Source organism: Cervus elaphus, chromosome 9 (assembly GCF_910594005.1).
Source record: "Cervus elaphus chromosome 9, mCerEla1.1, whole genome shotgun sequence".
Lineage (NCBI taxonomy): Eukaryota > Metazoa > Chordata > Mammalia > Artiodactyla > Cervidae > Cervus > Cervus elaphus.
The window spans coordinates 41,613,437-41,685,525 of record NC_057823.1 but is presented as its reverse complement, the minus strand read 5'-3'; the positions used below and the strand labels follow the sequence as shown (position 1 = coordinate 41,685,525).

Here is a 72,089-nt window from a genome sequence, read left to right as displayed (position 1 = left end):
ATGGCCAGCAGCTATTGGAATATGGTCACACAATAACCAGCGGAACAGAGGCCCTGGGCCAGAGTCCAGGCTCAGGCTGGGCAGTCTAGCCTTTCACCCTTTTGGCTGCCAGCAGGAATGTGTCTGCGACAGGCCCACCAACTGGGAGCAAAGGCCATAGAGCTCTATAAATGGGAAGCTCTAAGGATACATCAGCACCAGCTAACGCCTTCCAAAACTAGAGGGGCTCAGAGGGTGTTTACGGATCCATACGGACTGGCCAGACTCTGAGGAATTAGTCAAGACTTGTGCTAGGAACAACTTGGGTGTTCCCAAGGCCGCAACAGGGCATTAGATAGGCCCACAGCTGGAGGAAGGGGCACCTCACAGCAGAATCGGTATTCAAGGTCCCATATTCCTGGGCAAGGAGGAAGCTGCCATCTATCAGTCAGTCCGTGCGTTCCAGACCCTGGAATTACTATCAGGACTGCAGTTCTCTGTTGTGATACACTCGTGATTTCAGTCACTGAGGCTGCAGATGGAAGAGGTCATAAACACACATACATACATGCATGTGTCCACAATAATAAAAACTAATATGAATTGAGTGCTTACTATCTACCCAGGACTATCCTATATCAGAAGTATTATTACTATTATAGGACCAAGATAAAGACAAGGAAACTGAAGCAGAGGGAGGCTAAGTGACTTGCCCCGCACACATGACTGGAAGGTGGTGGAGTTGGGGGAGTTCCTCCCAAGCTCTGCACTTCTCTGGACGAATCTTCCTCACCAGCAGTGTCGTGTCAAGGCTGGGTGCACCTCAGTTCTCCTGTCCCCCAAGTCACGACCCCTGTTAGGGACCACCTGGTCACAGACTGCAGCACTCACCCTGACAGCATCTCCCGGCAATTGAAGAAGTGGCTTGAGTCCCCAGATGTCAGCCGCAAGACTAACCAACCAATAAGTGAATACAAACAAAACCACTTCTGATAAAACAGCTTAAAATGAGTGTTTCCCTCAGACCTTGTCAACAGCATCTTCTCCAGCAGGAGGTCATGCCCCATAGTACCTTTGCTTCTAACACCCAAGGAGCTGATTTTAAAGCCTTTAATTGGAGGGAGGCTGTCTGGTGAATTCTTGAAGGGAAATCAGAGGGGCTGAATGCTCCCTTCCTGTTCTAAAGAGCATGCTCCTCCCCATTTGCTGCCAGAAGTTTCCCTATTACAACCTCCCTCAGCAGTTGAAATGCTCTGATCCTTACCCCTCTGAGGGGAAACCCCTTCTGATCGCAGCTATTCACATCACAGTGGAAATGGATTTCAGCTTCCTTTTCTGATGGGGAGGTTTTGCTGGGGAAAGGTGAGAGACTGGACACGTTGCAGATCTGAGAAAGATGGAAGACCCAGGGAGGAGAAGGATGGCCAAAACGGGGGTCTTAAGTTAGAGCTAAGCTCTGCTGGTGGGGAACACGCTCCCCACTCTCCAGGGAGCCTCTGAAGACACAGGGAGATATAAGGGTTGTGCACACCAATGCCAAAGAAGTGCTGCTGAAATGCTGCTACCCTCCACCCAAGTTTATCTTCCCTCTTCTTTCTTTGTTCCTTCTCATTTTTTACCTGGCCACACTCCAGCTTCATTCCAGTTTTCTCTTCCTGCATCTCCAACTCCTGAACAACATTAATGTTTTCTTGATTTCCAGTCCTTCAGCTCTTGAGTTTCTCATTAAACATTGTTTGATTTTGCTTTTGCTGCTTTTGTAGGCTTGGGCTGTGTGTGCTTTGCCCCTCTCTCATTCCCTGTGTCCTAAGCTTTAAGCCCCCAGGGGTAGGACTTTTGCATTCTTGCACCCTCTCCTCTTCCAGCACCCAAGGCAATGCTTTACCCTCTGCAAACTGCTAATTAATGCTCTCTGGCTTGCTTTGGTTTTATTTCGATAGGTCCAGAAGCGTATGTACACCCCTGGTCTCTAAGGGAGATGAATTTCCCCAAGGAGAGATCTTCAGTGAGGCTTCATATGGCTTGAGGGGAAAATGGGATGTGTCTGAATCCTTCCTCTTCAGGTGGAGCTGCCAGAACAGGCATCTCCCCTCGGTCACACTGACATCCTTATCCTGCAGCCAGGTTCAGCTGATAAGATGGTACCAACCCATGCTGTGCTATCACCTCAGCCCTCATTTTCTGCGTCCCATTTCTGAAAGGTGGAGGTTTAGACAGCATTGAGTCACATACCTGGCAGGTAGCAGCAAAGGGTCCAAAATGACAGGTGATCTCAAGTTCCCTGCAAGGGAGACAATCGCAAAGTATCCTGGCTCCAGATGCTAAGGTCCCCTAGACACGAGCTGGCAGCGCAGTAGAAGGGACCAGCTCTTCTCTGACAGAATTATCCACCCACCTTCCACATTAAGACACATGCTGCTTGCTCTGCCCTTTGTTATAAAAACCAAGATGGACAGAACAAAACGAGGAAGTCTCTGTCACATCCTGCCTGAATTGAATTTCCATGGAAAGTGCCCCCACTAAGGTCCTAGAAGTAGGGTAAAGGTATCTGGGAGTTTTGTAGGGACTGCAAGCTACAGAAGCTCAGAGCAGGGAGAAGACGCTCCAGCTGGCTGCCCAGGATCTCTGGGGCTCCAGGGAGGCAGGATGGCCATGCCTGCCCCTTTCTCTTCACCATCATAGCAAAACATACAGAGACTGGACAGGAATATCCACTAAGGATTAGGAAAGGCCTGGTGCTCAACTCTTAACTCTGGTGTTTAACTCTTAACCTCCACAGGGTTAAGGACAGTAAGAAAAATAATCTCAGAACTTGGCTATGAGTAAAACCTGCAAGAGCTGTTCACATACAATTTGGAAATGCATCAGGGTGTTGTGCTGGGACTCTTTTAAAGGAGCAAAGCTCAAAGAGAGAAGAAACAATGACTATCCCACCCTATCCCATTTGGCCATATGCCACTGTACCACTTTGGTGTTAGTGGGAATGAAGCACAATGGACCAAGGTGCCAGCCTAATCAGCTATTAGGCTGACGTCGTTCCACCCTGATGTCGTTCCTAGGGGACAAGTCAGAGCTGTGGTACAGGGGAATTCAAGCACGTGGAGGACTCCCAGAAAGAAATGCCTGATGTTTAGGGAGGGGCCTGTGCAGGTGCTGGGATTCTGGGTTAGTGGATGGAGGTGAAAACAGTGAACTTCGGGGCCCCAACCTGATGGTGATGCTCCATATTGAGGCAGGCTGGTGCATGCACCCCATAGAGACATCCCAGGACAGCAAAGGGAGCTGAGTAGTGAGTTTAAACGGTGGGTCCCAGGCCCGAGGGTTTGGGGCGACAGAGGAGGGCCCAGGGACAGGTTTAACATCAAACTGAAACTGAATAAAGAACAGGATCGGAGAAATGATGGAGACAAAGGGAAGGGTAAAGACACTGGAGGTAGGCTGTTAGCGTGTATGGGGCAGGAATAGGTTATGGGCTTGCCATGAGAGTTTACGAAAATCACCAGTGGAAGGCAGTCCTGGAAACAAAAATAAGTGGGACCAAATTGCAAAGGACCTTTTACTCCACAGAAGGAAGTGGAACATTGTCCTAGTGGGCAGCCAAGAGTCAATTGGACATTCAAAGGACCTGAAGTGATTCAGGATGGGAAGGAAAATGGAGGTTGTTTGAGGGACTATTTGGAAAGGTTAGTCCTGGGTTTTTTAATTGGTCTTTCCCTACACACCACCTGGGAAGAGGTGAGAATGTCACAGCAGGAATGCAAAGGCAGCAGACAGAGTTCACTTCGTGACTTCTGGACGCAGCACAGCTGGGATGTGGCAGGGAGACCCCCACGTGCCACTTCCTGCACTTCCGGTACATCCTCCGGCAGGGACAGGACCCTGCGCCCTGTTCTACCAGCTGCACGTGGACACCTCATTCCAAAGCCTCAAGAAATGCACACATGCCTGTTTTCAAAAAGAGGGTGAGCTCTGGGCTCCTGGGGAGCTGCAAGTGAAAAGGGAAGGACCCTCAGCTGCATTTGTTTGAGCAAGCTCCAGGAGTTGGTGATGGACAGGGAAGCCTGGCGTGCTGCAGTCCATGGGGTTGCAAAGAGTCAGACATGACCAAGTGACTGAACTGAACTCAGCTGCCTTTGGTCAGTGAGGAACTCATCTTTACAGCTATTCCATTGGGTCACTTTGGCCAGTTCTCCTTGGTGTATATTAGCCTTACCATGAGGTTGTCTGAGAGGACTCACGGGTGGGGGATCCTGAGAACACCTCCAGCGTAAAGGCCATTCTCACATACAACATGGGACGATGGAATGAAAAGTCACACCAAACTTACAAGTAGATCAGTTAATTCTGCAAAAAAAAGGGAAGAGAGCAGAAGAAATGGCAATAAGAACAGCTTAAGATAAACTTGTGAGGACAGATGTAAATGTAGGGCAGAGGGGAAGTCCCCTTCTATACTGAGTTTGAAAATATATAAAGCTTTCCCTCACATTCAGAGTCCATGCAGGAACTTGTATCCTCTTTCTCACTACCTCACACTGCTCGTTCTAGCTTTTCCAGTCTTCTTTCTGTTTATTCTCGGCCCCTATCTCTACCAGCCAAGCACCAATGGTGGTTACCTACCCCCGCCATGCATTTTCTCCCAGCATCCTACCCACCTCTTCTCTCTGCTAATCTCTTTCCCCAAGTTCCTGCTCAAAATTTCTTCTTCCAATGCCTTCATGAATGAATTTCCTCTTACCTCTGTGTACATACTTTCTTCTCATTCTTTAAGTTGCCTCATATAGTTTAAACTTGTATAAACGCCTCATGGGGCCACATTTACAAATGTCTTTATGTGACTATATATTTTTTTCCTCTACAATTCTGGCTCCTACTGTTCAGCAGCCAAGTCTTCTTGACCCTTGGGTACCAGCAGGGATTCTTCCTCACAAAGGATGCTAGCCAATCGCATGAGCTGATCACAAAAGGGGAGACAGTCATTAAAGGAGATGGGTTTTGCTCTGCACTGCTCAGAGGCAGAAAGATTTGCTAATTTCTCAGCAATCTTCCCCCAGCCCATAGCATGGCTCCCTGAGCTCTCCTATTGCATACCTTCTTTTGTTGTTTTCCAAGAAACTTAGACTGAAAGTCCTGTGCCTGTCAGCTGGCGGGGCGCCCACCATTGTGCTTTTGTCATACAAATGGTGAAGTGCACACTTGTATTGAGAGAGAAGGAGAAACACACTACCAGCTCAGGCATTCATTTTAAGCTAGGTCCTGGGGGATGCAAAGGGTTGCAAGGGCCTCACACACCCTTCCACTACTCAACCACCATGAAATCTCCAAGGTCAACAGGCATTTCTGGAGTGACTTTAGGAGTGTGGTCCAAAGGCATCCTTATTGGACACTTCAGCTGCAAAGGAATCCCTTTCTAGTAAAGAATTAGCCAACGTCCTCTTATAATGAGCAGAATCATGGAGAGTAAGAACTGGTTGTAAAGAAGCCATCAGCTAATGCAGGCCCTGTTGAGAACATATAAAGGGCTCACATAAAGGGAAAAGAGGGCAGGCTTTGACCCGTGTGCCTCGATTATGTTTTTTAAAGCAGCCTGTCAAATCCTTTTTTAAATAGGATTTGACAGAGATTGAGTTACATAAAGAGATTTTAATAGAAAAAAAGTGATTAGGCTGTTATTTAAGGATGGTCCACACTCATGGGCATCAAACCAGTGCTTCCTTCCCCAGCATGGGGTGGATTCCACTGTGTCATCCAAACTCTCTCTTGGCTCCTTGGACATACCAATGGTATCTGTTTGTTATATTAGATGGAAACCATTTTTTAAAATATTTAAAATTTCTAAATAAGGCATAAAAGGTGGCAACATATCCTTTCAGGGTCATATGGAGACACTTGTGCAACCAAGGATTCATTATGGATTGGAGCATATATACTTTATTTCTACAGTAATAAACTACTGTTTATTATTGCTTGAAGCTCTCAGACTCAGTGAACTTGCATGTTTAACTTGTAGATTTTTTGTCTAGTAAAACTGCAAATAATTTCTGTCAAGTATAAAAGAAAAATAGTCTCAAACATGCAGCTTATTGCCCTGTGGAACATTAACCAGTGTTTCATATAAGCCGGTAATCTTATCCCAACATTCTAGGGACTTCCCTCGTGGTCCAGTGGTTAAGACACTACGCTTTCAATGCAGGGGGCATGGGTTCAATCCCTGGTCAGGAAATTAAGATCCCACAAGCCACACAGCATGGCCCAAAAAAAAAAATCTTATCCAAACATTCCTATATTAAGCTGGCTCGAAATATCCAACTTCTCAAATGGTCTTTAGACCAGCTTTTGCCATATTATTGATTAATTATGAGTCAAATAAAATCCTTAACGTGTTCATTTCATATTTTAATGACTTATGCTTTAATTTAAAAAATACATACTTTGACAAGTTATTACTCTAGCAATAGCTTTCCTGAAAGTGCCCTGACCCTGGCCCTCAAGGAGCAGGGACCCATTGGCCTGGTCTTATCAGCACTGTGTGCTCGTCACTGACATGATGAGCCCCAGTCCATCCCCAGTGGAGCCAGGATAAAATGGGATGATCTGGAGAACACTGCCAGGAAAATTCTCTCAAATATTCAACATCCTTTTAGGAGGCCTTTCTGTCTTCCTCTTTATCATTTCAGGTTTAATTTCTAAACATCTAAGTATGATTGACAGTGTCATTATGAAGACCTTTTGAAAAGAACATTCACATCACTCACCTGCACACTTACATCATTATGTCTGGAACGTGGTAAGGACACAAATCCTCAGCTAGAATTGAGCAGGTTTGTTCCCTGAACAGGGCGCAAGAGAGAAGATGGTGGTCCCTTCCCAAGTGTGAAACTAAGAATCAAGCTGGTTTGAGTAACTGCCTGAGGTGGGAGAAAGGAGGAATATCATTCAGAGTTGACCTTCTCTGTTGACTTCTAAAATATTTGTCCAGTATTGTGTTGGAGGAGGGAAGAAGCTGGCTGGGAGGGAGGGAAGCTGATGGTGGTTTGGGGTGGCCAGCCCCTTCCTCTGCATGCGGGCCTCTGTCCTCAACAACCACAGCTGGGACAACACACCAACTCCTGAGCAGACATCAGGAGGGAAAAATGGAGGGAACGAAGAGACTAGAAAGAGAAGTAAGTTCCTCCACAGTACGTAGGGTATAGAATATCTTAGAGATCACTTCCCCCAAGCACCTCATTGCACAATCCAGACTGAAGCACAGAATGTGTGACTCCACCAGCCTAATAAGGAGGCAGAGTTTCCATGACACAACATGCCTGGGAAGGTGCACACTCTATATCCTGGGTGTAGTTCTGAGAATCTGCCCCAGCTGAGGTTGGGGGCTGGTCATGGACACAGTATCTCTGTTCAGACTTGGCTCTCAAGCCTGCAAGGGAGGTGCTTCACATCACCCCACTCTCGCTGATCTGTGCACCTTTTCGATCTTGTCTGTCTTGGCTTCTGAAGGGCAGAAATTCATGCTCTCACACATAAACAGACACACAAAAGCTGTCCTGAATGTGTTCTGTGCATATGTGTAACATTCCCCTTAGAACAGAAGGGGATTTCTGGATAACAGGAAACATGTAGTTAAAGTTTTGCTGACTTCACGCCAAAAATGTTATGCCAATTGGCACTTTTAGCAACAAGGTGCAATGGGGTCCATCTCTGTGCACTCTTTTAATAAATACTGAAGTCATAAATCTCTTGCATTTTGCTACATTTATTTTAGAGTACCTTTTTAAATCTCTAGGTCATGTTTACGTTCTACTGTATTTCAGGTCTGTGAGCTGTCTGCTGTACTGCATCTCATTTATATTGGATTGTTTACCTTTTCTTATTGGTTTGGAGGTGTTCTTTAGATATTTTGGATATTATTTTATCCATTGTTTGTGCTTTAACTTTGTGTATGACATCTTAGAGATGTAAAAAAATATTTTGTTTTTCATCTGGCTTGGTCTTTTCTATCTTTTATTTATTGGGGTATAATTGCTTCACAATATTGTGCTAGTCTCTGTTGTATAGAAAAGTGAATCAGTCATATGTGTACACACATCCCCTCCCTTGGAGAAGGGAATGGCAACCCACACCAGTATTCTTGTCTGGAGAATCCCACGGACAGAGGAGCCTGGCCAGTTACAGTCTATGGGGTTGCAAGAGTCAGACACGACTGAGTGCTGAACACCACCCCTTGCCTTCTGGGTTTCCCTCCCGTCTAGGTCACTACAGAGCATAGAGTACAGTTCCCTGCAGGAACAGGTTCTCAGTAGTTATGTATTCCATGCATAGCAGTATATACACGTCAATCCCACCCTCCCAATTCATCCCATTCTTCCTTTCCCCTCTTTGTATCCATACATTTTTTCCTTATGTCTATGTCTCTACTTCTGTGTTGCTGATAGATTCATCTGTATCATTTTTCTAGATTCCACATATATGTGTTAATATAAGATATTTGTTTTTCTCTTTGACTTACTTCACTCCATATGACAGTCCCTAGGTTCATCCATATCTCAACAAATGACCCAATTTTGTTCCTTTTCATGGCTGTAAAAGTTAATGTAGATAAGTATATCAATATTTTATAACTTCTGTGGTCTGCTTCATGTTTTGAATATAAATGTAATTTTAAATGACAAACACATGATACAAATATTTCTAGTATTTTCTAATAATTCTATAGGTTTTGTTTCATTTATAATCATCATGAGTGTGTGGTTAGGAATGTAAAATTTTCAGTGGGAAGCAAATGGCATATCACTTGTTAGAGAAAAATCACAGTTTTTCCCATGATTGAAGTGGCATCTTTATTAATTACTGTATTTCCATACAACATTGGGTCTGTTGCTAGAGCCTCAGTTCTATTCTATTGACCTGTGCTGTACTTTGCTTAGTCACTCAGTCATGTCCCACTCTTTACAACACCATGGGCAAGCCAGCATTGCGGGCAGATTCTTCACCATCTGAGCTGCCAGGGAAGCCCAGTAATATTGGAGTGGGTAGCCTATCCTTTCTCCAGCGGATCTTCCCAAACCGGGAATCAAACTAGACTCTCCTGCATTACAGGTGGATTCTTTAGCAGCTGAGTTACCAAGGAAGCTCCTCTATTGACCTACTTAATCTCTTTTTATGTAAGAAACACAATTTTAATAACATTTTGATATCTGAAGGGCATCTCACTTCTGATTATACTTCCTTTTCTATAGTATCTGAGATATATTTTTATATTTGCTCCTCCATATGAATTTTAGAATCATCTCCACTATTTTTCAAAGTAAACATCTTGAGATTTGGATTGGAGTAACTGACATCTTTATGTTAATCTCTCATCCAAGAATACTGTTCACTTTTTGCTCTTCAATATAGTCTTTTAGTTTTCTTCTTCAGGTACACAGTTAAGATTTTTTTCTCCTAGACTTTATTTCATGGATTGTGTGGCTATTGTGAAAGAGATTTTTTTTTTAAGTGTCATTCCTTATTGCTAGTGTATGAGGAAGCATCATTGTCTTCTTGATTATATCTTGCACCTGATCACCCTTTAAAGCCCTCTGATCAGTTCAAATAATTTTTTAGTGGGTTCTCTTGGGTTTTATAGGTAGACAGTTTTATCATCCACAAGAAATACATTTTCCTTTCTATTTAAACATTTATGCCTTTAAAATCATATTTATATTCAAAACATGAAACAGACCCCAGAAACTATAAAATAAATTGTTAGTATGTTTATCTACATTAAAATTTTAGATCTCTCTAAGATGAATGATACTATAAATAAAGTTAGAACACAAACAATGGGTAAAATATTTCCTACATGATAAAATCTCTTTATTTTAATAGGAGAACTTAATTTGTCACATTTATTGTGGTTACTGATTTTCTTTGACTTTTACTCTTGTCTTCTTATTTTATGTTCCTATGAAACAATTTCTTCTTACATATTTGTTTCCTAACAGTCAGCTTGTACAATTTTCTTTCTTTGTGCTCCCTCTAGTGGTTTTAAAGTTCTGTAACCTATTTCTATTTGTAATTACTCTCAAAAATGTAAAAGAGTATTTTTTTTCTCCTCAGTGTGTCTAGACGTGTTGGTCACTTCTAAATGAGACAAAATATTGAACATGTTTTTACTCCTCTTCCCTTTCTTTCTACTCATCCCCCTCCAAACTCCAAAGGTTGATTGAAATAATCTGGAAGTTTTGTTTCAGATGTTTTTAAGTACATTTTGTCCTTCTTCTATGTTAAGAACTATTTTCTAAAAATTACATTAAAAATCACAAGTACATTAGCCACAGTTAAAATAACACTCATTACTTTTGGCAATTTTGCTGCATACCATTCTTCATTATGTTACATATCTCATCTACTTTATCTTTCCTTGGGTTCATTTTGCTTGAAATACCCTCCAGTATTTTATTTCCATAAATGTCCTTCAATAGAATAATTTCTCTGATTTCCTTCATTCCTGAAGATCTTCTTTCACTTCCTTAGTTGACAGATGATTGTTCGAAAATGTAGATGTACATACATATATACGGAAGAAAATGAACCTGTAATAGTCATGGGGGAAGAGTGGTGAGGAGGTAGAGGGTAGTGTAAATGACTTAATCCTGAGCCCTCTGACCAGAGAGTCAATAGACAGGGACTGGTGATAAAATTTACACATAAGGAAGTAATTACAGGAAAACCAAACCCCAGAGTCACTAAGTTCTCCTTCTGGCAACAAGACTGGTTTGGATAGGGAAAGGATGAAGAGGTTAAAGTATTTTTTTTTTTGTTTATTTGTTTGTTCAATTTTAATCTTTAAACATGAGCCTGTATTACTTCAATATACAAAGGAACTTATTAATTCCAACCAAATCTGGGGTGTGATGTTGGGTTTTACCTGTGAGTGACTCAGTTTATTGGCCAAATAAAGAGAGAATAAACCACATAGAAGCTTACAATATCAATCTCTCTCCCACCCCATCTCTTTTTTTACTACACACACACACACACACACACACACACACACACACACACACACACGCCTTTATGTGTGAAGAGTGTGGGGGTGTGCGTGTGTGTAACCAGGCTTCTCTTTGGCTCTCTCTCGCTCTCCTTTCCTCCTAGGAGATGCATTTTTTACCTCTCCTTCAACACTGTCCCCTGAGCTGACTATTTTGTTTCTAGATAACAACCTCTTAACCCAACCCACCCCCATAGCCTTCTCAGTTCTTGGCTTTATATTTCCCACCCCCTTTGGGACCCATAGGGAACCGACCCTCACCTATGCCACTCACCAAAGTGTTCCTAGATCCTCTGATTCCTCTGGCCCCCTGAACTCAGTCCATTTTCCAAAACAAGTCCTGCCTCCTCTTCTTGAAGTTCTTCAGGAACCATGTCTCTATCGCTAGGCACAGTGCATCAGTCTGGCTTGATTTAAGCCCTACAACCTGATCCTAATCACTGTCCTAAGGTGAGAAAGTTCAGAAGGATGCCCCCAGGAGACAAGGTCCCTAAGCTTCCACTTGCCTAGGTCTGCAGTGGTTTGACTCTGACACCATCCTGGGCTTGACTAACAGCTCCTGTGGCCTGCGGTTATATCTATGACCTCTGTGTTTTGCTGTTTTGCTTTCCATATTTATTAAGAAAAGCAATTGGGATTTGGGTTGGGGGAGCAAGATGTTCATTAGCACTCATATTCCGAATCTGACTACCACACTACATGAACATTAACTTTTTCTCTTATTCATATGACATTCTGACAAAGACTCCTTGACAAAACTCAGGTTCTTCTGAGCCCTGTTCTTAACTAGTCTTCAACCTTGTAGTCTCCCAGCACAAATGATTCCATCTAACATCCAACCTAAGAGCCTTGAACAAACTTGAGCATCATTTCTAACAACTCAAGGCTGTGTCCCTGGGATGACATAGCCCCTGTTACAGTTTCTGCCTGAAAAAACTCAAGGGTAAAAAAACAGTTTACTGCCAGTCAACACTTGAAGATAGTATCCTGGTCTCCTAGTCTGTATGGGAGGGTAGGAGCCAGTTTCCACAAGCGGAAATTCTTGTAAATTTCCATTTTTGTTCATTTAAATTTTTATTTTATATTGGAGTATAGTTGATTAACAATGTTGTGTTCATTTCAAGATTACAGCAGTGATTCAGTTATACATATACATGTATCTGGGCTTCCCTGGTGGCTCAGTGGTAAGGAACTGCCTGCCAATGCAGGAGAAGCAAGTTTAATCCCTGGGTCGGGAAGATCCCCTGGAGAAGGAAATGGCAACCCACTCCAGTATTCTTGCCTGGGAAATCTCATGGACAAAGGAGCCTGGTGGGCTACAGTCCTTGAGGTCCCAAGAATCAGACACAACTCAGTAACTAAACAACAACAACATACACATATCTATTCTTTTTTAAATTCTTTTCATATTTAGGTTACTATAGAATATTGAACTGAGTTCCCAGTGCTATTCAGTAGGTCCTTGTTGGTTACCTATTTTAAATATAGCAGTGGATATATTTCAGTCCCAAACTCCCAATCTCTCCCCATCCTCATCTTTCCTCACTGGTAACCAAAAGTTCATTCTCTAAGTCTATGAGTCTGTTTCTGTTTATAAATAGGCTCATTTGTATCATTTTTGTAGATTCCACATATAAGTAATGTCATGATATTTGCCTTTCTTTGTCTGGCTTACTTCACTTAGTTGATAATCTCTAGGTCTACCCATGCTGCTGCAGATGTCATCATTTCATTCTTTTTAATGGCTGAGTAGTATTCCATTGTATATATGTACCACATCGTCTTTATCCATTCATCTGTCAGTGGACATTTAGGTTGCTTCCATGTCTTGGGTGTAGTAAACGGTGGTTCAGTGAACACTGACTTTTCTTAATCCCCTGCTTAATGCACTCCCTACTCCCTCATCCTCCCTTTCAAACACCCAGTCACCTCTACTTAAGTCATAGTTGAACTCAGTTTACCCTGGACTCTTCCCTATTTCAATAAGGTATTAATCAATAAAACCTGTTTATCATCTTAGCTTGCACCAAGTTTTATCTTTGACAATTATCTGGTGTCACGACTTGGAAAGAATCAGATACATCACTTTACTGGACCACTCACTCAGGACCCCAGGCGCACAGTTTTTTGAAGCCTTTGTCTTCACTCCTGACTTACTGATTGGGAATCCATTGGTGAGTCCAGCTCCTGATCCAGTGCTAAAAAAAAAAAAAAAAAAAAAGTTTGTCGAAGCTGATAATGATAAATTTTGACTCTTAGGATTCTGAATATACTTTACAAACTGAGTCAGAATCCCAGTCAAAAGAAATCAGGTTAGAGTCCCAGACTTCTCTGTTTATAAGACAGGAAGCCTGGGTTAAAGGCAGATTTCTTTGTTTGAAAACTTCCACCAGTTAAAAACTTGGGAGATTTTCAGCCAGCTGAAACTCCATCTTTTCAAACTCTTGCAGCCTACATGCTTCACCACAGTGACATTCATTCTGTTCATGTCGTTTCCTGTGGACTGACTTTACTAAAGACAATTTGAAATTCAGTGGCTTCTTTGGCAAACTTAATATCTTCCCCAAACCATCTCATCTGAGATGTATACTTTCCCTTCCTCTTCACTCCTCCATCCTTTTATCACCTTAAGTTTTCCTTTTGGCTCCTTTAAATCTTTTGATTTGTTTCCATTCAAACTCCTACCTCCTGTATTCCTCTCTTCGCCCACTAGACCTTTCCTTTCCACTCCAGCCTCCCACTTTCCTGTGGTCTGTCAAAATTTAGGCTCTGCTCGCCCACCGGAGGTTCTCAAGGGACAGCAGACCCAAAAGGCAACCTGAAGCTGATAAAGTAAAAAGAACTAATTGGAACAAACCAAATATTTTATCCATTTATACAGGATTTGAACATAGCCAGATTGCCATTTACTATCTCCTCAGTCCCTCACTCCAAATTTAGCCCACAGCCTCTGCAAGATTATGCATCAGGGCAAAATAAAATCTTCAAAGTCTCCCTCCAGAAATATGGCAAAGTGTTTTAGTCCCCGTATTGAGCAGGTAACTTTAACGTGTTCCATCTGCCATGAACACAGTTTTGATAAAAATATAAAGTGAGCAGCACCAACTCTTACATAAAATCCTGAGTTTTATATCATTGTCATGCCTGACTCAGAGCTAAAATTATAGAATGGAAGCCATAAGATTCCTATTTGCATCTGTCTGTATGTTTATGCATGAATATTGTGTATATGTGGTATTTTCCTCCCTGCAGATGGTATTACCAAGTTAATATTATAAGATCCTTTAAAGAAAGTCTATTTGAATTGGCTTAGATAAAAATGAGAGCTTATAGAAATTAAATACTCCTAAAACTCCCAGAAATTTAGAAATATTTATCAAGTTCACTTGATTTAGGTAAATCTTTTATAAATGAGACTAGTTTGATATTATACAATAGGTTTAACTTTTTAAAGGTATGTCTTCTCAATTGTTAGATTTAAATGTAACAGTCATACATTTTTATTCTACTTGAGTTGACTAATCAAATAACCTTATTAGATGTAGAAGACCTACTTACTAGATGTAGAAGATTATGTAAACTATAAATTTTATTTTAACCAAATTGAGTTATTATTCTGACAAATTTTATTTCAACAATAACTATATTTTATAAAATGTTTACTTAAAAGTAGTTTCCAAAATCTCTTTTGTAACTTTCAACCTTAGACTTATGTCAAATTAAATTAACAGATATTCATTAAATAGATAGATTATTTATAAGATAAAATATTGACATTCATTATTAAGCATAAATTTAAGTTTATATTCTTTTGGCTTCTTTAAATGGTACAAAAGGCTAGGGATATCTGGTCTGTTAACAAACATGTTCTTTTTTGCCACACTAAAAGAATTATTCTATAAGGAAACATATACCTATAAAAATTGTGAGATGTTATGTTTACAAATGGAGAAGGAAATGGTAATCCACCTGAGTATTCTTGCCTGGAAAATCCCACTGACAGAGGAGCCTGGCTGGTTACAGTCCATGGGGTAGCAAAGAGTCAGACACGACTGACACGACATGTGCACAAGGCACATGTTTGCAAAATTGACTGGTCTGCTGCAGAATGCCAATGTATGACACTTTACAATGGTCTACTTCTTGATTTTCTCTGTAAAGGTTGTGTGTGTGCTCAGTCGCTCAGTCATGTTTGATTCTTGGCGACCTGTGATCTGTGACCTACCAGGCTCCTCTGTCCATGGAATTCTCCAGGCAAGAAGACTAGAGTGGGTTGCCACTTCCTACTCTGGGGGATTATCCTGACCCAAGAATCAAACCTGTGTTTCTTGCATCTCCTGCATTGGCAGATGGATTTTTTACCTGGGAACTAATGACTAAAAATTATAATCAATATATGTAAATAAAACTACTAGAAACAATAAGAGTAAAGAGAAACAATTCTACATGAAAGGTATGCAAGGAATGTAGGATATGTTTAATTAAGAAAAAAAGAGTAATTTTGTCCTAAAATGAAATGACTGATTGTTCCACAGTGAGAAAGTGGAAAGTATAGGACAAAATCTGAATAGATAATGGAAAGTTGAGAAGGCTTGTGAAAAAGGAATCTTATCTCTCATGGACCAAGCTGACTAAGATTGGATGGACTTATTTAGAAGTAGTTTTTAATGATCTTTAATATCATAACAGATACAAAGCTAGAGTTTGGCTTTCCTCTATTAAAATAACAAAGTTTCCTTTAATTGTTGGTTTGCTCTTAAGAAATTATACAAAGTTTTTCTTTGCCTTTTAAGTAATCTGCCTAGGAAACAAAGATTCTGTGCCTTAATATTATTTCTGATGTTGCCCAGCAGCTAGAAATCTTTTTGGTTAGCTATACTGTGAACTCAGAAACTGGGTTTATAGTCTGATCCACCCACTAATCTTTTTCTTTTTGTTTTCATAGATTAAAACTTCATTAAATGCCTTACTGCTCACATAACCCAGCAAATATCTTCTACTACCAAGTCTAATAGATGGCTTAACTGGTACCTAATAACCAAATCATCAATGAAGAAAAAAAAAAATAGACTTATATTGTTCAGAATTTCTCTTCTTCCTCCGAAAAAGAAGGACATGCAGAATTTCCCCGTTTGACCAAACTCAGACACATCTGAGCTCAACTGTAAGCTAGACCTCAAACTTGGCCTGTAGGGACTGCAAACTCTCAGCATGTTGTTCACCAACCATATTAAGAGACTTGAACAAACTTTAGCATGGTTTCTAACAACTCATAGATATGTCTCTGGGATGACCTAGCCCCTTTAGGTTCCTCCCTGGAAAGCTCAAGGCTACCAAAAGAATTTACTCTTTGTTCCAGCCAACATTCAGAGTTAGAGTCCCTGCCTCTCAGTCTCTATAGGAGGATGAGAGTCCAGCTTCAATAAACATCAAACCCAGGTGGTCTGTCACATAGACCGACCCTTCCTCCCTCTCTTTTTCTATTTTCACTCCCCTAGATTTTCCTCCCCTGTCTCTCATCCTCACTTTAAAACATGCAGCTACGTCTACACTAGATGAAGCTGGACTCAGCTTGCACTGAACTCTCTCCCACATTGCAATAGTTATTAATGAATAACATCTGTCTTAGTTGCATCGGGTTCTTAGGAATCATGCAGAAACTCTGTTGTGGGTAACTAAAACCATAAATTCACTGCCTAAAATGAAAAAAAAAAAACACCAAAACCCCAATACCTGAGAACCCGGAGCTTGCCCTTTCAAAGCCACATCCCCCAACCCCTCTATTCCTATAGTTTGTCATCTCTTACCATAATCTCTCCCCTTGGATTGCCAGGACATCTGGTTCACCACAGAGTGCCATCTTCAGACTTTTGGGCTAGTTGAATGACCCACATTGTGGGCAGGCCTCTTATACTGATTGGGCTTCCCTGGTGGCTCAGATGATAAAGAATCTGCCTGCAATGAAGAAGATTAGGATTCGATTTCTGGTTTTGGAAGATCCCCCGGAGAAGGGGATGGCTTCTCACTCCGGTATTTTAGCCATGGAGAATTCCATGGACAGAAGAGACTGGTGGGCTACAGTCCATGGGGTCACAAAGAGTTAGACAAAACCGAGCAACTAACACTTTCACTTTTTTCACTTTTATAAAGTGACTGCTCCAAGTCACTCTTATAAAAAGGAAAAAAAATCACAATGGAGAGGCTCAATTCCTATATTATACAGACAGGAAACTCAGTCACATAGATGTAGTCCTAATTTTGTGCAGTAAGAATGCAAAACATCATAATAGCCATTGCTTGAGCTGTAGGAAGATTACTGTACCCAACGATAAACTACCAGAAGTGTTTGTCATGCCTACTTTTCAGCAACTGAGTACACTTTAAGCTTGTACACTTTGAGCTTGGAGGCTGAACAAAACTGAAATCAGTTATTGCATATGGAGCTGCTATCAGTGCAGAATCAAGGTCAGTTGTTGAACGTCCTTGGTGAAGCTAACTTTTTTCCAACTCTTGCCTAAAACCAAGCAGTAATGAGTCCTTTCCTGATGAGGTCATTGTACGGTGTTTTCTCATTTGGCTGGCAAGAAATCTTCAGCCATCTCCCCTCCCCCATAAACACAGATGAAAAGAGGGGAAAGAGTAGGGTAGGTAAGAAGGAAGAACAGTCTCTGAGATTTTTCTCAGGCCAGGGTGGAGAAGCTGGCCTGCAGCTGGGACCAGTGAGCTTCTCCTCTCATCTCCCAGGCAACTTCTGGCCATCCTTTAAGCCCAGCTTAAGCTATTTTGGACACAATGCTTTTGAAGTCCATGGAGGTACCAGACAGCCTCTTAATTTGAACACTAGAGAGAATGTCACAGTCATTTGCACACCTCCTCTCAGCTGTATTTGTCATGCACAACACCAGCACTTATTTCTATACTGCTCCTACCCACACTGTTTCTGCCCTGCACCTGGTTGATCTCCTACACCATATTGTTGGGTTCCATATGGCACTTATGATATTACGCCTTATGTAAAGTTCAAGAAGCACAACTCGACCTCTTCATTTTTTCTTGAATTAGCTGCCCTCCATTGAATGTTTGGGGGCTTCCCCCGTGGTTCAGGGGTTAAGAGTCCACCTGCTAATCCAGGAGCGGTATATTAGATCTCTGGGTCAGGAAGATCCCCTGGAGAAGGAAATAGCAACCCACTCCAGTATTGTTGCCTGGAAAATTCCCTGGACAGTGGAGCCTGGTGGGCTACAGTTCATGGGGTTGCAAAAGAGTCAGACATGACTTGGCAATTAAACAATATTGGATGTTTGTTTGACTCCACTCTGCTTTGACCCTCATGCAGAGTCTTTCTGGCTGACTTCAAACACAGCTATCTGCCTATGAAAACCACTGATTTTCAGCAATAGTTATGCTCCTGAACTTTTACCCTGACTCCTGGCCTTCTCCTGGCCATTGACTTTCTGTGTGGCTATTCTTATAGTAGGACTTAAAGGTGAAAGATGACTGAAACTCTCTACTTCGGATCATCAGAGACCCTATCCTGTGACTTGCAGGATGGGAAGGATAGCACCTATTGGTGGGATTAGCAGAAGGCTGGGTTTCATGGTGATGGTAGCCCTCAAGCTCTTGTAAATAGAGGGAGAAGAATACCTGCAATCAAGCAGCCATCAAACTGCAGCAGTTCCCTAAGGACAGGCCCAAGGGAGCTCAGAATGTGAAAAACACAGGACACTGGCTGCAATAGCTGAGATGCATATGAAAGGAATGATTTCAGTGAACCTGGATTCTCGCATCTTCCCATTCACAGAAAAGTGCTCAATTCCTTAACTTGGGTCATCTGGTTTTCTTTAATTAACAATAATTTTTTCATGTTCTGACCACCTGCCTTTTGTTGCAAAACTTCTATGTAGCCTGGTTCCTCCCCTCACCTCCTCCGAGCAGTTCTCTCAGGGTTATTTGAGATGTTGACTCCTGGGCTTAAAGTCCTAAAAATTCCAACTGAATAAAACATAACTCTCAACTTTTAGGTTGTGAATATTTTTTAAGTCGACAGTAGTGTCTAGTTTTGTTTATCTCTGACTATTTCTTATTCATGGATTTACTCCTTATTTAGTTTGGATGGCACAGGACAGCATTCTGCAGTTTATATAAGATGAAAATAATTGTTCTGATATTTAAGCTACAGGGATTTATAAAGGACTTTTGTTCATGTATTATTTGATGTGGGCTAACACTAGTTGAATCTCTGAAACTGTGTTTAATATATCTTATTTTAGTTGTCATATATAATTAAATGCAACTCAGCTGACACTTCTTTCTTAAATTTTTTATTGTGCAATAATTGTAGATTAAGTTACCCTCTCCCCTAGTTTTGACAGAACGGTCTTGTATAAGAGATGAAACTCATCAATCAGCCTAGAATATGCTCCTGGTTATGTCTCAAACCTTTATGATTGGTCAAGTGACCCTTTTTTCTTAAGGGCTCCCAGTAACTGTGGGCTTGCCATTACCTATCAGTGTCCTAAATGGGAGAATCACAGTCAGCACTCAGACACAGATGGGTTAGAAGCAAGACCTTCAGGGAGCGTCTGGGAACATATAATGCTATGCCCTTCTAAGAAAGAAATTGGGAGGCAGGACTTTTTACCTGCTCCCTCTGTGTTGAGCTGGGGTGTAAAACCATGGGATGGTTGCTCCTAAGCCCCTTAAGAACTTCTTTTTGACCACAGTCCTATGGGATTCCTGAATGCATGCCCTGTTGTCTATCAGAGCCAGGTGATCCACAGGCCCTTCCTTCAGGCAGCAGACATGTGTATAAGCTCCTTCAATGAAGACACTGGTGACTTGGAGTAGGCTAGAGAAAGAAGGCAAGGGGAATATTCCCACACTTCCCTCGTCTCCCTGGAGGATTACAGTCAGCCACTAGATGCAAGCCACCAGACATTCAGGAAGCAACTTTTGAAGTATGCAAATAGATCCCTTTAGGGGAAAAACCAAAGAAATGAGAATATCTGCTCCCTCTTCTATAAGCCCTGGGAGACAGCCAGTTAAGAATTGCTCCTCTGTTTGCTGTGTCTGTGGGATCCCTGAATGGAAGCCCTGTCTGCTATCAGAGCCATATGAACTGGGGTGGAGGGAGGGGGTATAACACAGTTCTGCTCAGTTTCAAGGTGTTGGTTGGGTATTTCGTGGTGCATTGTATGTGTTTGGTCCGCCGTGGTCATAATTCTCACTGAAGCGCAAATCAATTTGCCCAAAGGCAGCCTCAAACTGGCCCCTCATTCCTCTTGCCTGGCCCAAGCATGTCAGGTTCACTCCCTCCCCAATCGGCCATGTCTCCAAAGACCCCTTATACCTCTGTTTAGAGAACGGGATTTATATGTATACAAAACTTTTTTGTTCCAGGCCAAGGCTGGGGAGCTCAGAAAATGCTTGTTTTCAGTCTGCAGGAATTTCAATTCACTCCTGAAGGTCTACAGTCACCACCAGTTTTAGGTTTAATTTTGAAACATCATGAACTAGAGCTCTCGAACAGAACCTAACTCTGTGGGTCAGCAGAGCCGCCAGAATGAGTGAGACTCGGTCCTCCCGGCCTCCTAGAGGGGAACCGGAACTTCGCCAGAGGGCCTGTAGAGCTCTGCGCCCAAGCAGTCCCTCTGTCTTAGTTCCACTTGCGCAAAGGCTGGGGCCACCGCCTGCAATAGTCCTGGGCGCAGGGTAGGAGGCCAAGCGGCGGTGAACCCCGGGACGTCAGGTAGATACAGACGGGAAAGGACCGGAAAAGAACATATTCCTTCACTTCTCGTTGCTGCGGAGGGAGAGGGCAGACCAGTCCTCCACCTCTGCTGGTTGCAGGAGGGCGAGCGAGAGGGTGGCAGAACCCCTTTAACCCGAAGGAGGGACAGGGAAGTGGTGGAAGCTTGGCTAAAAGGCTCACTCTGCCCCACCCTCTATGAGGCTGACCGGTTCTCATGTGATCTGGGAAATCACATCAGCAGGAGCAATGCTGTTTCCTTTCCAGAGAATTGAACTTTCCACATGGTGTGGTTTTTCGAGTTTTTGTTTGTTCCTGGAAGGGTGACGAGTTTAACTTAAACTCTTTACATTAAGTAAAAGGTAAAAAAGATTATTGAATTTCCCCTTCTTTGTGTGGCTGTTATTACCGCTGGCAGAGACCAGAATATGCCACCCCCAAATATGCCACTTTGGCCGAAGGATAATTTTGACCTGAAGGCAATTGAGAATCACCAGATACAGAAAAGAGCCCTCTGCCCTTATCTGCCTAAGAGCAAGGCATGTATTTCTTCAGAGATGTGCTTGCTTCCTCTGTACTAAAAGAGGAGAGCCACTCATTCACACAGAGGGAGTCAGCACCTCAGATGTTAATGTTTGCAGAAATAAGCAGTACTAAAATAATCCTTATCTAACATTGGTTCCCCCATATAGTTCATAGTCACCTATCCAGAAATTGCCCTTTGCTACCGCAAAATCTCTTTCCTTCATTAAGAGGATATAAATGCTCCTGAGTCTAACCTTACCTTTGAGTTTTGGAACTGAGTTCTTTGCCCAGTTTATGATTTATGTCAGATTTCCATCTCTGTCAAAAACTTTATTCCTTCTCTCCTCCTGTACCTGTTCCCCTTTTGGATTGAGGAGGGTCAAAGAAAAGGAGGGATTGAAACTGAGAAGGACCCCTGGGGGGGGGCCTTCCTGCGTGCAAAAGCCCATCTGTGCCACACCTCCCTCCTCCCTGGTTAGTCTCCTAGCCCTTTCCTTAGTTCCAAAGAGCAGATTCAAGCGGTTGCTAATTACGGAAGTGAGGGAATGCAAAAACAGAAAGCAGTCCAGAACGAATCTGTTCAGTTCAGTTCAGTCACTCAGTTGTGTCCAACTCTTTGTGACCCCATAGACTGCAGCACACCAGGCCTCCCTGTCCATCACCAACTCCCGGAGTCTACCCAAACTCATGTCCATTGAGTCGGTGATGCCATCCAACCATCTCATTCTCTTGTCTTCCCCTTCTCCTCCCAACTTCAATCTTTCCCAACATCAGGGTCTTTTCAAATGAGTCAGCTCTTCGCATCAGGTGGCCAAAGTATTGGAGTTTCAGCTTCAACATCAGTCCTTCCAATGAACACTCAGGACTGATCTCCTTTAGGATGGACAGGTTGGATCTTCTTGCAGTCCAAGGGATTCTCAAGAGTCTTCTCCAACACCACAGTTCAAAAGCATCAATTCTTTGGCGCTTAGCTTTGCTTATAGTCCAACTCTCACATCCATACATGACTACTGGAAAAACCATAGCCTTGACTAGGCAGACCTTTGTTGGCAAAGTAATGTCTCTGCTTTTTAGTATGCTGTCTAGGTTGGTCATAACTTTCCTTCCAAGGAATAAGCGTCTTTTAATTTCATGGCTGCAGTCACTATCTGCAATGATTTTGGAACCCCCCAAAATAAAGTCTATCACTGTTTCCCCATCTATTTGCCATGAGGTGATGGGACCAGATGCCATGATCTTAGTTTTCTGAATGTTGAGCTTTAAGTCAACTTTTTCACTCTCCTCTTTCACTTTCATCAAGAGGCTCTTCAGTTCTTCATTTCTGCTATAGGATGGTGTCATCTGCATATCTGAAGTTATTGATATTTCTCCCAACAATCTTGATTCCAGCTTGTGCTTCATCCAGCCCAGCATGTCTCATGATGTGTTCTGCATATAAGTTAAATAAGCAGGGTGACAATACACAGTCTTGATGTACTCCTTTTCCTATTTGGAACCAGTCCGTTGTTCCATGTACAGTTCTAACTGTTGCTTCCTGACCTGCATACAGATTTCTCAAGGGGCAGGTTGAAGGAAAGTTACTTGGCTCAAAATAGCCTGGAGCTAAAACTCCCCTCCAGGTCCTCCCCACCATTCTATGCAAAACAAAGAATTCTCTCACCCAAAGAAAAAAATGGACATTAAGGTTGATTATGCCCAGCTCCCAGCTGGTCCAGCCTCTGGTCGATCTCCAAAATTCCTTGCCCCAGCCATTTAAGAGATAACCACTCTGAACAACCTTGGAGAACAGCTCCCTTAAGACAGTGACTTTCCACATACATGCCTATATATACTTACTCTTTTCTTGGGTAAGTACAGCAGCTCACTAATCTGACTGCTGCCCCTTCTCGCCTCATTAAAGATGATCTGTTCCTGTAAACTGCTGGTCTGGTTCTTTTTCTGAACCTCACCATCTCTAACTCCCTTCACTTATACAGCTCAGGTGGTGTGGTATTCCCATCTTGAAGAATTTTCCACAGTTTATTGTGATCCACACAATCAAAAGCTTTTGCATAGTCAATAAAGCAGAAGTAGATGTTTTTTTGGACCTCTCTTGCTTTTTCGATGATTCAGCAGATGCTGGCAATTTGATCTCTGGTTCCTCTGCCTTTTCTAAACCCAGCTTGAATATCTGGAAGCTCATGGTTCATGTACTGTTGAAGCCTGGCTTGGAGAATTTTGAGCATTACTTTACTAGCATGTGAGAGGAGTGCAATTGTGCAGTAGTCTGAGCATTCTTTGGCATTGTTTTTGTTTGAGATTGGAATGAAAACTGACCTTTTCCAGTCCTGTGGCCACTGCTGAGTTTTCCAAATTTGCTGACATATTGAGTGCATCACTTTCACAGCATCATCTTTTAGGATTTGACATAGGTCAACTGGCTATTTCAAATAGCCATCACCTCCACTAGCTTTGTTCGTAGTAATGCTTCCTAAGGCCCACTTGACTTCACATTCCAGGATGTCTGGCTCTAGGTGAGTGATCACACCATCGTGTTTATCTGGGTCCTGAATAGTTCAGCCTAAAAATGGTCCTTATTCTTCCTCAAGGGGTGTATATAATAATCTCATACATATCTTTGACTGTTCAGTAAGAACCAAGCTTCCCCACCCCCCTACTGAGGGGACCTTAATTTAACTATATTCTGAGACCCCCTAAACTGGTTAGAATCAGAAGCTTGATGATTGAAATTCCTAGAAAATCACCCTGTTACCTCATCACCAACCAATCAGAAGAAAGTCATATGTCCTGCATTCCTCACCCTAAATGTTATCTTTTAAAATATCTTCCCTTAAAGCCATTGGAGAATTTGGGTCTTTTGAGTAAAAGCTGCTCATTCTTCTTGCTTCGCCCCACGATAAACCTTCCTCTGACATTGTGGTTTGTTTGGCTTTACTCTGGGTAAGGCGGATGAACTTGGATGCCACAGCAGTTTCACTTCTCTTCGTGAATGCTTGCATGTGTGCTGAGTCACTGCAGTCATGTTCAACTCTTTGCAACCCTATGACCCATATCCCCTCCCCTCCTCAGGCTCTCCTGTCCATGGGATACTCCAGGCAAGAATTTTGGAGTGGGTTGCCATTCCCTTCTCCAGGTAATCTTCCAGACCCAGAGTTCGAACCCACACCTCTTATGTCTCCTGCTTTGCAGGAGGGTTCTTTACCACTAGTGCCACCTGGGAAGCCCTCTGTGAACTCCTATGCATATAAGACTTTAATAGTATTATATATTTTTTTCTCCTATGGAATCTGTCTTTTGTGAGTTGAATTCATATGCCCTCAGTCACTGAATGTAAAGGAGTAGAGGGAAAGTTATTCCTCCCTGACACTTCTAAGTAAATACCAGTTCAAAGTGAATCCTACATCCTTTTTAAACTCGTGAGATAACTCCCTCCCTTTGCAATGCTGTCCTGAATCAGAAATAAATCCCAGTAAGGAGTCAGGGTTGTCTTAAAGCAAAAGGACAACTTTATTGTTCAAAAGGTTTGCAAACTGGGGATATGCAGCCTTTGGCTGTGACCGAAAGTACATTTCCGGGGAGTGGAGGAGGTAATGGATTTTTAAAAGCAGAAACCACAGAAGCTACAGATGGGAGGCTTATAAAGGAATTGGATGGCCCTTGCAGCCTGACCACAAGTTCTTACAGTTTGACTGAAACTTTTCAATCATTTGTTGTTGTTGGAGCTTCTTATTAGGGGCTTTCCAGCCAGGACCCTTAGCAGAATTAGAAGCCCTTAAAACTGTCAGTTCGTGGTTTTTCTAAGAATACAGAATGCATGACTGAACCCTCAGCCTGTTGTGACTGCCTGGCTCCATTTTATTTTGGGTCCCTCTTAGCCACACTGGGTCCATTGTCTATATTCTTTCTCCTGGGGGTTTCTCTCATTTTACTTTTCCTTGGGGGATTTTATTTTGTCTTTATACTAGGGAGACCCCTGTACCTGCAAAGTCTCAGGTTGCATTCCTCCGTCCCCAGTCTTTGTTTTTGTTTCTGTAGCTTTAACTTTTCCTAGGACATTTTGTCTTTCTTTCCACATGAATCTGCACCTATGAGTTGCCATTCCTAATAATTATACCTAGACCCATCCTCTCTCTTCCTCCTGGTTTTTTGCCCAAAGTATTTACATACTTTTGTATGTAAATCCTGTATTTACAGGATTTTTCTGGGGATTAATTGAGATGGTCTGGGAAGTGCTAAGCCCTGCACTTGATACATAGTAGGTGCTTGAAAAGTTGGTGGCAGTTAATGTGGGTGTTGGTGTATAATTTTCTCTTTCTGGGTCCTGTCAGCCCTGCCAAAGGGCCCTGCCACAGGTCAGGGTCTAGATGACAAAAACTCAGTCTTGTCTGTCCTACCTGACTCACATTATCCAGGCTCATAATTGACAGAGCAATACAAATGCTAACTTATTTACAATGAGAAATCTTATGCATCAGGTATTGAAATACACACACGGACAGGCATGTCACTCCTGCTTTCCTTCGTAATCAGGAAGCTGAATTTGTAGTCAGAAGATCACCAGAATGGGCACAGAGGCTAAGAGGAGGCTGTTCTAAGTACACATAGGCTCTCCCCCCCTACCCTGCTCCAAAACCACACATCAGAGTAAGGCAGCTGTGTTTGTAAAAGTTATGAAAAGCAAACCAAAAAATGTCAAAATACCACCACCAGAAGTGAGTTTCTCTCTAGCCTTTTTGCCCAATGTAAAGAATGTTTTTCTGTTTGCCTCTTTAAATAAATCATTTACAGTACATTCAGCTTTTTATCTTTCTCTTCTTTCAATGTGATTATTTTCCACCTTACTATTATGTCTACTGTCTCCTTATTTTCTGCAGTCCAGTGTTTCTCAGAGGCAAACAGAATTCCTTGCAAACTTGTGACAAATATCATCTTAGGTATCACCCAGAGCTATTAAAACAATATCTGGAGGGTAGATCTTCCTGGGTGATTATTATGTACCCTGGAGTTGAGAACAAAAAGAGAGTTCATAACCATTCATCAAGACTGGTTAGGAATGCTTTTCCTACAAGTAGTGGAAAGACTGACTAAATGGCTTGAACAACAAAAACGTTTCTTTTGTCATGTGTCATGGTGATGGTGATGCAGATCAACATCAGGACTGGTGGAGCAGACCAGTGGCATAGATGGAGACTCAGGCTTACCCCTTGTATTAGAGTTCTTCAGAAAAATAGAAACAATAGGGGGAGAGAGAAAGAGAGATTAACTTATTATGAGGAACTGGCTTTCACAGTTACAGAGGCCAGCAAGTTTTAAGATAGTCAGGGTGAATCAGCATGCTCAAGACCCAGGGAGAGCCACTGTTTTCGTTTCAGCCCAAAAGCAGGAAAAAACCCTGACATCCTAGTTTGAAGTCCATCAGACAGGGAGAATTCTCTCTTATGTGGAGGAGGGTAAGCCTTTTTGTTCTATTCAGACTTTCAACTAATTGGATGAGACCCACCCAAGTCAGGGAGGGCAACCTGCTGTATTCAGTCTACCAATTCAAATCTCATTCAAGGATAAAGAAAATGGGACATATAATTATAATGGAATGCTGCTGCTGCTGCTGAGTTGCTTCAGTTGTGACCAACTCTGTGTGACCCTATGGACTGCAGCCTGCCAGGCTCCTCTGTCCATGGGATTCTCTAGGCAAGAGTACTAGAGTGAGTTGCCATGACCTCCTCCAGGGGATCTTCCCAACCCAGTGATCGAATCCCGGTCTCCTGCATTGCAGGCAGTCTTTACCCTGGAGTCACCAGGGAAGCCCAGTGGAATGCTGATGCTGCTGCTGCTAAGTCGCTTCAGTTGTGTCTGACTCTGTGTGACCCTATGGACAGCAGCCTGCCAGGCTCCTCTGTCCGTGGGATTCTCTAGGCAAGAATACTGGAGTGGGTTGCCATTTCCTACTCCAAATGGAATGCTACTCAGCCATAAAAACGAATGAAATTTGGGGCCATTTGCAATGACATGGATGGACTTGGAGGATATTGAGCTAAGTGAATTAAGTCAGACAGAGAAAGACAACTACTATATGAGATCGCTTATATGTAGAATCTAAAAAATAAAGCAAACTAGTGACTATAACAAAAAAAGAGACTCACGGATATAGGGAACAAACTAGTGGTTACTAGTGGGGAAGGAGAACAGGGGAGAGACAGTATAAAGATAGGGGATTAAAAGGTATGAACTATTATGTATAAAATAAGCTACAAGGATATATTGTAGAGGGCTTCACAGGCGGCACTAGTGTTAAAGAACCTGCCTCCCAAAGCAGGAGTCGTAAGAGATATGGGTTCGATCCTTGGGTTGGGAAGATTCCCTGGCGGAGGGCATGGCAACCCACTCCAGCATTCTTGCTTGGAGAATCCCATGGACAGAGGAGCCTGGCAGGCTACCCCTGTCCATAGGGTTCCAAGGAGTCGGACACGACTGAAGTGACTTAGCATGCACAGAATGTAAACCACCAAGGATAGGCCCTAAATTAAACTATGGCCTCTGGATGATAATGATATATCAATATAGATTGTATGGTGACATATCATAACTAGACTTAATCATGATGATCATTTTGAAATGTATAGCAATACCAGGGTTACGCAACTATGTAGAAACCCAGAACCCAAAACTGATCCAAAAGAAATATCAATACCCTGGATCAGGGTTTTATTCCCTAAGAGATGGCCTCCAAATTAGGGAAATAAACAGTTCCTTTGATTTTTAACTCCCCCAAGGTCTTATGCTACTGTGAGTTAATACATATGTACAACAGGAAATCCAATTCTCTTATCTTTTAAAAACAATACCCTGGGACTTTCCTAATGATCCATGAGCAACAATTGGAGAAAAATAGTATCTCCAATAGGAGACTAGGCAGCTGGGCTTGGACCACTGGTGTCAAAGATGTTTTCAGGACAGAATGTCAAAGACCTTAGCTTCAGAACTGCCCAGCTGGACATTCTTGGGTGATTTGCTTACTCTCTCTGTTTTCTCATCTAGAATATAGGGAGATATATACAGTGCCTTCACCATAGGGTTGATGGGAAATTTTAATATATTAATGTATGTAAAGTACTTAGAACAGTACCTAGAACAAAAATACACACCTTAAAAGTTCTCACTATTGTTTATTATCACTGCAGATACAAGTTTTAGCCAGGACTTCTAGAAAAAAAGACACATCTACTTTTGCCCCAAAATGAGAGTGGTGAGAGTGTTATTGTTGCTTCCAGATCTTTTCCCAGAGATTGTGAGTTGTCCCTTAAGTCTCTGATATATGAGATTTCTGCAGATTCATCCCTGTCTTGCTGCAGCTCCAAAGTACCACCTGCCACAAATGAAGTTTCACATCCATTTAAAGCTTCCATTGTGAAAGGAAATCATGTATATTAAAAGGCAAAAAGTGAAGAGAACAGCAACATGTATGGCAAATTCAAAAGGTACATTTCTATTTCTCCAAAGAAGACATACAGATGGCTAACAAACACATGAAAAGGTGCTCAACATCACTCATTATTAGAGAAATGCAAATCAAAACCACAATGAGGTACCATTACACACCAGTCAGGATGGCTGCTATCCAAAAGTCTACAAGCAATAAATGTTGGAGAGGCTGTGGAGAAAAGGGAACCCTCTTACACTGTTGGTGGGAATGCAAACTAGTACAGCCACTATGGAAAACAGTGTGGAGATTCCTTAAAAAACTGGAAATAGAACTGCCATATGACCCAGCAATACCACTTCTGGGCATACACACTGAGGAAACCAGATCTGAAAGAGACACATGCACCCCAATGTTCATCGCAGCACTGTTTATAATAGCCAGGACATGGAAGCAACCTAGATGCCCATCAGCAGATGAATGGATAAGGAAGCTGTGGTACATATACACCATGGAATTTTACTCAGCCGTCAAAAAGAATTCATTTGAACCAGTCCTAATGAGATGGATGAAACTGGAGCCCCTTATACAGAGTGAAGTAAGCCAGAAAGATAAAGAACATTACAGCATACTAACACATATATATGGAATTTAGAAAGATGGTAACGATAACCCTATATGCAAAACAGAAAAAGAGACACAGAAATACAGAACAGACTTTTGAACTCTGTGGGAGAAGGTGAGGGTGGGATGTTTCAAAAGAACAGCATGTATACTATCTATGGTGAAACAGATCACCAGCCCAGGTGGGATGCATGAGACAAGTGCTCCAGCCTGGTGCACTGGGAAGACCCAGAGGAATCGGGTGGAGAGGGAGATGGGAGGGGGGATCGGGATGGGGAATAAGTGTAAATCTATGGCTGATTCATATCAATGTATGACAAAACCCACTGAAATGTTGTGAAGCAATTAGCCTCCAACTAATAAAAAAATTAAAAAAAAAAAAAAAAGGTACATTTCTTGAATACAGAACATATTCCTACAATGTACAAAAATTCCACAAAGGGTGTCAAGATGATACTTGATCTAAGCATGGCCAGTGGTCAGGGGAGGAGGTGGTAAGGTACAATTACAATGGTAAGGGTAAAAAAATTAAACAATATGTGACCTTTTTTTGCCTGAAAATTTAGAGGAAAAACAAACTTGCTAAAACCTAATCCTGGGGAGATGAGTGTGTAAAGGACTCTGTATTTATGGTTGGGGGCTGCATTAATTGAAATAATCCTTCCTGAAAGCAGTTTTGCAGTCTGATTTTGTTTAGGCTTTATTGTGCTTAAATTAAATTTTTGAATAAGGAGTACACTCTCATAGTTCAAAATACAACAAGTATAAAAAGGATATGCACTGAAAATTCTCCTTCCCACCCTTCTTCCCCAGCAACCCAGTTACCTCCCCACAAACAGTCAATGTTAGTGGTTTCTGGTGCAAACTTTCAGGGATATTTTTATGAGCATATACTAATTTGTACATATTCTTTCCATCCTTTCTTAAATAAAGTATAGCATAAAATAACTCGGAACATTTACTTCTTTACATCTTACAGAGTTTTCCCACACCATTTTATAAAGAGCTCTTTCTTTTTATGCATTAATGTTAGTTATTTCTTGGTGCTACAGGTTGTATTGTATCCCCTTAAAAATTCTAACCCTGAGTACCTCATAATGTATTGTTATTTGGAAATAGGGTCATTGCAGACATAGTTAAGATGGAGTCACATTGGAATGGGTGTTATCAAGTCCAAGCTCATACTGCTCACTGTACGACATGCCAATAAATTGAGAGATGAGTTGTGGGGGCAAGGAATAGGGACTTTATTTGAAAAGCTATCAGACCAAGAGGGGGTGGACTAGTGTCCCAAAGGACCATCTTAGATTTCAGACTTCTTTTATGCTAAAAGGATGAGGTGTGGCTGATTGTTGTAAACTTCTTGGTAGTGGAATTCTTTGCTCTTGTACCTTCCAAGTAGGTCTGCTCACAATGCTCCTATAAACCTCCAATAAGACAAACCTTATCCTCTGTTCTGAAATTTTCTGAATGGAAAAGTGTTATACCTTTAAAGGTCAGAGCCTTGAGAATGGGCTATCCTGAATGTTTCAGGCTATAGGCAGCATTCTTTTACAAAAGGTGCAGAGCCAGCATGACTAAGAATGAAAGTCGCTCAGTCGTATCCGACTCTTTGCAACCTCTTGGACGGTAGCTTGCCAGACTTCTCTGTCCAGGGAATTTTCCAAGCAAGAATACTGGAGTGGGTAGGCATTCCCTTCTCCAGGGAATCTTCCCAACCCAGGGATCGAACCCAGGTCTCCAGCATTGCAGGCAGATTCTTTACCAGCTGAGCCACCAGGAGCACAAGGGTTAGAGCTAAAGCAATAGATTCAGTATGGAAACAGATGTGTTCTGATGAAGGCAGAGAAGGAGTGATGTGTCTACAAGCCAAGGAACACCAAATATTTACCAGCAAACCATGAGAAGCTAGGTGAGACACATGGAAAAGATTCTTTCACAGCTCTTAGAAGGAACCAACCTTTTTGCTGACATGGATCTTGGACTTCTAGCCTCCAGAATTGTTGAGACAATAGATTCCTGTTGTTCAAGGCTCTCAGTTTGTGGTACTTTGTTATGGCAGCCCTAGCAAACTAGTAATGTGGACATACAAAAATTTATTTAATCACTTTCCTACTTTGGACTTTTTTTTTTCTACTTTGGACTTTTAAGGTCTTTCTTCAATCTCTTACTTTTAAAAATGCTGCAGTGAATGCCTTTTGCACACACCATTCACTACTCTAGCATGGTGAATTTCTAGACCAGAATTGCCAAGGCAAAGGATATATAATACTGTATGATATCACTTTTATGTGGAATCTAAAATGTAAAACAAACTAGTGAATATAACAAAAAGAAACAGACTTACACAAACTGTGATTACCAGTGGAAGAAGAAAAGGGGAAGGGCAAAATATGGGTGGAGGATTGGCGGTACAAACTATTATATATATATATTTTTAAAAGCTACAGGATATATTATATAGCACAGGGAATATAGTCAATATTTTATAATGACTGTAAATGGAATATGCAAGCGCGCATGCTAAGTCGCTTCAGTTGTGTCCGACTCTTCACGACCCTATGGACCATAGCCCACCAGACTCCTCTGTCTATGGGATTCTTCAGGCAAGAATACTAGAGTGGGTTTCTATGGCCTCCTCCAGGGAATCTTCCTCAGCCAGGGATCAAACCCATGACTCTCGCATCTCCTGCATTGGCAGGCAGGCTCTTTACCACTGGCACCACCTGGGAAGCCAATTGTGAATCACTATATTGTACACCTGTGACATACAGTTTTGTACATGAGCTATAGTTTAATTAAAAAAATAAAAAGATGTATGTGTGGGGATCCGTACTGCCAAGTGCCTTCCCGGGACTTGGGAGAGTCTGTACTCCCTCCAACATGCAGGAGAAGGGCTGCTTCCCCCATTTCCATCACCACAGTGTCTTATCAAAATTTTGAATCTTTGGGACTTTCCTGGTGTTCCAGTGCTTAGGGGACAGGATTTCAATCCCTGATCCAGGAAGATTCCACATGCCTCAGAGTAACCAAGCCCATGTGCCCCCAACTACTGAGCCCATGCTCTAGAGCCCATGTTCTGCAACAAGAGAAGCCACCGCAGTGAGGAGCCCATGCATCACAAGTACACAGTAACCCCACCAGCTCCCACTAGAGAAAGCCCAGGCGTAGCAAGGAAGACTCAGCACAGACAAATAATAATAATAAAGAAAAAACTCTTATAACATCAAAATGCAGAATTTAAAAAAACATTTTTGCTTAAAATTTTGGATCTTTGACATTCTGATAAGAGAAAAATAGTATCTCTATGCAGTTTAGATTTGCGTTTATTATTATCAATCACTTGTCTATACTTTCCTGTGAACCCATTTCTCTATCAGATTGCTGATCTTTCTTATCAGTTTTGGAGGAGTTTTTTGTGTATCAGGGAAATTTACCCTTTGTGATACATGAGGCAAATACTTTTCCCAGTTAGCTATTTGATTTTTCACTGTTCTCATGGTGGTTTTAAAATAAAATGTTTTTGTGTATTTGAATTGATCACTTCACTTTAACGGTTTCTGGGTTTTGTGTTAAAACAGCAGAGAATTGCTTATACTGGAATTCCCCCTTCCAGGATGATCTAAGAAATGTCCTGTGGTTCTTTCTTATGGAGGTGATAGCAGCAGTCGTGGTGAAGGTTAGTGTGGGCATGTTTCACATTTAAGTCTTGGATGCATCTGGAGTTTATCCTGATATAAAGCAGTGGTTTGAATCCAAACTTATGTTTTTCTAATACTTGACAGTTGTCCCAACACCACGTTTTCCCCACTGATTTGAAGTGAAACCTTTGTTGGATTCTAAGTACCCATGACTCTTTACGTCTATTTTTATACTTTATGTCTCATAATTACACCAGTTTAATTATTAATATACTATAATAATGTTCTCTCATCACTTTTTTTTCAGGCATTTCCTAGTTAGAAACAAGCAAGAGCTTGTTCATTTTTTCACATGGACTTTAGAATCAATTGTGTGTTGCTAAAGAAAATTCTGTTGCTATTTTTTACTGGGATTATTAGTTACAGATAAATTTAGAAATAATATTGTTCTGATGCTGAATCCACACCAGTGAACTGTGCTTTGGAGAATCTTTCCATAAAGTGAGTTAATCTTCTGTGACCCCTGAAGCAATGTAACTATTCTTCACGTAGGGTCTTGCATGTATCTTGTTAATTTCTGGGTATTTGTCTTTCTGAGTATTTGTTTCTATTATAAGTATATAATCTTTCCTTCCACTATTATAATTCTAGTTTGTACATAAGAAAACTATTGGTTTCTGTATGTTAATTTGGAATCACACCCCTTACAGAATTCTTTTACTATTTATTCTAGTTTAGTTTTTTTTTTTTTAAGCTGAATCTCTAGGGATTTCCAAAAGTGAAATCTTTTTATCTACAAATAGGATAATTACACCCCTGCTTTCCAGCGTTTATATTTTGCTTTTCTTTATCCAGCTGCAGTGGGAAATGATGGTAGGAGGGCTGACATGCTTGTCTGGTTCTCTTCTCTGATTGCTTCCTATGTTTCTTGACTGTTCTTGCCAACTATTCCAAGCAAAAGATAGAAAAAGCTTTTGCACACTACTATGTATTATAACACTGACTTGTTTTTTTAAAGGAGGCCTAGTAAGAACTTAAATTATTAACAACAGAAAAGTTGAGGAGATTATAGTTCAAGGGGCTTCCCTGGTGGCTCAGATGGTAAAGAATGTGCCTGCAATGTGGGAGATTCAGGTTCGATACCTGTGTTGGGAAGATCCCCTGGGAGAAGGAAATGGCTACCCACTCCAGTATTCTTTTCTGGAGAATCCCATGGACAGAAGAGCCTGGAGACCTACAGTCCATGGAGTCACAAAGAATCAGACACAACTGAGGAACTAACACTTTCAGAGTATTACAAAGAATAACAACATGGAAATGATAATGTATAAAATCATTTGTGGGCTTCCCTGGTGGCTTGGCTGGTAAACAATTTGCCTGCAATCCAGGAGACCTGGGTTCAATCCCTGGGTTGGGAAGATACCCTGGAGAAGGGAACAGCTATCCACTCCAGTACTCTGACCTGGAGAATTTCATGGGCTGTATAGTCCATGGGGTTGCAAAAAGTTGGACACAACTGAGTGACTTTCACTTTCAAAATTATTTGTAAAAAGCAATATCTAAAACTTGTAGATATAGTATATTTATAACTATCTGAAAAATATCTGAAAAGTGGCAATAGAAAGAAAAAGAACTTTACTAATATGTGATTAACAGTGATTGTCACTAGGTAACAAGATTAAAAGTGATCGCTTTTCCTAATTTTTCTCTTTTCCAATTTCACATAATGAGCTGACATTATGTCATAATGGGAGAAGGAGTTTCATTTTAAAATTTTGTAACCAAACTTAATGATTAAAAGTGTAAATGGAAGCCAGCCCCTTTGGGCATAGCTTGACATTAATCTGCAGTTGAACTACTCCAAAGGGGCAGATGAACCCTAAAGGGTGAATTCTGGGCAACGTTGGCACTACATCTTTTGTCTTTCTAATGTGAGCAATAGGGAGCAGCTGTAAATACAGATGAAGCTCTGCTTGCTCCCCCACTGCTCACCTCCTGTTGTGAGGCCCAGTTCCTAACAGGCCATGGACGGGTAATGGTCCATGAGCCCAGGGGTTGGGGATCCCTGTTCTTGACTACTTGGTGGGGAAGCTCAAAAATCCCAATCCTCAACAAATGCGTGTGCTTTTGCCTAAAACCACAAGATCTGAGAAAGTCCTGGGACTCTGCTCCTCCCTAAGGTTTGAAGCTGCCTGGTCTCCTCTGTGAGAAAGCACATCTCATACTAGTATGGTGCCAGATGGATCAAAAACCAATTGCTTCAAGGAAACCCCTTCTATTCCTCCTATTGATTCGCATCTATTAAAAAAATGTGAAGAGGTATAGAAATTATGCCAAACATTTTCTCACTCTGTTAGAACAGGCAGATAGAAATGAGCAGACAAAGGAGGGACATAGGCCAAATGGCAGGAAGCCACATATCCTGTAAACAATGAGGGTCCTTGGGCAAACAAAGAAAAGCAAGAACCTCCAGACTGACAGGAAACCACACATTCTGGGGTGTTAAGTGTAAGCAGATAAAGCTGGGAATCTCTAGGGTCCAAATGTAACCTGTTTCTCATTATGCCTTCATTACAATAAAATTAGCCTTACAGGTAAGAAGTTCCCATCATGTACCTATGCCATGACACTTCTGATCAAGGCTTCTGCATGCATGCATACGAAATTGTTTCAGTCGTGTCCAACTCTTTGGGACCCTGTGGACTGTGGCCCGCCAGACTCCTCTGTCCATGGGATTCTCCAGGCAAGAATACTGGAGTGAGTTCTGATCAAGGCTAAATAAGGGCAAAAATCCCTCCTTCCCCTCTGGAAGATGGAGCTGTGATGAAAATCAGGAAATATGACCCTAAACCCCTTTCTCCCCAATGAATAGTCTGTCCATTCATTTTGCCACCCCATATCATGAGCTTACTAAAGAAACTCAACCGATACTCACCTAAGTCTGCCAACGCTTCCTTGGAGCATGTACTGCGGCTTCGGCTCAGATGGTGAAGTATCTGCCTGCAACACAGGAGACTGGGGTTTGATCCTGCGTTGGGAAGATCCCCTGGATGAAGGGAATGGCTACCCACCCATTCTCCAGTATTCTTGCCTGGAGAATTTCGTAGACAGAGGAACCTGGTGGACTACAGTCCATGTGGTTGCAAGAGTCTGGCACTCTATGGCTTAAATCCCTGCTTTGCTTTCTTGACCTCCTTATCTCATCTCTGAACATTTTCTTCCAAAGGCAAGAAACTACTCTCCCATAACAACTCTAGATAAGTAAAATCTATCCAATTAATTTTCATATATCATTGAATTGTTTAAAAATCCACCTTAGGGTTTCCCTGGTGGTTCAGTGGTAAAGAATTTGCCTGCCAGCATAGGAGATATGGTTCAATCCCAGGTCTGAGAAGATCCCACATGCCAGGGAGCAACTAAGTCCATGTGCCACAACTATTGAGTCTGTGCTCTGGAGCCTGGACCCACGCACCGCCAGCTACCAAAGCCCGCTCACCTTAGAGCCCATTCTCCACAAGAGAAGCCACCGAAATGAGAAAACCCAGGACTGCAACTAGAGAGTAGCCCTGGCTTCCTGCAACTAAAGAAAAGCCCAGGAAGAAAAGAAGATGGAGCACAGACAAAAAAAAGCATTTCACTTGTCTAAGAATTGATAGTAGTATTTTGCAATATGTATACTTTTATTAATAATCCAGAAAATATTTAACACGAGAAAAAATTGTAAATTTCTAATTTTGTTACGGAAATGCACAATAAGGTGAACAATAAAACTTGCATAAAACTTTTTACAATAGGATCGAATTCAATGATGTACATAGAATGAAAATGTTTTAGATTAGGATAAAAACTCTGAGGGACATAAAAATACAAGTTCGAGGACAAAAACCAAAAAGCTGTAAAATTTCTGATCGTTTAAAGTGGATAATAGTATCAAGTCGTCATGTGTTTAGAGGCCCACGGATGCCTCTTAAAGAACGGAAAGCAGTTTTCTGTGTGTCAGTATTCACAATGTGGCCTCAAAAATGCCTTTTGTAATTACTTAAACTCAAGATAAAAGATATTTAGATGTTACTGCAAAAAGAAAGCATCGCTTTTCAGTCATCTCAAGCTGGGGTTTCAGGAGCCGACATCAGGGGTCACTGCCCGGCTTGAGCCACTGAAGCTTTGGGATCAGGTTTGATTCAGGGCTGCCCAGCGGGTAGCGCTTCTCTGCGGGTCTCTGTGGGTAGCACTCCGGCCACCGCGCCAGCCCCTCGAACATAGTCGGGCTCCTAAGGCCCCTTGTGCTCCTCCGCCCTCCCTCCCCGCGGTACGTTAAGTACCCACTGTGTCCTTGAACCGACTTAGCTTCAAGTACATAGATTCTTTAGGTGTTTTTTCTACCGAGTCACACGTTTGCTTTATTGTCCGCCCTACGCCTCAAGTTGAAGTTCTAGAAAACTGTAATCTTCGTGGGTTCGTCCCCAACGCGCGCCACGATAAGCGCTTCATATTAATTTATAAATTAAATATATATGTTATAAATATACGTTATAGATATGTAACTGTAACGGAACATTCCTCTCTAGCCGCGGACGCCTTCGCAGAGTGCCACTGGTCACGTGCCCGGAAAAGGAGCTATCATCGAGTTAGTCCTCCAGCCTCGTAGAGAGGACTCGGAAGTGCCCCGGAGCGGGCCTGGGTTTTTCCGGCCGGGCCGTCCGCGCTTTTGTCCCGCCGGCGGCTGGGCTCCCGCGGCGCCGCCACAGCCAGTACGTGAGTCCGCGGCCGCCCGCGCTCCCGCCCTCGGCCCTAGCCTGCCACGCCCTTCCCTTCTTGGCCGGGTCTCGGCTATTCCTCGGGTCTTGGGCGGGATCGGGGAGGAAGCGCGCCCCCTCCCTACACACACCTTAGGAAGCGCACTGGGGAAGTAGAGGGGAGGGAAGACCTCGGGTCGGCCGAGAGGTGTCGGGCCCACCCCTGGAACATATCGGGTTCCTTGTAGGCCCCAACTTCGGCTGTCCGAGAGGGCCAGGGCTGGGGTGGGGCTGCCAGGTGTGTGGAGAGGGGCTGGGGCCCCCATACCCGTGTTTCTCAGCTCTTCGCTGCTGTCTCGGGCGAAAGGGGAACCCAGAAAATCAGTGCTTTAAAGAAAGCCCCCAGTTCTGCGCCCGTGGCAGTTAAGTTTGTCCCTGGGATTTGAGAGTGAATACGAACTTTGGAAGGATCCCGAGGGGTAATGTTATTTGACCTCCCCGCCCCACACCTTTTTTGTTTTCTTTGATGGGGCCGTGATGTTGAGAGACTCCTGCCGCAGGTGTTGATCGAACCGCTGGGAGGCGCTGCCCGGCCTTCGCCCTAGGAGAGCTCACCTTCTGTACAGACAAGGGATCTGGGAAGAGGCTGTCTGTCGCTGCCTCTCACAATGAGAAGGAATTGACTAGGTAGGGAGAAATAGGTCGAGGAGGCTCCTAGGGAATCCAGGCGTGGGGATGTGAAAGAGGAATGGAAGGCCAGGGCTGGGTGTGCTGCTCTAAGACGTTTGGACTAGGAGGCCACCAGGAGTGTTTCCTTTTTGAAAGCAGGAGGATTTTTCCTTAAATAAGTTTTTGACTATGTAATGTATTCATATGGTTCAGATATTAAAAATGTGAAAAGATATCAATGAAAAGATCTCCCTCTGTTCAGCTATCTTTCTAGGCCCAATCCCTTTAGAAAACCAACCACATTTGATAGATAATTTGAGTGTATCCAGTTTCTTTATGCAAACATATTGGCAAATTTGAATGTACTTAGTCTCTCCTTTTTTGCACACAGGTGATAAGGTACTGTTCAGAATTCTGCACCTTGCTGCTTTTGCTTGATCTGTGTTAGAGGTCATCAGAACACAAAGCTTTTTTTTTTTCTTTCTTAAATACAGCGCTGCAATATTGAAGTGTCATGGCCGTTGTTTGGATGTTTTTTTTGTTGTTCAGTCACTCATTCTTGTCTGACTCTTTGTGACCCCATGGACTGCAGCATGCCAGGCTTCCCTGTCCTTCACCATCTCTGGAGCATGCTCAAACTTACGTCCATTGAATCAGTGATGCCATCCAACCATCTCATCCTCCGTCGTCCTCTTCTCCTCCTGCCTTCAATCTTCCCCAGCATCAGGGTCTTTTTTAATGAGTTGGCTCTTTCCATCAGATGGCCAAAGTATTGGAGCTTCAACATCAGTCCTTCCAATGAATATTCAGGACTGATTTCCTTTAGGATTGACTGATTTGATCTCCTTGCAGTCCAAGGGATTCTCAAGAGTCTTCTTCAACACCACAGTTCAAAAGTAGCAGTTCTTCTGCATTCAGCCTTCATGATCCAACTCTCACATCCATACATGACTACTGGAAAACCATAGCTTTGACTAGACGGACCTTTGTCGGCAAAGTAATGTCTCTGCATTTTAATATGCTGTCTAGGTTTCTCATAGTTTTTCTTCCAAGGAGCAATCATCTTTTAATTTCATGGCTTGCAGTCACCATCTGCAGTGATTTTGGAGCCCAAGAAAATAAAGTCTGTCACGTTTCCATTGTTTCCCCATCTTTTTGCCATGAAGTGATGGGACTGGATGCCATAATCTTTGTTTTTTGAAAGTTGAGCTTTAAGCCAGCTTTTTCACTGTCCTCTTTCACTTTCGTCAAGAGACTCTTTAGTTCCTCTTCATTTTCTGCCATAAGGGTGGTGTCATCTGCATATCTGAGATTATTGCTATGTCTCCCGACAGTCTTGATTCCAGCTTCTGGTTTATCCAGCCCAGTATTTCACATGATGTACTTTGCATATAAGTTAAATAAGCAGGGTGACAATATACAGCCTTGATATACTCCTGTCCCATTTTTGAACCAGTCCCTTGTTCCATGTCTGGTTCTAATTTGCTTCTTGACCTGCAGATTTCTCAGGAGGCAGATCAGGTGGTCTGTTTTTCCCATCTCTTGAAGAATTTTCCAGTTTGTTGTGATCCACACAGTCAAAGGCTTTAGCATAGTCAAAGGCACATAGCATAGTGAAGCAGAAGTAGATGTTTTTCTGGAATTTCCTTTTTCTATGATCTAACAGATGTTGGCAATTTGATCTCTGGTTCCTCTGCCTTTTCTAAATCAAGCTTGAACATCTGGAAGTTCTCAGTTCACACACTGTTGAAGTCTAACTTGGAGAATTTTGAGCATTACTTTGCTAGCATGTGAAATGAGTGCAGTTGTGTGGTAGTGTGAACATTCTTTGCCATTGCCTTTCTTTGGGATTGGAATGAAAACTGACCTTTTCCAGTCCTGTGGCCTTGGATGTTTTGGATGTACCACCATTTTTTAAGATCTAGTAAGGCCATTTGGGTTGTTTCCAGTTTCTTTGTTCCTTCAAACCAGAGCACACCCAGTGACTTTGTCCCGGGCATATCTGAGCAAGAATTTTTAAAGAAGGGATTGACAATTCATACAGTGTTTGAAAAACAAATTAAACCAACTAGTTTTTCTCTCCTGATACTTGTGTTTATGATACTTAGCCTTACAGTAGCCCAAAAAACTGTCTATTAATGACACTCTTCAAGCCAGTCTTGCCCCTTTAGCTTCAGAAAATCTCTCAGTCCCCCTTTCAAAATCTCCTTTGCTTACCTTATTCCTTAGGATGACTAGGGTTCTCTTCTCCACTACTAGGTATGAGAATGTTCTATTTCATTTTTTACTTTAAGGAAAAAATCACCCTTAATCATAAGGATTAAGCAGTAGAACCAACTTACGTTAACCATTTACAATTCTAATACTTATAAACTAAATGCAATAACTAAAGCAGAAACCATACTTTCTTCCCATCTGCATAACACTTTTCCCACACACTCCTCAGTCTCATCTTTGATTTGTCCTGTCCTTTCACTTCTTCTGAGTCTGTAAGCATTTTGTCCTCATATTTGCTCTGATTTTCTCTTTTTCTTTCCCTTGTTGGTCACTTCCAACTCCAGTATAATAGCCAACAACTTAAGACACAGAATCCAGATGGTAGATTGGTTTGTAGAATATGGTTGGTACTCTGAAAATCCTCAGTAGCTGCAGATGTGTTGTACCTGTTGCTTGGTGAAGTCTGTTGTTAAGGTAGGAGTTTTCAGCCATAGTAAGCCACAGTTGCTCTCTTCTGAGTTGTCTAGTCTCTTGAGAAGTGGCTCCTGACTTTCCTGGGCAGGGATAGCAAAAATTAAGGACAGATTCTTACTCTCTTCATGAGCTTTTCCAGGCATTGGTGGTAGAACATGAATAATGTGAAGCACAGAAGTACCCAGATGATGTGGTTCCTGTGTAATTTAGAGGGAGTGGATGGCTTACTATTGCTGAAACTTAACTGATATAACTAGGCTATATGGATATAACCAGTTTTCACTCTGTTGAGAACTCATTAGAGAGGAGTTCCCCTTTAGCCTTGAGAACTTTTAAGAAATTAAACCCATCTGGCCCTCTTTCTGTGTAGGAATTGTGCTTTTGAAGTGATTCCTTTCTTGTGTCATAGAAGACATATGAGCTAGTCAGCACATCAGTATTGATTGGATTATAATAATCTTCCAGACTCTAGTGCTCAGTTCTCTCTCCTCCTCAATCCATTCTCCCATTGCAACTAGAATGAGTAATCTTTCTTTTAATTTTATATTATGAAAAAAATGTAAACATAATAGGAAAGTAGAATAGTATAATGAACTTGGTATATCCATCATTCAGATTCAACAATTATTAGGATTCTGCTATATTTGTTTCCTTTTTCCTGTTTTATTTTTCTTTGTTGAAGTATTTTAAAGGAAATTCCAGACATTATGCCATTTCACCTAGCATAGTCTTAAAAAAAAAAAAAAGACACTTCAAATGTAGCCTAAATGCCATTATCTCACACCATCCTAAATTAATTCTGATTCCTTGATTTTATCTAGCAGGAATTGTCAGACTTCTGGATCGCTGATCTGTTTTTATATGGCCTGCAAGCAGAGAATGGTTTTTACATTTTAAAAGAAATGCTAAAAAATAAGCCAAAAAGAAAAACAAGTGATAGAATTGTATGTGCCCCACAAAGCCTGAAATGTTTCCTGTCTAGCCCCTTTAACCTTCTGATTTGATAGAATAAGTGATCTTCCAAAATGCATATCTGAGTTTTCCACTCTGCCTAAAACTCCTCTGAATCAAGCCTGGACTCCTTAGTATGATGGGCAGACCTTGCTGCAGCCCTTATTTTTGCCCACCTATCCAGTTGTGCCTGCCATCATCTGTTCCACATATCCAGAGCATGGTGAACACCAACCCTTTACACCTGCTCTTCTGTCTGCTGGAACTAGCCCTTTCTTCCTGAAGCTTTTCTTAGTTCTTTGAAGCAGAGTATGTCCCTTCCCCTTCTTCCTTCATCCATGCTTTATGTCTGCCATTATTATCATATGTTGGTTATATTCCTGCCAGACTCTTCTACTAGTTTGCAAGTCTCCTAGTACTATCATCATGTTTTTGAGCTTTTCTGCTTGTGTTTTTGACTGACCTTTTCTTAGTCATCAATTTTCTTTAGTCAATTCATAATATTAATTCCATTGCTGACCATCTGCTTTCAGTGAAGATGCACATGTATATTGCCCTGTTTTGATTTCAGTCATTAAGAGGACTGGGTGATATGAAAATCTGCTTCTCCCCAAAGAGAGGTTAAGCAGGACTAGAACAGGGAGACTTCTGGAGTCTGCCTAGGCCAGAGGTGTAAACAGTGAAGTACTTACCATTTCATGCAGACCAGGCCAGGCCACAGCCAATCAAACAAGGTATCCCAGAGGACATGAACGGACTTGAGAATTAGCCTGTCAGAGGGGAAAGGGTCCACCCATCTGGGCCAAGGATTCTAAGTGTGGTGTCAGCAAGGGGTGAATTAGCATGGCCTCTTCAGTGTCCAGCAAGTTGCTCCAGCTGGTGAGATGCAGAAAGCTTCAAGCATCATACTAGGTAGCCTTTAAACACTTATTGGGGAGGGCTCACATGTGCATTTTACAAAATTCTTGATAGTGTTGGAAGAAAAATTGCACAGGGTTAAGAATGTAGGTAGGGAGACTATGGCAGAAGTTCGGAAGGGAATTTAGGAGGGCTTAAACTAAATTCTTAGCAGTGGGAATGGAGCTGGGGATGAGGACTTGAGAACTGTATGCTGCTGCTGCTATGTTGCTTCAGTCGCGTCCGAATTTGTGCGACCCCATAGATGGCAGCCCACCAGACTCCGCCCTCCCTGGGATTCTCCAGGCAAGAACACTGGAGTGGGTTGCCATTTCCTTCTCCAATGCATGAAAGTGAAAAGTGAAAGTGAAGTTGCTCAGTTGTGTCCGACTCACCGACTCCATGGACTACAGCCTACCAGGCTTCTCCGTCCATGGGATTTTCCAGGCAAGAGTACTGGAGTGGGGTGCTATTGTCTTCTCTGTGAGAACTGTATAGGTGGTCTTAAATGGTCTTCTGGATGTGGAGTGGTGAGGGAAAAGGGAGAGCCCACTTCTGATTTATTCAGAAGAAAAGATGGGTGGATATGAGACTCGGTAATTGAAGAGGGGGTCTGGGCCAGAGATGAGGCTCTGCAAAACAGCTTATAGGAGCCACACATATAGATGGGACTTCCCAGGAAGATTATGTAGAGTCAGAAGAGGAGAGGTTTCATATGGAACAGGGGGCCGGAACATCCAAGGGTCAGCAAACTCAGGAGTCAGCACCTGGCCCTGAAGAAGCTAATGCAGCATGGTCTGAGTGGAATAAATCAGATTGAATAGATGCATCATGTGGGGAGATGGGACATGAAGACCACTTTTTCAATATGCAACTGTGGACAGGACGCAGGATGGCAAAAGCAGTATCTGAAGGGGAAGGAATAGTTGAGACAATTTTAAATTTACACTTTAACATTTTTTTCATTGGGAAGATCCCCTGGAGAAGGAAATGGCAACCCAATCCAGTATTCTTGCCTGGAAAAATTCCATAGACAGAGGAGCCTGGCAGGCTATTGTCCATGGAGTCACAAAGAGTCAGACACGAGTGAGCACACACACATACAAATTTTTATTGGGAATAATTTCCAATATACAGAAAGTTTTCAGTAATAATAATAATGCAGCAGAAACAACATTTTAAATCAGTTGTACTCCAATAAAAATTTTTTAAAGATAAAGAATAAAAAATAAATCCTAATAATCATCACATTATTTTTAATATAAATAAATTTAAAACATTAAAAAAATAGTGAAAAAAACACCCTTTATTTATTCACCTGTGGTTAACTTTTTACTTCATTTTATCTTCTTTCTCTTGCTGTTTCATGCATATCTATCTATTTTTCTAAGCCATTTGAGGGTAACATACATATCATGGCCCTTTATCCCTAACACTTCAGTGTGTATTTATAGGGATATTCTCTTGCATAACTACAGTGCCGTTGTCAGCTTCAGTAAACTTAAAGTTGTTAATGACTTTTGCCTGACTTACCATACATATTCCAGTTACATCTGTTGACACAGTTATTTTTAATAACAGCCTTGACCTCCAGTACAGATCCAGTTGATATCAGGTATTGAATTTAGTGGTCAAATCTCTTCAGCCTCCTTTAATATGAAACATTTCTGTAGCTTTTGTATTTTATGACAATGGTACTTTTGAAGAATATAAATACCTTTTAGTAGAATGTTCTTTTTTTGGATTTATCTGATCTACCTGATATTTATTTTTAAGTTCAGGTAATGCATTCTGTAAGTGATTTGTCCTTCTCAGGGTGTCACTTCTAGAATCACATGATGTTTATCTGCCCCCACTGGTGATACTAATTTAAGATGACCGGCCAAGCCATGGTTTAATCTCTTCACTATGTGATTACTGTTTTTTCCCTTACAGTCTGTGAAGGAGTATTTTAAGACCTTGCATATATACTGCTCCTCGTGAGAATGCCCCTAGACTTAGAATCCTTTGATAATTCTCCCCTGATCCAAGTCTTTACTCTGATAGTTGCAGAATGCTGATTTTTTTTTTCTTCCAACTCTATTCCCTCCACATTTACCAACCAGCCCTGGCATTCTCCTGTAAACAGGAGGCCTCTCTTTCTCCCATTTGTACCTGTATGAACTCATGTAATCCTCTTTTCAATGGTTTATAATTCTTGACATAATTGCTGTGGAGCGTAAATTCAGTGTTGAAGCTGGCTCTTGTGGTCTTGTCATATGCCCACATCATCTTTTTGTCGTTGTTGAGCATTTTCATATTTGCTGTCATAATGATGTCTCAGCTCATCTTTTTTTTTTTTCCAATTTCTCATTTATTTATTTATTTATTTTTCAGTGGGTTTTGTCATACATTGATATGAATCAGCCATAGATTTACACGTATTCCCCATCCCGATCCCCCCTCCCACCTCCCTCTCCACCCGATTCCTCTGGGTCTTCCCAGTGCACCAGGCCTGAGCACTTGTCTCATGCATCCCACCCGGGCTGGTGATCTGTTTCACCATAGATAATATACATTCAGCTCATCTTATACCTATCCTGGCCCCAGCCTGGAATCCTGCAGGTTCATTTTGGTAGATAATGATAGTAGAGTCCAAGAACAAGGTACTGGATTGTGCTCATTAACTCAGATATTTTTGATTCTTAGCTTTTCAGCAGACAAAGCTAGTGAATATATATACATTTACACACATATACATACAAATATTGGAGAAAGAAATGGCAACCCGCTCCAGTGTTCTTGCCTGGAAAATCCCATGGGCAGAAGAACCTGGTGGACTACAGTCCATGGGGTCTCAAGAGTCAGACACGACTTATTGACTACACCACCACCACCACATACAAATATACATACAGGTGAATGTACATTTATATAATGTGCACATTTGTATATAATTTAGAAATCATAAGTTCACAGTAATACCTCTGATTTGTCCCCACAGGGTCTTTCTTGTCTTACCCTATTCCATATTATTATGTTCCTTCTTCCTCTAGAAGAGCTCTGGCTCCCAACTAAATCAACACATTTACTCAGTCTAGTAATAGATCTAAAATTGTTTCTGAATTGCTTTGCCCATAACACTACAGGAAACAAACCTTCCCAAACTAGTTGTTTGCAGCTCTTCCCCACTGCTCACTCCAGCCTTCCCAAAACTGAGAGTATGTATTACAAAGTTACATATTATGTACCCAAGTGACATGGATTAGTTCTTCCTTTTTTTTGTTTCGGTCTTACATTTACCATATTCATGTAAAACACAAATGAATTCATTGGTTTCCATTCACTTTATAGTTTAGTGGCTTTCCCCCTTTCCCAGTCTTATTGACTTGATTTTATTTTTTGAATCTGCAAAACATTATCATGCTTCCATGAGTAAAAGCTATACAGAAAGCTGTAATCAGTGTCTCTGTCCCCTCTCTCTTCTGTTCTATTCCCCCACTCTATACCTTATAGGAAACAGCCTTCACTCTTTTGTGGATATTCTCATTACTAAAAAGATAAACAGTTATATGCTTGCTATTTTTTATTTTCCTTCTTACATAAGATGTAGCGTATATGCTGTCTTTTGCTTTACAGCATATCCTGGAAATTGCTCCCTAACAATTTATAGAAATGTTCCTCTTCTTTTTAGTACTCCATTGTGTATGTGTGCCATATACACCAGTCTTCTATGCTTAGACATGTAGATGATTTTCTAGATTTTGTAATTAAAAATAATGCTACGATGAATAACTTTGTGCACATATGCTTTTGTATTGTTGGAAGTGTATCTTCAGTGTAAATTCCTGGGTGGGATTTCTGGATTGGAGTATAATGCATACATAGTTGTGTAGATATTGGCAGATTTCCTTCAACAGAGGTTATGCCAATTTGCATTCTCAGTAATGTGTGAGACTGTCTCCACAGCCTCATCCAAAGAGTATATTTTTAAGGTTTTGAATATTTGCCAATCTAACATGAGAAAGGGGATCTTAGTATAGTTCTCATTTGCATTTCTCTTATTATGAGTGGAATTGAAAACATGCTTAAGGACCATTTATGTATTTCTTTATATGAATTGTCTGTTCATGTTCTTTACCCATTTTCTGTAGGATTTTTAGTCTCTTTAACTTTAAAACATTGTATATTTGAGATATTAGCCTTTATATATAATATATTTTGCAGATATTTTCTTCAACTTTTTCATTTATTTTTTTGGTTTTGCTAATGTTATTTTTTGCCATGCAAGTTTACTTTTATTTCCATGTAATCAGCTTTGTTACTCTTTTATTGCATCTTGGTCATAAAAAACTTCTTCTGTACTCAGGTTGTAGAGGCATTCACCCATGTTTTCTTCTGGTGCCAGTTTTTAATATTTAGAGTTCTGCTACATTTGGAGAGGGTTTCCCTGATAGCTCAGTTGGTGAAGAATCCGCCTGCAATGCTGGAGACCCCAGTTTGATTTCTGGGTCAGGAAAGTCGTCTGGAGAAGGGATCAGCTACCCACTCCAGTATTCTTGGGCTTTCCTTGTGGCTTAGCTGGTAAAGAATCCATGTGCAATGCAGGAGACCTGGGTTTGATCCCTGGGTTGGGAAGATCCCCTGGAGAAGGGATAGGCTACCCACTCCAGTTTTCTGGCCTGGAGAATTCCATGGACTGGTCCATGGGGTCACAAAGAGTTGGACACGACTGAACAACTTTCACTTCACTTACATTTGGAGTTTATTCCTGTGAATGATGTAAAGAATGGATCTACTTCCAACACTATTAAAGAGACTATTTTTGCTTCATTGATTTGAAATACCACCTTTATCATATACTTGATTCTGTGTGTAATTGGGACTATTCTGGATTTTTTCCTATTCTGTTTTTTTATATACCAGTACCACACTGTTTGGGCTTCCCTGTTTGGCTGTTTGGTTCAGACAGTAGAGAATCCACCTGCAATGCAGCAGACCCAGGTTTGATCCCTTGGTCAGGAAGATTCCCCTGGAGAAGGGAATGGCTACCCACTCCAGTATTCTTGCCTAGAGAATTCTGTGGACAGAAGAGTTTGGTGGGCTACAGTCCATGAGCTTGCAAAGAGTTGGACACAACTGAGCAACTAACACTTTTACTTTTCACCACACTATTTTAGTTATAATAGCCTTTGGAATATCTAAATAGTATGAGTAGTTCTCCTCCCTTACAGTTTTTCTTTTTCTCTTTTTCCACCCTGACAAATTTTGTGTTTCCCTGGCAATTTCAGGGGATTTGATTTTGTGTTGTAGAAACTTGACATCTTTCTCTTCTCAGAGCTGAGGGTGATAGAGGTGGAGGGGCCCAGATCAAAGGGAATGGGTAGAGCAGGGTCCCTCATGTGATGGGAGCAGGATTCAGAGCACAGACAGATGTGTTGCTACTAATGGTCTGGATTTCCAGTGACCACTCACGTTTTAAATGGCATGACTGCTGTGCCCAAGGCTGTAAAGAAAGGGAGCATGGAGCTAGGGTTGTGCCACCACTATTCAGTGACTTCTAATGATCTCTTACCTGATATTACTTAATAGTCATTTTGTGAAGTCTTCATTTTTTAAAATGTATAGCGAGTGATTCTTTATTTTAGCTTCCTGGTGATATTGAGTTCCTAGCTCCTCCTGTTCTGTAAATGTTAATTCAGAGTCCATTATTCACTTCTGTAAGCATAAATTGGATCATGAGTGCAGGTGTTTATATGTGTCCACTCCAGAGTATATATCTTACTTTTCTTTTATTGCCTCTGCTTTCTTATCACATGTTCACACATAGAGTTTCTAAGTAGAATTACAGAGTACTGACCAAGGGGGGGGTCTGATACCCAGGTAAGAGAGAGGTCTGAATGTTAACTAAGTCTAATTACAAATGTCTAATTGTCTAAGGCTGGGAGACAACTAAGTTAGTGTTGCTTCTGTTCTCAAGAGTCGGTCTTTTAGCAGGTGCATGCTGACAGAGTGCCAGCTGTGTGTAGAGTGCCTTCAAGGGAATAAGGAGTCACTGCCTTAAAATCTGCTTTGAGAAGGAGTTTGCCTTTTCTGAGTCCTGTGGTTTATCCCCAGGTTCCAACCCTGATCCAATAACCTGATCTTGATTAAATAATGAATTAGGTGCTATAGCATATAGAATTAACCAAGTGACTGGCAGTGTTCTCCATACCTTATATATGTTATTTAATACATCAGTTCTATTGCCCTCATTTTACAGATGAGGAAACTGGCATAAAGAGCTTAAGTAACTTTTTTGGGGCTCATACAGCTAGGTATTTATGCCTAGGCAGTATCGTTTCCTTTGCTTGACAGTTTGTATTTTAGCTTCTGATCTTTGATATGCTCTGACTGTTGTTAGCCTGTTCATAAAGTGGGAATGAATGCCTCTGCCTGGCAAGCCAGAGTGTGTTCTTCCATGTAGAGTTCTTCCCTGACTAAACCACTCTCCAGGGTCAGTGTTTTCCTTGGAGAGGAAATCCAGGAGGCTATACCGACAACAGGCATCTGCAGCTTGTTTTCTTTCTCATCTCTGACATGACTGTCCTCATGATTTCATAACCAACTCCCCATTACCTCCACTCATGTACTGATTTCTCCTTTAGTTTTGCCAACCCTCTGCTGATTATGGCTTCTTAGCTTTTGTCTTATTAATCTTTCTGTCTCCTATTCTTCAGAGACTCTTTGGACCCTCTGTTTGGTTTTCAGAGACTAGGTGGCATTTTTCAACAACTGGTCAATGTTGCCCTTGATTCTGTGCATCATTCCAGTTCATTTCAACTTGTCATCATGCTAAGTTGTTATGCAGGAATAGAAAACGTCTCTGTTCCATTGGCAACCCAGGGATCTAGCATTTTAACATTACTCCGCAGGGGCAGAAATTTTGGCATGTCCATGATTGTATCCCTAGCAGTTAAAAATGGTACCTATCACACCATATGTGGTCAGTAAACATTTGTGGAGTGAATGAGTGAATTTGGATATTAATTCCTTCAGTTTTTCTAAAGTGAAGGTATCATTTTCATTTTCTTGGTTTAGTGTCACATTTGAAGACGAGGGGCACTGAGGATGAGGAATCAACTGAAAAGTATGAAAATACTGGAAATGCAGAATCTGTATGGCCAAAAGTGGAAGGTCTTCACAAGGATCATATGCAGGAGTCTAAGGTTGGTGAAACTTGTGATTGGGATAGCAAGGTAGAAAATCAGATGGACAAGCCTGAGGGAAAAAGAATGAAGGAAGACAAAAGTGGCATCAGGGAAAAGATTGGCAAAGCCAGGAATACAGCAAATGTAAAGACAGAACAGGAAGATGAGGCATCTGAGAAAAGCTTACACCTGAGCTCAAAATATGTTACACACCAGACCATCCCTATAGAACAGAAAAACAGTGAACAAGTCAAATGTGTGGAGAGCATTAATGGAAACTCTCATCCCAGTCTACAGCAAAAAGCCAGTGCTGTTAAGAAATCACATAAATGTGATGACTGTGGGAAATTCTTCAAATACAATTCCCGACTTGTTCAACATAAAATTATGCACACTGGTGAAAAACGCTATGAGTGCGATGACTGTGGAGGGACTTTCCGGAGCAGCTCAAGCCTTCGAGTCCACAAGAGGATCCATACTGGGGAGAAGCCGTACAAGTGTGAGGAATGTGGGAAAGCCTACATGTCCTATTCCAGCCTTATAAACCACAAAAGCACCCATTCTGGGGAAAAGAACTGTAAGTGTGATGAGTGTGGAAAATCCTTCAATTATAGCTCAGTTTTGGATCAGCATAAGAGAATTCACACTGGGGAGAAGCCCTATGAGTGTGGTGAGTGTGGGAAGGCCTTCAGGAACAGCTCTGGCCTCAGAGTCCACAAAAGGATCCACACAGGTGAAAAGCCCTATGAATGTGACATCTGTGGGAAAACCTTCAGTAATAGCTCTGGCCTTAGAGTCCACAAAAGGATTCATACAGGGGAGAAACCCTATGAATGTGATGAGTGTGGGAAGGCCTTCATTACCTGCAGAACACTTCTAAATCATAAAAGCATCCACTTTGGAGATAAACCTTATAAATGTGATGAGTGTGAAAAATCATTTAATTATAGCTCTCTCCTCATTCAGCATAAAGTTATCCACACTGGAGAGAAACCTTATGAATGTGATGAATGTGGGAAGGCTTTCAGGAACAGTTCAGGCCTTATTGTGCATAAAAGGATCCACACAGGAGAGAAACCTTACAAATGTGATGTCTGTGGCAAAGCATTCAGCTATAGCTCAGGCCTGGCAGTCCATAAAAGCATTCACCCTGGGAAGAAAGCCCATGAATGTAAGGAGTGTGGAAAATCATTCAGCTATAACTCACTTCTTCTTCAGCATAGAACAATTCACACTGGAGAGAGACCTTATGTATGTGATGTCTGTGGAAAAACTTTCAGAAACAATTCAGGACTCAAAGTCCACAGGCGACTCCATACTGGGGAAAAACCATATAAGTGTGATGTGTGTGGAAAAGCCTATATCTCACGCTCTAGCCTTAAAAACCACAAAGGAATCCATCTTGGGGAGAAGCCCTATAAATGTAGTTATTGTGAAAAATCCTTCAATTACAGCTCTGCCCTTGAACAACATAAAAGGATTCATACAAGGGAGAAACCCTTTGGGTGTGATGAGTGTGGAAAAGCCTTCAGAAATAATTCAGGCCTTAAAGTCCATAAACGAATCCACACTGGGGAGAGACCTTACAAATGTGAAGAATGTGGGAAGGCCTACATCTCACTTTCAAGCCTTATAAATCATAAAAGTGTACACCCTGGGGAAAAGCCCTATAAGTGTGATGAGTGTGAGAAAGCCTTTATCACATACCGAACCCTTATAAATCACAAAAAAATTCATCTTGGGGAGAAGCCCTACAAATGCGATGTGTGTGAGAAATCTTTTAACTACACCTCACTTCTTTCTCAACACAGAAGAGTCCACACTAGAGAGAAACCCTATGAATGTGACAGGTGTGAAAAAGTCTTCAGAAACAACTCAAGCCTTAAAGTGCATAAAAGAATTCATACTGGTGAGAAGCCCTATAAATGTGATGTGTGTGGAAAAGCCTACATCTCACACTCAAGCCTTATTAACCATAAAAGTACCCACCCTGGCAAGACCCCCTACACATGTGATGAATGTGGAAAAGCTTTTTTCTCAAACAGAACTCTTATAAGCCATAAAAGAGTCCATCTTGGGGAGAAACCCTTCAAATGTGTTGAATGTGGGAAGTCTTTCAGTTATAGCTCACTCCTTTCCCAACACAAGAGGATTCATACGGGGGAAAAACCCTATGTGTGTGATGGCTGTGGGAAGGCATTCAGGAACAGCTCAGGCCTCACAGTGCATAAAAGGATACACACAGGTGAGAAACCCTATGGATGTGATGAGTGTGGGAAGGCATACATCTCACACTCGAGTCTTATCAACCATAAAAGTGTCCACAGTGGGCAGCAGCCCTATAATTGTGAGTGTGGGAAATCCTTCAATTATAGATCAGTCCTTGACCAACACAAAAGGATCCACACTGGAAAGAAGCTATACCAATGTAACGAGTGTGGGAAGGCTTTCAATATCAGATCAAATCTCACCAAGCATAAAAGAATCCATACTGGAGAGGAATATTTAAATGTGACAAATATGGGAAGTCATAGTGGCACATCACAGAAGAGAACTCATGAGGGAGGGAATGCTTTGGATGGGACCAGGATGAGCATGTCTCTGTAGGAGGCAGAGTTTACCAAGTATCAGGGAAGGCAAATGGAAGAAAAACTTTATAAGAGTATTTGAGGTCCTTGTTCGTGGCTTATAATTTACACAGTATAAATGAAACCATGAGTAATTTCTCTGTGATTTTCAGTCATAGCCAGCAAGGAAGGTTCCAGTGTTGAAGTAAGTGAGCCCTTATGGAATATAAAATATTTAATTCATGCTGGGAATAAAACCTATCAAAGTGATGGAGTATGAAAAAAGCCTTCAAAATAAGTAGACATTTCTGGACATAAGAAATACATATGAGAAAAAGACTTCAATTAGAAGTCACATAGTCACCAACAGAAAGTTCATATATTGGTAAAGTCTCTGAGTAGAAATGTAGGAAATTCAGGAATAGCTTTGAATTCCAGTTATCCGTTGGTCAGTGGAAAAGATCCAAGAAGGACCTCCAGTAGGCTAATTCAGGGAAAGGAAACAGGCTTCAGGGAATATAAATTAATATAGTAGTGGTCATGAAGAATAACTTTGATATAATTGATTTGGGGGAGTGACGGCAACTTGTGAAAATTTGAATTTCATTGTAGGAAATGTAAAAAGTATAGACTTATAAATCTTACAGAAAATAGAGAGTCACTCAAATAAATTCATGTTGATTGGACTATACTGTTGTAATGTTGTGATATATACTATTGAGTGGGTGAAACTTTAAAAATTTTCAAATAAATACCCTTAATGAATCATGAATGTGTGATAAGTGAAAATATCACACATTATGCTACAAATGAAGGGTTCTACCATGGACGGAAATTTAGCATATTTAATAACTAATGGAACACATCCTCAACATGCAGAAAAAATTGATTCAGGGATTCCTATGAATAGGAATTCTGAGCAGGAGGGCATTTTATTGCAGGACCTGAAAAGCTAAGTAGCTACCTGTTATTGGGGGATAGGAGAAAATTCCTGCTTCTTAACAATCCTGTTAAATGTTTGATTGTTTGTGTTATTGTAAAGATTTCATGCACTACATGTGTTTATTGTCTGTTGTAAAATGTTATGAATTTCTGTTTAGGGCTCACTCTTAGCCATGAAGAGCCAGATAATTGTGGCAAGGTAAGGTGAAACTCCAATAAAGGAATTCTTCAAAAGTAAACAGGCTGTGACATACTTTAGGTGGAAGAACACACAGAGAGCCATTTGTGTGTCTTGTCTTTGTAGGGTAAGTTATACCAGATGCAGACCAAAGAGGGCAGCAGGGGACTCATCCCTCAGGGCTAGTAGCTCAGATTTTATGAGAAATTAGGTGGTACCTCCACCAGAAGTGAAGATTGGATTGATCCTCATACTGGGGTTGGATAATAACCCCTAGGAGTGGACAGGTTGGGCAAGTGGTCAGTCACAAAATAGAAACTGTTCTCTTGGGACCGGACAGAATTTAACAAATAGTCTTAATATATGTAAGACTGGAGACTTCCCAGATGGCACTAGTCGTAAAGAACCCACCTGCCAATGCAGAAGACATGGGTTCGATCCCTGGGAAGATCCCCTGGAGGAGGGCATGGCAACCCACTCCAGTATTCTTGCCTAGAGAATCCCATGGACAGAGGAGCCTGGTGGGCTACAGTCTGCAGGGTTGCAAACAGCTGGACACGACTGAAGCAACTTAGCACACATATATAAGACTATTAACTAGGTAACTCAAAGAATGAAAAGTGAGTCTTTTGAGAATTAAGTAACCTGTCCAAGAATTTTCCTGGTGGGGCTTATCAGTAGAGACCAAATTCTAAGTCAAGTCTCTCTGGCTCCAAACTCCACTCTTCACAAGAGGACAATGTTTAGTCAGATAGCTTCTTGGTTCTCTCTAGGATTCCTGTTTTTATACACATAGTTTCCATGCCTCTCTTTAGAAGTATTTCTTCTACTTGCTTCCAAACAAGGTAAGTTTGATGGTGGTGGGAGGGAGGGATGGTGGTAGAAAAGGGAGAAGGAAAGAGCATTTCTGTCACTCATTTCCACTTTGGAATGTCACAACCACACTTGCTTTTTGTCCTCTACCTGCAGCACTGACAAACCTGACCCTGTCCATAGACTTGGATTAGTTTATTCAGCAAATACTTGTTAAGGATCTGCTAGACACATCCATTGTCTCATGTGCTAGGCAGCAGTAGATAGAGGACAGTGGCCACCGCAAAACCACCCTAATGGATGCTGAACTAAACTTTATGCTTTGTGAGGAAAGTGATCTCCACCGACTGGGAAACGAGGCACTAGTGACATCTGAACAGGATATTGAGTTGAGTCTTTTACTTAAGAGAATGGGAAATAGGATGGCCTGGTCAGAGGCAGCATTGGAAATGCCTGCATTGTCCAGAGGGGGCCAGTCCCTGGAGGTCTGGTGTACAGTGGGCAGAAAGGAAAGAGGCCATGAAGTATTGATTCCTAGTAGTCACTGAGCATCTACCAATCTTTCATTTGCTGGATATAGGGCCAGCTCTGTTTGATCAGGTTACTTAAGGTTTCCAAGTGGCCAGGGCTGTTGGTGTGCCTGTGGCCTGAAGTTCCCAACCCCCTCACATACACACAAACACTCCTACATGAGTTCACGTGGACCTAATGCATCACCTACTTTCAAAAGAGACATGGGTTAAATAACAACAGAGAAGATATGTAATGCACGGGTGGGAATTCTGAATGCCCCAGCCTACTGAGCACCAGGACGTGCTCCTGTTACAAACTCTGTTGACTCAGGCACATGGAGAAGGAGCCACAGCCTACCTAGGGCCAGGTATGTACTGCTTGGGCTGGTTCCAGAAGAGGAGGGAGTCTTTGGGTCTCCAGTCATAACAGGCAGGCTGTAGAACAGATCCAGCAAGCTGGTGCAGATGCACCTAGTTAAGCCCACATCAGGCCTTGAGCTAGTTTAGGGATCACTAACCCTCACTGAACTGAACCCCCACTTCTCCCAAAGAACATCTGATATCCAAGAAGAAGAAATTGCCAACGTGTAGGTAAATTGAAACACTGTATTTTTTTTAAAGTGCCGTGTCTAATTCTCAAGGCTAAAAAATAAATGGAATTTGGACAATAGTAGGTAAATTGGAGGCTGGAACATTGTGTGAAAGTGGGTTAAACGCTTGGATTATTTGACAGGGTGGTCAAGATGCTGTTTAAAATGGTAAAAATGTCATGGGCAAGCACTAGAAGGATAGAAATAAAGTATAATTTGAAAAATCTGAACTGAAAAATGTCAAAGGCTAGAAAAGGAAAAATGATATCAAAGGTGAGACAGTACTTTGTTTCTGGTGAAGGTCGTCTCGGTTATTTGGATCAGTTTCCCAGAAAAAACACTGAAAAGTGATTTCTTACAAAAAATATATTTTTAAAATATTTGGTTGCCTCTGGTACTGTTTGCAGCAAGTGGATCTCTGTTGGATCATGCAGGATCTTTCATTGCAGCCTGTGGATTCTGGGGTATACTGGCTCAGTAGTTGCAGTGAGCAGGATTAGTTGCTCTGCAGCTTGTGGGATCTTAGTTCCCTGACCAGGGATCGAACCCACGTCCTCTGCATGGCAAGGTGGATCCTAAGCCACTAGACCACCAGGGAAGTCCCTAAAAAAGTTTTTTAAAAATGCAGATGGCATGCCCTCCCTTCCCCTTAAAAGAGCCTGGAGTCTGAAAAGACTGCAGTTTAAACAGGCAGAGTTGTTTTAAGATGGGGTCTTGTCATCAGAGATTAACACCAAAGCGGCTTAGGCCCCAGACTGTGCTGATGCTATAGAAGAGTTAGGCCCCATTTCACTAGCCACAAAGAGTGAGAGAAATAGAAGGATGATAGGGCCAGGCTCACCCAGGGTGATGAATCTTACAGGTGACTTCCAAAGTTAGGTTGTGTTACCAGAGTGCTACACCCCCTGGACCAGATAAACCAAATCTAGACCCATCCCCCTCCCCATCCCCAGGGTACTTTTGTTGCCAAGCACAGCAGTTGAAGAAAAAGAACATCCCTAACAGATTGTGGTCCTTGACCAACCCTTACAACCCAGGTAAACACAACCAGAAGCAAACAAAACTTCCTTGGAAGAGGACTCCTTCAATCTAGACCTCAGGTAACAATTTTTCAGGGGTAATAATCAGAAATAATAATCAGGCACAAGGGAAAAAGCATGACTGAAAACCAGCAGAAAAGAATGGACCCACATAGACTTCACATTAGAATTAATGGGTACGTTTGTGAGAACAACTGCTTAAAATATTTAAAGATTTGGCAACAGATGGTGAAATAGGGGGAATAAGAATTGGTGAGCTGGAAGATATGATTGAAGCTTTATCCAGAATGCACCATGGAGATAGAGAAATATGGGAAAACACAGAAAAATGGGAAGGTCTCACTGGAAAGTTTAATGTATGTTTAATCACAGTCTTAAAAGGCAAAGATGGAAAAAGGCAAAGGTAATTGGGCTGAGGATATTCCAGAACTGATGAAAAATAACAAGTCTATAGATTTAAAGCCCAAAGAATACAAATTAGGATAAATTTATCAAATCATATCTACAAGCATCATAGTGCAACTGCAGGAAATCGAGAAAAAAAAATTACCTTCAAAGGAATAAACTTCCCAAAAGCAACAACAGAATCCAAATGAGTAGAATGAAAATGTCAGTATAAAGGTAGAAAATAACTGTCAAATTAGAATTTTGTACCCAATGAAGATACCTTTTATGAATGAGGACAAAATAAGCACATAAGACAGTTTTGTTTCAATCATCCCCTACTGACCCTTACTAGAGGAAATTTTAAAGAATGTACTATAGAAGGAAAGTGATCTCAGATTGGACTTTTAGATGTGAAAAGGAATGAAGAGCAAAATACATATAAAATGTAACAGAGTTTTATACAAAACAATAAAAATGTACAGTTGTTAAGATATACTTAAAATACCAGAAAACAGTGATATATAAATCACAAGAGAGTAAAATGGATTGAAGTATTAGGGTGAAGGTTTTGATTACTCTCATTAATACTGTAAAATCTAGAGGAATTATAAAAACAGAACATACAAATTCGATACTAATAGAAAAAATGTTTAATTAAAAATGTAAGTTAAAAAAAAAGAGGGGTGAGACCAAAAAAAAAAAAAGATGGTAAATCTTAAGCCAAAAAAAACCCCCACAATATTTAGACATAATTTAATTTCACTAAATGTTTAACAAAGATTGTCAGGGAGTGTCTTCGTTTGGGCTGCTGGGGTGGGGGGCTTGACAAATATGCTGGTCCAGAAAGTAAATCTGAACAAAATTTAAATAACTGAAATTAGAAATTAATTTTAAAAATGTATAAAGCATGTCTATTCAGAAATTTGCATAAACATTTTAAAATCACAGTTCAAAGAAGAAAGTATTTTCAACTGAATGATAATGAAAATACTACATATCAAAACCACAGAGATATTGCTTAGTGCTTAGAAATTTATAGCTTAAAAGATATTTCAGAAAATCAGAAAACCTGGTAATTAATCACCTAAGCAACACTTCAAAAAGAAAATCAAATCCTAATGGAAGTTACAACAAGGAAGTAATAAAGAGCAGAAACTAACAAAACAGAAAAACACAGAGACCACAGTCAGATGTCTGTGTTTTGGAAGAGATTAATAAAACTGACAAACCTCTGGTGAGACTGAACAGGAAAAAAAAGAGAAAGCCTGAATAACCAAAGTCAGGGATAAAAAGGGAGAATACGGAGAACTAAATTTTTCTTCTCTGAACATACACTGACCTCCTTGCTCTCTGCTATTCTGAGAGAATAGCTCACTCCTAAACTCCTGACTCAACAATTCTGAGAACAGGAATGTAACAGTCACGATGAGCCAAATCAGAAAGAAGCACAACTCACTTCTGTAAGACTGCAATACCTAAAAAAAAAAAAAAAAAAAAAAGCGCAATACCTACCAAAACTGCAGTATTCAGTGCTGCTTTTGTTTCCTTCCCCTATAAAACCTCTCATTCCTCATGTTTGGGGAGACATTCCCTTTAAATCTTTCCCTGTTACAACAGTTTGAATAAATTCCCTTGAAGTCTCAGCAGATTTCTAAAGTTTTGTGTTACAAATGCTACAGACATTAAAACAATAAGATATTATATCATAGTTTTGTGCCAATAAATTAGAAATTTTATTTGAACTGAGAAAATTCCTAGGGGGAAAGAAACAAGACCTATTAAACGTCGCACAGTTGGGAGGAGTATGGGAAAGATTCTGAAGTGAGTTCAGTCCTTATGGAACTCACAGGAGGAGTGAGTGGAGGGAGAAGCAATAGAGAGGGAAGGGAAAAGCTTGATAAACAGTAAGTTTGAAAAAGCTTTCCATAGGAGTTCACTCTATTTCTGGCGAATCTGTCTGAAAGCAAAAGCCTGAAAAATGATTTCATCAGGGTTTATGTACAGAGACACTGGGTAAAAAGTTCTGAATATCAGTCATGAAATGCAAGGGAACTTTTCCCTCATGAGATTAAAAAATGAGAAATGGTCACCTAAGGATCAGCTAGCTGAGGACAGACAGTTGGGACCTGAAGTCTGTCTGCATCAGGACCTTAAGGTTTCCTAGGGAATTCCCTGGCCTGGGAAGTCTCTCCATGCCTCTTCCCCAACCTCAGCTGAGGGCCTTGACTGGAGACATGCAAAAGGAAGTCAGAATATTTAACTCGATTTTTCTTTCCATTGAGTGTTCCCATTTAGACCTGGCAGTTCTTCTCAGGCTGTGAATAGTATCAGTTATGCTCAGGAAGAAGTTTGTGTGAATCCCACGCAGAGAGGCAACACAGTTTAGTAGCCAAGAGCAGTCTCTCCGCCATGAAGCTGGGGTTCAAGTAAGGACTCTCACTTATTCCCGGATGACTAAGCAAGTAACTAAACCTTCTACTTTTTTTGCTCATGTGTCCTCATCTACCTCTTGTTGGGATAATAATGGTAACAACCTCAGAGGTTGTAATGAGGGTTGGGGAGGTTACTGTTAGAGCCCTTAGAAATGTGCTTGGAATGAGAAGCATTTGTAGAAGGGTGTGGGAAGTAAGTCTGACAGTGTGATGGCCCCTGCCAAGGATTGATACATCTAGACGGACACTCAGGCAATGGAATACAGCCCCATCTTCAAGCCAAGAAAATCCCCCAAGGACTACCCCACACAAGGTTTGAGAAGAAATATTTTTTTGGATATGTTTACTCTGTGGTATTTGCTTCTAAGCAAGCAATCCATTGTTTCTAAGCAAATATGCTTTTTTTTTTTTTTTCTGGAAAAGGGGTCAACAAGAAGAGCCTCCAGCTCTAGTCCAGTGACCCAGAGTGTTGGGTTGATCAAGGGCTGCTTCACACTTGCTTCTCTGGCTAGGCAGTCTGCCCACTCATGCTGTACACAGTTTTCTCCCCACTCCCTCCCCATCCCTCTGTTTTCTTGGTAATAGGCATGCTGGAGACTACTGAAGGAAGGATTGGTGAGAGCCAAGCTTCCACCATCTTAACCATGGCTGTTTTGGGTAAGTGTTCCTGAAGACCTCAGAGAATAAAAGGAGGCCCTGGAATGGGAGGAGAAGTTCCTCTGGTCTGGGGTCAGTATTCTGGTGAATGTGATAATTATCTATAATTTCCCCATCTGTAAAAATGAAGGAAAAGACCCAACTCACATGGTTGCTTTGAGGATTAATGAGAAAGCACTTTGTATTTTGTAAAACTTCACATAAACATTATTGTTAAGTTGATTAATGATCTGTCTTATTTTTAAAAGTTAAAGGAGATAAAGAAGATGAGAGTAAAAATCAATGAAACTGTAACACAACAGGATCAAAAGTCAAGGTTGGTACTTTGAAAAGAGAATTAAAATTCTCTTCTGGTAGACTTCTGATACAATAAGAAAGCACAAAGCACAGATAATTATAACAGATACCCTAGGTTATTTGGAAGTGTATTTTAAAATTTTGAAACATACAGGAAATTCCTAGTTATAATTTTGTTATTGCATTTTGGTTAGAAATCATACTGTATATGGTTGCTATCCTTTTATGTTTGTAGAGATTTGTTTATGGCCCAATGTGTGTTTGACCTTAATGAAGATTCCACAAGCATTGGAAAAGAACATGTGTTCTGCAGACTCTGGGTGCAGTCACCTAGATAAAGACATTGGATCAATTTTATAATGTATTGTTCAAATCATCTCTACTCCTTATGAATTTTTATCCACTTGTTCTATCAATTAATGAGATAATTGTTGAGTTATCCACTTCTACTTACAGTTATGTGGGTTTTGCATAATATATTTGAGGCCATGTCATTAGGTACATGCAATTACAGACTTGCTACATCTTCCTTACTTAAAGAAGTAAAACTCTGTAGTAATACCTTTGGCTTACTTATTTTTTTTCTGGTATTAGTAACAGCAGCTTTTTTTTCATTATTGTTGTCTAGCATAACTCTTCCCATCCTTTCACTTTCAACCTTTTCTGCATCCTTGGGTATTTTCTTTGTTTGGTGGGGGTGGTTTATAGCCTTTCTGTGCCACTTGTGGGATGGGACTGAACCCCCAGCCGTGACAGTGAAAGTGCTGAGTTCAGTGGACTTTCACTGGACCACCAGAGAATTCCCTCTATCCTTGTTTTAAATGTGCTTCTTGGAAATAGCATGTAATTGTTGTTTTAAATCAGTTTGATAACTTTTGTATCATGGGTATTAGGTCTTTAATATATAACTTCCGATATGTTTGGGTTTCAGTTTTATTCACTGCTTATTATCTTTTAAATAGTTTTATTTATTTTATTTTTGGCTGTGTTGGGTCTTTGTTGCTGTGTGGGCTTTTCTCTAGTTGCGTTGACAGGGGCTACTCTTCATTGCAGTGCACCGGCTTCTGCTTATAGTGACTTTTTGTGTTGCGGTGCATGGGCTCTAGAGTGTGTGGGCTTCAGTAGTTGCAACTCCTGGACTCTGGAGCGCAGGCTCAGTAGTTGTGGCACATGGACTTAGTTGCGCCATGGCATGTGGGATTTTTCCGAATCAGGGATCGTGCCCATCTCCTGTTTGGCAGGTGGATTCTTTACTACTGAGCCACCAGGGAAGCCCCACACTGCTTATTATTTATCCCACATGATTTAAATTCTGTTATCTCTTTTCTTACTTTCTTTCAGATTAGATTAGAATTATTCTATTTCCCTCTTTTGATTTGGAAGTTTGTACTTTTCTTTTAATGGGCAAGGAAATAAATGATCCATTCTTGACTTATGAAAACCTAGTTTTATCTTCATCCTAGATAATGAAAGGATCTTAAATACTTTAACTATTTATCTCCTGCCTTATATGCTATTATTTTGTGAATATTAATTATGTGTATGTAAATGTATATAGATATGTATAAAAATACATTATTATTTCTACATCAAATGTTTATTTACATTTATCCACATATTTACTATTTTACTTTCATATTGCTCTTCGTTCTTCTCTCCCTCCCTCACTTTCCTTGTGAGGTCATTTTCCTTGTGTTTGAAAAACATCATTTAAAACATTCTGTCCTGTTATTCTACCTTCATTCTTCCTTTCCCTTAAACTTTTTATTTTGTATCGGAGTATTGGGCTTCCCTAGTGGCTCAGACAGTAAAAAAAATGTGCCTGAAATAGGGGAGACCCAGGTTTGATCCTTGGGTTGGGAAGATCTCCTGAAGAAGGGAATGGCAACCCACACCCAGTATTCTTGCCTGGAGAATTCCATGGACAGGGGAGCCTGGCGGACTACAGTCCAAGGGGTCACAAGGAGTGAGACATGACTGAGCAATAAATATGTATATATAGCTGATTTATGATGTGATATTTTCAGTTTCCACCTTCATTTTTAAGAAACATTTTTTTCTAGAAATCGAATTCTAGGTTGAGCATGATATTCTGTTGTCACCCTGGAGCCACCAAGCCACCAGTTTCTGACTTGGTGAGAAGTCAGCTGGTGAGCAGTCAACTGTTCATCTATCCGTTTAATATATTCTTTTGTTAATGGCTTAAGATTTTTTTTCTCTGTCTTTGGTTTATCCCAGTTTTACTATGATATGTATAGATATGGACTTTTTTTTCTTTAGTAAGTAATCCCCCTGGGATTCTTTGGGTTGTTAAATTGGTAGATATGTATCTTCCTTTAGTTTTGGTAAATTTTCAGCCATTGTGTGCTCGAATATTAGTTCTATACCATTCTCTTTGTAATTTCCTTCTGGGACTCCAACTAAAGGTATGTTAGACCTTCTCATTGTATCACTTATGTCTCTTAATCTCTTGTTCCCATCCCTTTGTTCCCTTACTTTGTACCTGGCTTCATTCTGGATCTAACTTACCTTCCAATTCACTGTGTAATCTGCTTTTATGTGTATATTCTATTTTTCAGTTATAGAATTTCCATCTGCCTCCTTTTTTATAACATGCCAAATTCTCAAATTCGTCTTTTATGTCCTTGAGCATTGTTATTTTAAAAGCTGTATCTGTACCAGTTTTCTCTGATGCTGATCCCTGAGTATGTCACCAGTCCCTTGCATTAGATTCCCTCCATCCAAATACTTAGAGTGGATTATATGTTCCTGATTGGAACCTGACTGTTACACTGCAAAAGGGAAGTTGGTTCAAGACCTACAGAAGTTGTGGTCTAAAGTCAGGTGACTCATCGCATATGTTATACTATAATTTATTTAACCAGTCACCTAATGATAAACATCACCGACTCGATGGACATGAGTTTGAGTAAACTCCGGGAGTTGGTGATGGACAGGGAGGCCTGGCATGCTGCGATTCATGGGGTCGCAAAGTCGGACACGACTGAGCGACTGAACTGAACTGAATGATAAACACTTCAGTTGTTTCCAGTCTTTCTAGTATAAATATATTTCTTATACATTTGCAGTAAAATGTATTTCTTTACCCTCAGCACAATTTCTGAGACAAATTTTGCTTTTAAGTTTTTGATAGATATTATAAAATTGCCCTCCCCAAATATTACAACATATAATTCCAACAATGGTGTGTGAAACTGTTTTCCTATACCTTTGCCACATTTTTCATGCTTGCCAAGCTGATATTTGAAAAATGGTATCATGCTGGGTTTTTTTTCCAAAAACTTCTAAAAATCTTGAAATAGCCTCAAAGAAAAATGGAAAGTAGAGTTTAAAACTTCCCCCCTTGAATCAATTAAGAATTCACAAATTCACAAGTTACTAGTGAAGTGAAGTTACAAGTCACAAGTTACAAGTGAAGCACCTCATTATATCTGCATATTTTTAGTATATATTTCCTAAAAGCAAGGACCACCTACATCACCACCCCACAACCATCAAAATCAGAAAATTAATACTGATGCATTACTATGAATTCTCTGACTCCATCCACTTTTCTTTAATTATTCCAATAATGTCCTTTGGAACAAAAAGATCCAGCTTATAATCATGCCTTGCTAATTCATTTTTGCTTTCTAGTTTCTTTCAATCTAGAATAGTCCCTTAGTCCTAGAATAGTGGTTCTCAAACTTGAGCAAGTGTCTCAAACTGAACACAGCCTGCTGGGCCCCAGGGGGCTTGTTAAACACAGACTGCTGGACCCCAGATTCTGTGATTTAGTAAGGCTGAGATGGCTGAGGATTTCCATTTCTACAAGTTCTTAGGCAGATTATGTTGGTCTGGGGATCCCATTTTGAGAACTGCTGTTGTGGAACCTCTCCATGTTAATGTCCTCCAGCCCTGACTAATCCCTGAGAGTTCATAAGACAGTCAATAGGCTTCTGCAGAAAGTGGAAAGTCAACACATAGTCTTGTCTTCTTAAATTTTAACATAATGCTTCATACCACTAATAAGTAATTTTTTAAAAAAGGAATTACCACATTTGATTTGTATTAGTTTCTGTTTGCTGCAGAAATCACCATAATTTGGTGGTTTAAAACAATATAAACATATTATCTTAGAGTTCTAGAGATCAAGAATCTGAAATGAATCTCATTGGGCTAAAATCAAGGTGTCAGCAGGAGTTGCATTTTTTCTGGAGGCTTTAGAGAAGAACCCATTCTTTTTTTTTCCTAGCTTCTACAGGGTGTCCAAATTTCTTAGTTCATGGTTCCCTTCTATCTTCAAAGTCAACAGTGGCTATGCTAGTCTTTCTATGCTGCATCCCTCTGATACTGACTGACTCTCCTGCCTCCCTTTCATATATAATGCCCCAGGGGAATAATGCAGAATAACTACCTCATTTCAAGATCCTAAATATCTTCAAAATCCCGTTTACCACATGAGGTAACATATTCACAGGTTCTAAAGATTAGGATGTGGAAATCTTTGGGGTCCATTTTTCTGCCGACCACAGTGGTGAAAACCACTAGCTGTCTACGAAACTCTGTTCTCTCCTGTGAGCACACAGCTAGAATAACATCTTCCAGTCCTTTTTACAGTTGGTTGACAGCACATGATCAGTGTCCCTCCAAAGGGATGTGAGCAGAAATGTGTGTGTTCCTTCCATGCCAGATCTGTGACAACCTCCTCTGCATGCTCTGCATGTTCCTCCCATTTTCTCTAGACCTTAGAGAATGGCAGAGCCTGTGTGCCTAAATGATCACCAAGGAAGGGAACTGCCCCCTGATCCGAACACCTATCCTGAACTGCTAAGGGTGGGTGCAAGAAATAAATTTCTATGGCCTAGAGACTATGCTGTAGAGCCATTGCATTTTGAGTCTACCTGTTACAGTTCTTAGTCCTAACTAATACTGCCCTAACAAATGAGAATATATCTTGATTTTATTCCCAATGCCCACTGCCCATTTTTCATAAGACCTAACTTCCTATTTCCCTAAGAAGACTGAGGTCATCTGAAATAGCCAACCACAATTTTTCACCTCTCTCCTCTAAATGTATAACAGTTACAGAGGAGGTACACTACTAAGACCTGTGATGCCTGCTTTTTGTTGTTGTTATTGTCTCTTTGAGCATACTTCCCTTCCTTTCTTGTTGCCTTTTCTGAGCCAGATCCCCTTCTTCAGCTCTGCTGCCCTCCTCACCTTCTCAAGTGCTCTTGCCACTGGTTCCTTAGCTTCCCCTTTTAAACATGCTGGCTTTTACCCCAGTGTTGAGTCAGCTTACCTTTACTCTGTTGTACCCTGAAGCTTCCCTGGTGGCCAGACGGTAAAGAATCTGTCTGCAATGCAGGAGACCCAGGTTCAATCACTGGGTCAGGAAGATCCCCTGGAGAAGGGAGTAGCTACGCACTCCAGTATTCCTGCCTGGAAAATTCCATAGACAGAGGTGTTTGGGGGGCTACAGTCTGGCTGGGGGGTCCCAAAGAGTTGGACACGAATGAGTGACTAACACTTTCACCTTCACTTTTTTATCATGAAGCTACTTCTCTTTTTGTCTGCCTCCTTTTACTTCCTTCCTAGAAATCTGGAGGTAGAAGGGAGTGGAGACTGACCTGGTTTGGAAGTTCAAAGAAAGATAAAATGAAGAGGCAGTGTTCAAGCTGACAGCTGAGGGCTGAGGCCTGAGGCCGAGTAGGCATTAGCCAAGCAAAGGAGCAGGAAGACATTTACAGGGAGATAGACAAACAGCTGGAAAAAGACTGAATTTGGAAGGCACACACATGATAACTGGGGTCAAGGACTTGTGTAAAACAGAGGAGAATGCTCTGGGGATGGGGTGCAAGGTGGGAGTTAGGAGCTAGAGGTGGGGTAGGGAGAGGAGTTGTTAGGGAGCAAGGTGAGGCATGGAGGATGGGTGTGTGGAGGGTGTCTCCAAGGTCCTAGCTCAGACCCCAGTCCTTGCCACTGCTCTGGAGTTGCCAGAAGTGTGACCTGGACCACCCTGCTCCCTGCTCTATGGCTCTAGGAAGCAGGGGGACTCAGATTTTGACTAAAGGCCTATTGTAACTTATAAAAACATGAAAGAAACCAAAAAGTTGGATGACAACTGTGTCTCCTCTTCTCACTTATTTTGCAATGGTTTTTTCACCCTAGCCACCCTGTCTCCTGCAGAGGCAAGGGCCTGTGTGTGCAGGGCTGCTAGCCAGGAAGTCCTGGATCTGATTCGTTCTCTTGTGGTCCTAAGGGCCAAGCTATCCTAGGCTGCCTCACAAAGATCCCAGATACTGGAGTGGGGTGGACTGTGAGCACTGCAGAGAGCTCTTGGCAAAAAAACAACTCCACCCATGTCCTGCATTTAGAGACGTAAACAAATACTAGCATAGTTTTTAACAGCTGAAGGCCATGTCCCCTAGGATGACTACTCCAGCCCACTGAAGTTCCTGCCTGGGAAAACTCAAAGGAATGTTCAGTTTGTTCCAGCCAACATTTGAAGATAGGATCCGTCTCCCAGTCTCTGTAGGAGGGTAGGAGCCTTGCTTCTATAAATGTCAGTGAGCAAATCCCAATGGCTCAATCACATTTTTTAATTTCTATTTCCCTGACTCTGCTCCCACTCCTCATTTCCTCCTACCTACTCCCTCATTCTCCCTTTAAAAGGCTCAGGTTATATACAGTTCACACTGGACCCTCTTCCCTATTGCAACAGTTATCGAATAAAATCTGTTCTAATTAAAGCAGTAGTTTTAATTAGTGTCTAGCTTTATCTTTGACAGCTGGAAAGTAGTATTCCACCCACTCCCACATCACCACCAATTAGGATTATGATTGATGCTTTATGTGAGACCCTCAATGAAGGTAGCTTAGGCAAGATGAAAGTCGGAAACAGTAGCCCAAGGCTGCTACGGTGGCTCTGCAATCATCAGGGACTCAGGCTCCCATTATCTTGTTACTCAGCCTTCTCTTGTGCTGCTTCCTTCCCATGGGCCAAGGAGGCTTCCCTAGATCCAGCCATCTGATCTGCGTTCCAGTCAACAGGAGCTTCCTGAAGGAGCATGATGTGACAGGCACACTTGGCTCAAGATATATACCACTGATCAGAACTTGACTTGAGGAAAGTCCGGAAACTGGGGTGGGGACAGCCATGTTTTGTCAGGTAGACCTGACAAATACCATCTTCATGCCAGACGAGGAAGCCAAATATCGGGATAACTAGCTCCCACTCCCTTCCCACCTCACCTACTACCTTCAAGAACTCTGGGTGAAAGGAGACTTTGGTGGTGATTACTGGAGGAGAGTGAAGAGGTAGCACAACCGTTGTGAAGACATTTCGTGAGGAAATCCAGTAACTGCACTCAAAGCAAAATAGAATTTTTCAACCTTGGGATTCTTACTTTCTCCTGAGATTGAGAACTATTAGGTATGAGTGTGGAAGAGGGGCTTGGTGAGAGGAGGGTGGGAAGGAGATGAGCTTCTTATGTGAGGAGGCCTGGCTCTGGACAGTACCACCGCCCCTCACCTCAGGCTCCCCTTGTACCAGAATGGCCACGGCTAGGGGTTCAGGTATGACTCCAAGGTGTAACAAGTGCTTTTGACTGAGTCACCTCACTGATTTGGGCTTCTCTTTTTAAGCAGAAAAACTTATTTCTCAGAAATCTAGATGGAAACCTTAAATAAGGTGGAAAGTGGAGCTTCTCAGGTAGAGAATGGAAAATTGGGGTGTTGCCCGCTGGATCAGACTGTCATGAGGGATTTGAATCACCTCCAAAGAACTAGCTAGGGCAGAGACTACAAGCTATTCAGAGGATCCAGTCTTGCCTTCTTCCATTTAGTAATCAGACCCCTCCCAACAGGTTTTGGCAGGGCATGTGCCCAGCTTCCCTTCAAGCCTCTGGACAAAGGAATGTGAGCAGAAGTAAAGCAGAAACTTTCAGGTGATGTCCTTAAAAAAAAACAAAAAACCAGCTCTTGGTCCTCTGCTTCTTCTGCCCCTCCCACCTGGCTTGGAAAGGGGACAACTGGAGTTGCACTGAAGTGACATCTTGGATTCATGAGTGGATACCTTGTTTTGATGATGACAATGCCAACCTTCCAGCCTTGGCACCCAATGACCTGTGGAGCAGTTCAACTATTGCTCTGTACCATCCACCTGCCCACCTCTGTGCTGTTATCTAAAAGAGAAATAGAGGCCTATTTTGTTAAAGCCAATGCATTTGGGATCTTTTTGTACAGTGACTTAGACAGTTGCCTAACTAGAAAACCAAGTCTTAAAGGAGCACCATTTGATAACCTCTGCATTACCTACTTTAAGCCGTCGGCAGCACGCACTTATGGAAGACCATTTTGCTTATGACACATGTCCCCATATGGTTTTTGCCTGCTTTTAAAGCTTTCCCGGTTCCATCCCAATGGAGGAATCTGTAGCCCGGCTGGCTGAGAGTATTCAGAAAAGCTGGTTTGTCCAGTCAGATGCAAATTTCTGAACTGACACAAGAACATAAAGCAAATTAGTAGAAAATATGATTTCTGTTTCTTTTCCTCCTCCCATCATTTCCTGCTAGCTTTCACCTTTTCTTTATTCTTATTACTCTTTCTCACTTCTCTTTCTCCTTGATTTTTCTCTGGAGTGCCTAAGTAAGTTGTTCAAACATGTGCCATTCCATGGGTTATCACTGATGGCTCATGGAAAAGTAGGAAGGCAAAGCATCCAAGACACAGCTGACTGCTGGCAACTCAAGCGCCAGGAAATGGTGAAGCCACATGAGAACTACGCACTGTAGTAGGACATTTTCTTCTTGTTGAAGGATAATGAAAAGGGTGGAGAGTCACCTGCATAAAAAGCATCAGTAAGGGACTTCCCTGGCAGCTGAGTGGTTGTGTGTGTGTGTTAGTCACTCAGTCGTGTCCGACTATTCGCGACCCCATGGACTGGAACCCTCCAGGCTCCTTTGTCCATGGGAGTCTCCAGGCAAGAATACTGGAGTGGGCTGCCATTTCCTTCTCCACAGTTCAGTGGTTGGTTCTCCACAATCTCAATGCAGGGGGCAGGGGTTTGAACCCTGGTTGAGGAACTAAGATCCCACATGCTACATGGCATGGCCAAGAAAATAAAAAAGCATCAGTAAAAATACTGATATGTAGTGTTCAGTGGACCTTTTTCTCAAGTTGAAAACTGAATAATTGCCACCATTTGTCAGGCATAAGTCTAGGTGTCTCAATACATGGTCTCTTAATTTTTACAGAATCACTCAAGATAACCATTCTTACTCCCATTTTACAAATTAGAAAACTTGAGTTCAGACTGGTGGGATTTGAACCCAGCTTTAAAGGAAATAAGTCCTGAATATTCATTAGAAGGACTGATGCTGAAGCTGAAGATCCAATTCTTTGGCCACCTGATGCGAAGATCTGACTCATTAGAAAAGACCCTGGTGCTGGGAAAGACTGAAGGCAGGAGGAGATGGCATCACCAACTCGATGGACATGAGTTTGACCAAGCTGCAAGAGCTGAGGATGGATAGGGAAGCCTGGTGTGCTGCAGTCCACCGGGTCCCAAAGAGTGGACACAACTGAGCAACTGAACTGAAGGGAACTGAACTTGACTATTTTTCCTCTCATGTCACTCTGCCTCCCACTTTAGACAAGAAATATAAAGTGTTAAAAACTGGCCTTGGAAGATGTGTTTAATTTCATGTGTCAACTTGGTTGAGCCATGGTCCCCAGATATTTGGTTAAACATTATTTTGGATATTTCTGTTAGTCTTTTTGGATGAGGTTTACATTTAAATGGATTGACTTTGAGTAAAGCACATTGCCCTCCATAATATGGGTGGTCTTGTCCAATCAGTTGAAGGCCTACAGAGAACAGAAAGACTGACCTCCTCTGAGCTAGAAGGAATTGTGCCAGTTATGAGCCTTTGGACTTGAACTGCAACTTTTCTCTGCAGCTCTCCAGCCTGCTGGCCCACCCTGCAGACTTTTGGACTGGCCAACCTCCAAAACTGCATGAGCCAATTCCTGAAAAATCTCTCTCTCTCTCCCTTTCCTTTTCTCCTCTTCCCTCCTCTTCTTCCTCCTCCCACTGCCCCCTCCTCCTCCTTCTTCTTCCCCTTAATGTTCTCCTTTCTCCTCCTTTTCTCTCTCTCTAAGAAGATAGGTAGACAGACAGACAGACAGACACATCTTTATTCTGTCTCTCTGGAGAAGCCCAACTAATACGAGGAGGAGAGACAATTATAAAATGGAGGGAAGAAAACAGTGTTCTCAGAAATGAATGGTAGTATACTGCAACCGAAAAGAACCAGAGAAGAGAGTAAAGGAAGCTGATTTACTGCTGTATGCTGCTCTGAACTGCTTTCCTGCCATCTTCAGGGATCACTCTGAGGAAGGCAACATACATTAGTCTCTTTCTTATTTTTGCTCATTGTTACTTCCTCCAAGCCTTAGCACAATGCTTGGCACAGAGAAGACACTCAGTAGATACTTGTTGAATGAATAGATAGTGTACTAAGTAACTATGGTTCTAAGATGCCTAACAGACAGGCAAAAATCCAGCAGTGTAAATGACATACGTGTAACAGTCCAGAGGTAGGCCTGGAAGGATAGCTGTGCCGTCTGCCTCTGGGCTTGGTGACTGCTGCAGTCCCACCATGCCCTCCAGGTGATGGGCAAAGGGAAGACAGGGCATGCCTAATCCTTACAAGGCCAAGGCCTGAAGCTTCTACACATTGCTCCCCCTCACATCCCATTGGCCATAACTTAGTTGCAAGGATGCACCAAGCTGCAAAGAAGACTGAGGTTGAAAGGTCGGGTATGTTGAGACATGCCCCGGAAAAGTGCCACAAGGCAAATTCCGGAGGCTGGCTAAACTTCCGGGGACCGACCCCCTGCAGCCTGGTCCAATCAGGTACCGACCAGGAGCCCTCGGACACTAACCGCCGCTGTAGCCCGCGCTTTCTCCCTTATATGAAAAGACCTGGCTTAAACGCCGGCCCTGGCTATAAAACCCCTCCCCACCCCTCATACCTCGCAGACTCCCTTTGTCTCCTCACTCACCTGCCCCTGGGAGTTCTGCCTGAGAGCGACCGCTCAATGAAGGCCTTCACCAACGGTCCTTAGAGGCGGCTTTTTTCCTCCCGCGGCGTTTTCTAACAGAGGTCAATTGAATTATCTGCCTGCAGCTCTTCCTCTTCTCCCTGCCCTTGGCAAGGTTCACCAGGATGGAGGGTACTTCCCTATCCCATTGATTTTGGGCTTCAACCAGGGGCATATGTGGCAGAAGCGACAGTCTGTTAGCTCCAAGCCAAGGCCATGTGTTTCTGCTCACCCTGCCAACACAGCTGCCACCCTACATGGAGAAGAGCCCGCCCAAGGAGCCACTGGTCCAGAGAACAGGAGACGAGTGGAGCAGCCCTGACCCAGCGCACAGCCTGAAGCAGTGCTGCCTTTGCTCGCCTGAAAGGAAGATAAATGGCCTTTTTTTGGAGATTTCTGGTCACTTTCTATGCAGCATTAATGCAGCAGAAACCTAATGCAGTGGCTATGGACTCAGCCTTAGCTGAGGGGTTCTGCTGTTCAGTA

The 72,089-nt window shown here is 41.7% G+C and overlaps 2 protein-coding genes and 1 long non-coding RNA gene across 6 annotated transcripts in view; 1 reads left to right on the top strand and 2 right to left on the bottom strand.

Moving 5' to 3' along the window:
* The window catches only part of BTNL9 (butyrophilin like 9), a 20,999-nt gene extending 18,599 nt beyond the window's left edge, over nt 1–2,400 (bottom strand). The window contains exon 1 of the mRNA XM_043912478.1: nt 2,212–2,400. The gene's annotated coding sequence lies outside the window, so the exon portion shown is untranslated. The remainder of the gene's footprint in view (nt 1–2,211) is intronic.
* A 26,038-nt stretch (nt 2,401–28,438) lies between these two features.
* LOC122699991 lies at nt 28,439–37,544 on the bottom strand. 2 transcript variants are annotated; one of them, XR_006342710.1, is made up of 3 exons: nt 37,493–37,544; nt 35,899–35,963; nt 28,439–28,644 (listed from the first exon to the last, which is right to left on the bottom strand). It is a non-coding gene; the product is annotated as an uncharacterized LOC122699991 (long non-coding RNA). The 2 variants fall into 2 exon arrangements; XR_006342711.1 differs by having other exon boundaries at nt 37,290–37,529.
* An 81-nt stretch (nt 37,545–37,625) lies between these two features.
* Nucleotides 37,626–53,821, top strand: ZFP62 (ZFP62 zinc finger protein). 3 transcript variants are annotated; one of them, XM_043912467.1, is made up of 2 exons: nt 37,626–37,714; nt 49,967–53,821. In XM_043912467.1, coding segments are annotated over exons 1-2 (2,718 nt in total). In that variant the 5' UTR covers nt 37,626–37,713; the 3' UTR covers nt 52,684–53,821. The 3 variants fall into 3 exon arrangements, with proteins under 3 accessions (XP_043768402.1, XP_043768404.1, XP_043768403.1); XM_043912469.1 differs by having other exon boundaries at nt 37,673–37,718; nt 49,967–53,334; XM_043912468.1 differs by lacking the exon at nt 37,626–37,714 and adding an exon at nt 37,742–38,386 and having other exon boundaries at nt 49,967–53,334.
* The last annotated feature ends 18,268 nt before the right edge of the window (nt 53,822–72,089 follow it).